Source organism: Cupressus sempervirens, chromosome 1 (genome assembly GCF_028749045.1).
Source record: "Cupressus sempervirens isolate cs-2001-9-10 chromosome 1, ASM2874904v1, whole genome shotgun sequence".
Lineage (NCBI taxonomy): Eukaryota > Viridiplantae > Streptophyta > Pinopsida > Cupressales > Cupressaceae > Cupressus > Cupressus sempervirens.
In genome coordinates, this window is record NC_143118.1 from 670,324,457 (window position 1) to 670,396,545 (window position 72,089).

Sequence of the window (72,089 nt, forward strand, 5' to 3'; positions counted from 1 at the left end):
GACTCAAAACCTACATAGTTGAATCATGATAAAAATATCACAAATTGACTTGCTATGGAAAAAAATCCTACTTAATCAGTTGATGAGCTCAAGGAGCTTTCTAATGAATGATTGTTAAGGAACAAAATTTGCTGAATAACTTTCCTTTTATACACTTCCTTATGTAATATGAAGCTTCCTTTATGATTTTCAATCCTTTTGTATTTACAATTGTAATAATATTTCAACAAATGTACATTAAAGTTGTACAATGTATGAACCTCTAAAAAGGTTATGCACGTATATATGCCTCTATTCTATATAAAATATTAATTCTATGCTAACAATTTAAAATCTTTCTTTGAATTTGACATCTCTTCAATTTTTCTTTTTTATTTAAACCTATGGAGGTACCCCTTGCACCTCTTTATGGTGCAAGTGCTAATTATTATTATTATTATTATTATTAACATATCCTCTTTATTATTAGAAACTAATGGATTTAGTACATTTAAAAGTAGGTGTAATGGTTAGATTCGAAATTATAGTAACATTTACGTTGAAAGGGCTGGCTCTTAAATAAGTTGGTACTCGCAAAAGTTTCTAAAGGTTTCGGAACTCCATTTTGGAAAAAAATCATTTCTATATTTTCAGCCCCAAATACAACCATTAGTTTTGAGGAACAAGAAGACTACCATATAGATTTATTGCTAAACTATGCCAGCCAAATTGGTAATTAAAGCGAAAAGATCGATCACTAACTTCGCTTTTGCTTTTGACAGATTCGAACGGAGCCAGAGATTCAAAAGTAAAATCCCTCCATCTTCACCTCCTCTGACTGTTAATGATTTCTGCAGGATTCTCCTGCTCCAGTTTCTTTGCAATAATCACAGAAGTGTCTCTCTAGAAATATTTATCAGACCTTGCAGAATTTGGTGGAAACCATAGATTTTTAGAGGAGGGAGACAGCAGGGATTTGGTTCGCGGAAGATTTAGTTCTGGCCCACGCTGTTCTGGGCTGAAATCTGTTTCGCAGAGCACTATTTCCGGAATGTTCCAGAAGATCACGGCCTCGAACGTTCCAGAAGCTTCGAACACGGAGGAGCACTCGTTTTGCACTAGGTTTCTGTAAGTGAAAAATTGGATTCTTCTTATAGAGGCAGAAAGATATGTCGACGTCTCCGCAGCGGCAGAGTGCTCGGAGGCGTCCCACGCGAAATGCTGGCGAGAAATCGGACGATGTGCGGGTCTCTAACGAGAAAAATCTTCCTAAAGATGCCGGAAATACGACCTCCGGCGGGGACGGAAATCACTCACAAGGTAAGGATTCTAGTCCGGGTAAAAATATTGTTCAAGAAAAGGATGATATACGGAAAAATGCTCTGGATTCCCAGCAGGTTAATGATAGACTAGTAAGTAGGATTAATGGCAGTAATCAGGCGGTGAGAAAAGGGGTTAGTGCTTTGAGTCGGGCGAAAAGTCCTGTTCGGTCTGGAAAACCTTCAAAAATTTTGAGGACTTCTAAGGTGATCCGGATTTTTGTTAAGTGGCTTGTTCTTTTAGCCATCATAGGCGGATTTGGATGGGGTTTGTGGAATGGAGTTGCGAATCGCAAACCGAAATATGATGTGGACCTTTATGACGTTGCAGCTGAAGGTCGGTTTGCCGAGCTGGAGCAGTTTTCAAGGAAAACCACGAAAATGCTGCAGGTCCAGTTGGATTTGGTGGATATTAAGTATGAGAAGGAAGTTAAGGGGCTGAAGAAGAAATTGGAGGAGAGTATTGAGGAGCAGGCTACTGTGTTTTATACAGAGCTTCTGAATTTGAAGGAAAAAACAGGCAATATTGAGGAATCGCTGCTCAAATTTAGGGATTCGGAGGTTTTGACAAGGGCTGAAGTGCTGGGAATTGTGAATAATGTGATGGAAACGAGGGTTGATGAAGGCAATGGAAACATTTTAAGCTTGGATGATGTGAGAGCTGTTGCGAGACGTTTGGTGGAAGCAGAGATTGCGAAGCATGCTGCTGATGGGCTTGGAAGAGTGGATTATGCGCTCGGAAGTGGTGGCGGCAGGGTGGTGCAGCACTCCGAGGGGTATTTTCCTGGGAATGGGAAAGGATGGGGGCTTTCATCTCTGAATCTTCTTCGAAAAAGTGTGGGTGGGTTGCATCCTCAAGCAGCTAGGGTTTTGGAGCCGAGCTTTGGGGAGCCTGGTCATTGTTTGCCCCTGATGGGGAGCAAGGTGTCTGTGGTGATTGCACTGAGGACATCTATCCTTGCTGAGGCTGTTACTCTGGAGCACGTGGCAAAGGTACTCAAACACACCTGCCAGTTTACTCTATTTTGTGTGCCCGCGTAATTGCATTTCTTTCTGCCCGTGTCGAAATTTAGAATCCTATTTTATTGAAGGGATATTGAGTGGCAATTATGTGCTGGGACAAATACATTTAATTTGCACAGTTAACAGAGTCGGGCTTGGCACAGAATTGCAGGCTGATTTATAACTTGGACTCGTTGGCAAAAATACCTGGCACCGACTTGGCAATTTCAAAAACATGGGTAGAGGTTTTATAAGGGAGCACATGGTTTTCTATATAGGCTTCTCTGAATCAACTTTGAAGACTTGAAATACTAATCAATTACATGCTACTTTTCCCACGTGCACTCACATACAACAAACAAATGAGTACAATAATAGATTAGGATCATTTTCTCACCTACTCTAGCATACATCAAACAAATGAATGGGAAAATTACTTGTACAGAGTCAGCAGAATGTCATGGATTATGATCTCATGCTTGTCACATTGGCGAAAGCAATTCTCAAACAACAGTTTAGCAAGTTGCATTATGAAACCCTGGACTTCACTTACCTTGCCTGAATCTTCCTCAGCTTATGTTGGCCAAATGATGCAAATATATTAACAAGGTAGCTGGTGGATATTGTTGTAGTACACAAATCTTCTACTAATAAGGGAGTTGAATCAGTAGAAGTTGTAAATTTTTGATTCTTTACAGACTAAAAATTTGGTGAAATTATCAAAATTTGAAATTGAAAAGGAAAGGAATGCAGCTGCACAGTGAAGCCAATGCACAATAAATATGTGGTAAACCAAGTATAGGAAAAACCATGGTGAGAAATGCTGCTAGAATCTATGGTCTTATTCCAGCCTCACGAAGAAACTTGAGTACAATGTTTTAAGGGCACCAACCCTAAGGGGTCACCATGTTAGAATATATCGTCTACCAATATATCCAACTATTATCACAATTATTAACCTTAATAAAACTTAACCATATGAGCAATATAATCGGAAACCACAACAAGATAATTATGCACAATAACACTAGATATGTTAACTTTGGGAACCTTTGATTAGAGGGAAAACCTCAGCGGGTATGGTACCCACAAGATGGTGTACTAATATAAATATTTCTTGTTAGAGGATGGACCCTTTTAAGAGTCTATAACAACATTCAATACATATCAGTCCCTATTAGGAGATTCCAACCCTATTAGGAGTTGTGCCAACTCTATTACGAGTTGTAGAAGGTATATGGACCTATTGTCCAAACAACTTTAGGGGCAAGACCAATGAACCCACTATCTAAATGGCCTTTGTATTATTCTTTGCAGAATAATAAAATTGAACTGTACTACTCCTTCGTCTTTCTCTGTCCTGTCAACCGGACTTCTGCTTCTTCTAATCTCGATACTAGAACACAAACTTCGCATCCAATAGTCCCTTGAATCGCTTACTCTCATTCACCAAACATTTTGCTCTTTTTCACACTTCCTTGATTACTTTGCATCCAATACTTGCTCTCACTACTTACAAACAAGGAAAACATATTTCCTTTATTTTGTATCTCAAAATAATTCCTTGAGTCAGCCTTCAGACTTTCCCAATTAATTATAATAAGATAATTAATTATTTCGTAATAACAATAGTACACTCGGCTCACAGTCTATACAACTTCTCACATGTGCGACACTAGGGCTTGTGCACTTGTTGATATCACCAACAGACTGTCTTTTATCACTGTCTAATTATGCAGCTCCAGATTGTATCTCTGTTAGATGATATAACACAATCAACAGAAACTGCTTAGCAGTTACGTCTCTGTACTGTTCTCTGTAAATCACTTATAACTTCTGTACGTCTTTGTCTTATGTTACGCGCATTTAACCTCGTCATCAAGACATAGTGTGGAACATGTCCTTACTCACACATCACCTGACAATCAAAACTCAGTCCATATGACCTTGATCTCTGTCTGCTACTTTGCCAGTCTTTATAGATTTACTGCTATGTTGACATAAATGACAAACACAGTCATGAATGCAACATGTCATTACTGCCACATGCTCACCAATGCTTAGAATACTCCCCCAAAGGAATACCATCAGCATTCATGCGGACAAAACCCCTTTTCTAAGAGCAACAGCTCTTTCAGATCTTAGCACTCACTCAATATTAAAAAGCACCATCTTTAAGCATATACAAATTTGAAATTATAGTTCTTTGCAGTAAACAGTACACCTCATGAATGTTACTAATGTTTTCTGAAGATAGCTTTCTAACATATACTGCTCTCCTTTGTTAATATTTTGCTCAGACATAAACATCAACAGGCTAACAGCAATAAAGAAGATAAAAAACAGGTACAAAAGACACAAGACATTTTAACTTGGGACACAGCTTGAAAGGAAAAACCCAGCCACACCAGAAAAATATCTCTTTTATTGATAATAAATGTTCAAGTAGAATGCTTTACACATGATGTGATATATCAACACACAAAGCAATCACATTTATACAGAATTGAGAGAGTTTCCAAATACAAGTCTCTTCAATATCCAAATACAAGTCTCTTCATGTTTCCAAATGCATTACTCTTTGCATGACACACGTTTCTTCATATAATATTACATCAAATATTATCATAAATATCTTCTCCAGCTGTAAACACAATCTATAGGTATTATCTCAATTAAAATATGTATAGCAAACTCAGAGAAAAAGATCTCTATCGGTGCTACAATCTTCAACATCCTTTATTTACTGTGATGTAGTCCTTATGCACTCCACAGTTTGTATGCAAAACTTCACACAACTTACAATCTTTTCAATTTTCTTTAGACATTATGTCACTGTTATATATCAGCACAACCCACCTTCATCGGGCTTCAGACCTGCATCACAAATTCTCATCCGTTCACTTTACATTATGACAACATCTATAATTTTTCTCTAAAAACTGAGTTATCTGTTCATGACAGAACACAATTATGATCTTTACATTTTCTGTTTCATTACTTCATATTAGAAAAATACTTTGTATCATGCATAGACTCCACTACACTGCCTCATCCATTGTTCCTTATTATACAAATAGCTATTGGTTAAGCAGCTGACAGGAGGTCAAAAACTGTTTGTAACTGTTACCTCAGTTATAACTAGATCAACAGACGAGCAATCTGCTCAAAGGCATTAAGCATTGATAACAACTTGTCCAAGTGTATTGGCTCTAATAATATATTATATAACAGATCTCGCTAACTAAATCCAAACTGACAAACATTTAAACATACATCTTTACAAGTTAAAAACACATTCAATATGCATCATAAGTCCTGGAGAAGACTAATGTTGTCCAAGAAAGTGATTTCCCAGATGATGAAGAACTGCATATGAACACATTGAACACAAATCTGAAAAAATATACATGCAGACGTCATGGCAAGTTCCTTTACACTTGTAAAACAAGACCAATAGTCTTTGATAAAAATTAAGCTTGCTCACATACATTGGTTCTTTCCAACTGAAAATAATTTGATAAAATCTTCAGATATCTGCCTTTGCGAGATGAAAGGAATTCAGTCCGCAGAACATGGACTTCTTAGAGGAATATGTTCATCTTCTGGAACTCAACAGAAACACAAAATGTATATCTGACAAAGTCTATTTGTCTCTTTGTTTGCTATAAACAAATCATCCAAGCAGAACAGAGCGAAGGTAAGATGGACATCATTTTGTTTCAATCACCATATATACACTGTCTGTTATTTCCGTAAGTACCAAATGCTGCTAACACCAAAATAAATTACCGTTCAGTTTTAGTCAGAGTGATAGCTGTTCTAGTCTCAGACATACAAATCATTTTGGATTGCCCAATATTAGATATATCTTTTTCCTGTGAAGCATGAGATGGAAAATGGAGAAGGCATTCAGAAATTACCTGATAGACACAGATACCTCAAACCAAGTAGCATATACTCAGAAATCGGAGTACTGAGTATGGAAAGAATTCCCAGTGAATGGGAAGACAGTAAACTTGAACAACAAACTACTATCATGTAAATCTCTGCAAATCGTGTTGTATTTTTGTATCTACCTATATGTTTGATTGGCATAAATGACAAACCTATCTAACAAATTTGTTTGACTAATGGTTTTACTTCTAAAAAAATTAATTTCAAAGGTGTTGCTGTATGTTAATATCCTCATGCAATTTCTTTGGTAATTATAAAAGGTACTCCATTCTTCATGCATTATTGATTATGTTTACAGTCATACACAAAATGTAATAGTATCTCAGATCTTAAAATGGTACGTGGAAGGTACTTAATATGTTGAAGGTAACAATTTCCTCTTTGATATTGATATTGTTATTCAGAGATGTCTCTGTAAAAGAGGTTGTCTTTAGACTTGTCATAAATCTTAGTTTGCATATGCATTGCATGTGAGTTTCGCTACAACAATGATACCACAGTCAGTCAGTTAATTTTATAGTGAAGTACTTAATACTCTCATGTTTTGAAGCATGGCCTCCTAGTATTCTAGAATCTATATATTTGTATTTTGTTAGCTAAGCAACCTCTTGCTCCTGAATTCCATTGTTGGTTCCTAGAACATTTCCTTATCCATATGCAATGTAGAAAGAACACAGTATCTCTAGCAATGGTTAGTATTTGGGGTTATTAAAATCTAAAGTCAGGTTTTTGGTGTTTTGGCCGTTTTCATGAAGATTGAATCCCATTAGTGGGACTATCTGGACAAGCAAGCCATGTCTGGCCCTGCTTGACCTAGGGATTTACTGTATTTTTGGCAATTTTATAAACATTCTTTTTAAGTTATTGAGAATATATTTTTCTGTTGAGTAAAGAATTAGTAGTATATAGGTATTGTTCACTGAATTTTTAGTAGAGCGCACTCCCTCAAAATGTGCTGCTGTAGATTTTAGCAATCACTAGTGATAGAGTTTGAAGGATATTTTGCAAAACCACCATTCACAAATATAATAAATTATGAACATCAGTGAATATGCACTATGAAGAACGATAAAGATTTACTCACTACCATTGTTTTAATCATGTCACTGACGATAAGTCTTTACTTTTGGGTATTTTTGTCTTTCACAGTTTCTGAGTTTGTTAAGGTTTTGTGACCAATAGTATCCTGTCAATATGTGATAGATGCAGAGTAACGAGATTTGCCGTGAGTCTTCCGGGTCAGCGAGTTTGGTTACTCTGGCCGGGTCAAAATGACCTGTAACCCTGGCCTGGTGGGTCACCTTGGGTGACCTGTGTGACTCTCATGACCTGCGGGTCAGTCACGTGATTCACAGGTCACGTGCATCGTGACCCGGCTGCAGCTGGGTAAATCCGGATGCCAAAAAAACATGAAATTTGCTTGTTTTTTTAATGTTTCTTTTCCTAATAATCCTAAAAGGACTTTCATAACACTCTTATGCAAGGTCACCGGGAGATGGGGAGACTTGGAGGTCTCCGGTACTGGTACGGCAATTTTCAAAAATAGGAGACGGGTACTTGGAGATGGTAATGTTTTTTTAATAGTTTAAAGAGTCTCATACTAAATACACAATAGTAATACGGTAAAACTAGAAGACTAAAGTAAATAATAATAGTAATGTTACATTAATATAGAGTCAAATATTTCAAAACTTACATAATCACATTATTGTATTTCATAGTCATACTTGTGAATGTTAAGACTGCAAATAGGCAAATGTGGGTGGCCTAATTTAGTAGGAGTTGCTCAGGGTAGGCAAGGCCTATAGCAATATAAGGCAGGTCACTTCTCATTTTGATTATGTTATAAGGATTTGGCAAAATGTTACCGTTTGATGTTCTTAGTCTCTTTTTAATTGATAGTGTAGATAGTTCTCAATACCGATAATGAATTTTGGTATATTCTTGATATGGATTGGAAAGCCTAATATGCTAAGTTCTTCATATATCTATACAATATCTTGAGGGATGTGTTAGCACAACTGGCATTTCTGTCAAAATAGATTAGTATATCAGATATGGTGCAAAAAGTCCGCAGAAATCTTAATCTGAAAGTGCAGATTGGATTGCTGATGGAGAAGAAACACATTCATTTGATGCTTAACTGTTTTGCTTATAGTGGCAGATTTTCTTTGATTGATAAAGTTTCAGGGTGACAGGCATAGGTCGATCTGTAGCTGGTTTTTTCTTTTCAAGTAGTGGTCTTCTGTTTTGTAGAATCTGAAAATACTTTATCATGATCGAAATCTTATTCATAAACCTGCTCTTAATCAGTTTGATATGTATTTGTTGTGGGAATAGACCTATTTGTGAAGTTTTGTGTTCAAAATGGCTAGGAATGAATGCATCAGTTTGGTTACCAAAATGCACTAAATGAATCCATTAATCTGCATATACTGGCTGTATTAGACCAGTTTAAATTCTGGCTATACAATTAGAACTGCTACAACTGTCTTTACAATAAGTTGCAATTACTGTTTAATTCTACCATCTCATTCTTCAGCAATGAAAGGTTTGTTTTTGTTTATAATAATATGGTTGAAACTGTCAACCGATTCCTATATGGTTAAAACTGAGAACTGTCCAAACAGTTATTAACCAATTCGGAAACTGTACAAACAATGGATAAAAAACATTGGTCTTAATTTTTGCATAAAAAAACAATAAAATGAGGGCTAAAAGACATAAAATAATTTGATATTATATTTTACATTTATTTTTTATAAGGAGAATTCGGGGAGACTTCAATTTTTGGATTAGGAGACTCGGAGACTTCAGGAGACTTTGTTATGAAGTCTCCAACCTTTTTTGAGGTCTTCGGAGACGTGAAACGTCTTTGAGACGTGTCTCCATCTCCGAGACGTGTCTTTTAGGGGGGATACGGGTCTCCCCGTAACCATGCTCTTATGTGAAAAAAGAAGAAGAAGAGAGAAGTAGAGTCTGAATGCTCCAAGTTGCAAGTGTAAATTTCTGAATTGAATGGCCATTGTATAGTGCTACTAGCAGGATTTAATTTTCTTGGTATGAGTGATCTGAATTGATGAAGTGGGCTGCAAACACGATATTTGGTGAATCAATTACCTGCGATACCAATGTTCAAGTTTTGGAAAATCTTGCAAAACTCGAAAGAGTTGTATGCAAACCAAAAACCATCTTATTCATTGAGATTGAAAGAATATATACAATGATGGAATATCAACAGCCACCATAACCATGAATTCAAAATGTTTTTGTGGCTAAAATAAAAAAAATAAAAAATTAAACTAAACTATTCAAAACTAGTTGTCTAATTACCCCAACTTGTTGGGGTCATAACTTTTGACTCGTAGCTCGGAATTTGAAACCGCTTATGCCATTGGAAAGAACTAAAAATCTAATTTACTCCCTAAACAGTAAGCCTACGGCTGCCCAGTTTTAGGGACCGATCATAGTTTCGGCTTCAAATTTTGAGCATAAGACCTCGAAAAGGCCAAACAAAAAGATATAGAAAAACTATAAAAAAATGGAAAATACTTTAAAAAAGATTAGATCTTCTATATAATCTGGGTTAATGAGTTATAGTGGAATAGAAAGATTTGCAAACAAGAATGTAGAGCAAGCCCTCGAGTAATTGTGATTTTCCTCTTAATAGAGTAGTGCTTTGTTACATAGGTCTTGAACCCGATCAAGGAGCTACGTGCATGAAAGATATGCAAGGTGGCAAGCATGAGTTGCAATCTTGATAAAATTTGAAAAATGCAAAGAATCAAAATATTAAAAGAATCATAGAGGACGAAATATTAAAGGAAAATATAAGAGACCGATAAACTTTCATGCATTAAGTTAATTGACGTGAAAAAACAATAGAATCTTTTCCTTTAATTTGTGTTGATGTTTAATAACTTTTGTTAGATAAACCTATATATATGTAATTATATAAGAGATATAATTAATATATATTTATGTTCATTATACTGAGATATAAGTTTATTGTTATATATATATATATGATTAATATTAATCATCTAATTATCGAATAGACGTGTCCCATGAAGGGACATGTCTATTCATGCTCTATGCTCAATATAAATATGAGAGGATGTTGTGTTTGAAAAGCACATACCAAACATTATGACAGTGTGATTACATTCGCAAAGATCTTGGAAATCTAACATGGTATCAGAGTAGCGAATGTAAGAAAGTGATTAATGGAATGGATCTTAGATGACAGTAATATCAATCATTGATTAACAATGGTGAATGTGTGACACTCGTGATACACGTATTTGTAGAGATTTGTGTGCAGACAACACTTAGCAAGACTAATGTTGTGCATACGATGAGGAAATTGTATTGCTAGAAAGGTGCTCTGCGTAGAAGAGATTACAAAGTACAAATCTGTAATACTTATGATATCTAGTTATATGGACGCAGATATATTGGGAAAATTTTGTAGTCAATACACGAACATATATGGTGATACTTGTAAACATATATCTACATAGGAAATCATATATGATGTTCCCAGTATTGCGATACTTGCGGAAATGGACAAAACATGAGTCCTAATACATGGTAAAGAGAAAACCGTAGGGTAGAGTAGAAATGGCATCCTCGTGCTTTGACGATCCACCCTATTTAAATGTGGCACAGGTAGGCGTTATGAAGTGATTGATGCATGGATGCACCACTCCCATGTCTAGTTAGTGTAGAAGGTAATGACTGCAGGCTAGGCAAAGTATTGTGCTTTGTATGATGGGCAACAGAGTATCATGCTTCATGGCTAGGCAGCATAGAAGGTTACTTAAGCCAAATGTTAATTTATCTTATTTAAAAGCAAACAAGTATTCATGAATAGCGAGGTTGTGAGTGGATTTGCAACGATAATAATACAAAGATTATATATTGGAACATAGAGTCATCATGTAAATGAAAGTTTCAATGCTAAGGATAAATGAGTTAAGGACAAGTCTCCCAGCCAACATGTCAACACCACAGTTTCTCTATCCACAAATGACAAATAGAAAATACATAAACAAAGAAGGTATACAATGCCCTCAAATTTTGATCAAATAAATTATAAAATAGGCCTTGTCAACCATGTCTTTATTAAGGAGCCTGATGAAGACAAATCTTGATAAATTGGGGAGACTATGAAAACTTTTCAATAAATATCAATGATGGTGATTGCAAGCAACATATGCTTAAATGCAAGAACCTATTTGGACCTCAACATCCTCAACATCATTATATTTAAAGCCACAATGGAAGATAAAGGGTTAGAAAAATAATGCACACTATCAAACTAGGAAGTGATATACATCACTGGAGTTTTAGAGGCATCAACAATGTTGTGTGGAGTGTCAGTTGTGAGGAACTATGTGCCGATGCTGGTCTTCCGTGTCATCACATATCAAGGTAATGAATGGTATGCAAATAAAAGGACGAAGAAGTCAACAAACTGATTGATTAAAATGAACATTTGAGAGAAAAGGCATACCACCCATATGAAGCTTACGCTTGATGGAAGTATTATAAAATGTGGATGGGGGTGTTCCATATCAAAGAATTTTGGCGTATTTTAATGAATCAATGAACCCCTATATTATAGGAACTTAGAGTCATTAAAGATTATGGGAGAGAGGACAACGACAAAGATTCTCATAAATATATACATTTTAAGATATTACCCACATGTGAGCGTGAATTCATTGAACAAGTGAATGACAAAGGAAAATATAATTTAAATCGATTGGAGTCTTTCAATATCACATGGAAACTCCACCTAAAGTAAAGATATTCTTAATCTATAAGTCTTCCAATGGGATATCCTTCATGCCATGTTTTATGGTTGATGTTGAGCATTAAAGAACGAAGGGATATTCGCTTGTACATTCAAATATGATGTCATGTGAAGGACAATAGAGCGACGACAATTTCGTTATTCAGAGAATTAGTAGTACTCTTGTGAAATCTATAGTAGAAATTCAATAATAATGCATAAGCATATAGTGTTGAAAAATACTGAGCCGCATACAAATGAAGCTATTGTATTTTCTAATCGATTTTATTTGAATGAAATAAGAACAAGGATTAGAGATTTATACAACAGGTATCACTAGTGGAGAATAAGATCAATATCAAATTGTCATATGCATAAATTCCTCTATCGGGTTATGAAGGCATCAAATATTGTAAGGAAGTAGGAGAATAAGCGAAGCATTGGTGGTATTTAAGGAAGCAAATGAATTTATTATGTGGCATGAACAACTAGCACATGATCAAGTTGGCTGATAAGGATTGCAAAGAGAACGATACTACCTCTATGGGTAGAGGAGTCCACATGTTAAGGCACGACAGTCAAAATCTACACATCAAGATTGAGGAGCATTATAACAACATGGTATAGTCACCTGTGCACAAACCCATTCGAGTTGATAAGTCAAAAGAAATAACAAAAGCTTCTATTGATCTATCGGCAAATAGGTGGTCACATCCTTGTATACACGCTTGTAAAGCACAGTGTATGGGAGAAGCGATAACACTCAACATGGACAAAAGTGATAAGACAACACACAGATTTGACTCATTGAAACTATTAATGTCATTACAAGACTCTCCTTAACTAGTTCATGTGTCACATGGATGCAACTGGAATAGGACAGGAAGTGTTGGCATTATATGACAAATGATGTAAATGGGATATCCCGTCAGGAAATTGTTTATCCTTTACGGGGAGGAAGGTTAAAGTCTCATTGTTACTCATCAAAGTTTACATCATGGACCAAATCTTATAAAGAGGGGTTTGTCGCCTTAGAAAATAATATAAAGACAATAAGGGGTAATAATAAATGAGAATTCTTGTTTCAGACCTTGGTTTCAAAATGCATTATCAATGATAACTATGAGGGATCAAATAGCATTAAAATAACAAGGAATCATCATTAAAGGTAAGTATAAATATTTCGTTCTTATGATACTCATTTTAATATGTTGAGAATTTTGATTAAAGTATATCTATAGAAAATGAAACATATGCATATATGTTCAATGTATATACTTAAATTAGATATTTGTATATACTTAAATTAAATATTTTTATGTACAATTGAGTATTTATTATCCTTAAGTATTTTATTTATCTAATCATTGTATTCTCTCCCATACTTTCTTTACAAGCATTTGTCTTGATCTTTTCCTTCAAGAACGCTCTTGCAAGAAAAAGAGGGAGATTGAGATTCAAAGGGAGATTGACAACTCATTAGAGGCAACCGTGGACAAAGAGAGGAGCCAAAAAATAAAATAAAAAAAATGCTTCAATCAAACTTTTGATGATCTTGGTTTAGGAGTAGATCTTGTTAAAAAAAAATGCTTCAATCAAACTTTTGATGATCTTGGTTTAGAAGGAGTAGATCTTGTTGAGATGGATTCTCCACTAATCAGAAACTATAACAGCTAAAGGACTATGATTTATAGGATAAGGTCTCATGTATGTAGGCTAGAAGGCCTTATGCTATCAAGATACCTATTCAAGTATGAAAGCATGACATAACTTGCTACTAAGAGGTTAGAAGGATGATAACAGATTCAGAGGGAGTTTGACAATTCATCAGAGAGAACCTTGTACTAAGACGTCAAAAAAGTTGATATCAGACTAAGAGGGAGCTTTGACACTTTATTAGTAACCTTGACAAGAAGGTCAAAAGGTTAGTGAAATCTTTTATATTACATTCTTGTTTATGAGAGATAAGGTTGAGGTGAAAACCTTGTTCTCTGATATGTTTTATGGTGGATGTCATGACAATACCACATGATAGTTGTCGTGGTGACTTCATGTGAACTTTTAATGTCATACTTGTATGAGCCTATCCCCTGTGTACATCATGAGGAAATAACGACTTCTAAATGATTATCACTTGTATTTGGAGAAGTTATTGAAAGGTGACGACCTTACAATAACTTGTATCATGATATACATAGTGTAAATGTTGAAATAAATCATGAAAGGGCTTTATCTTAAAAATCAACAATTAGGTGGTAGATGTCATTAGTTTGACTATTTACAAGTTGTTTGTATAGATATATTTTAGGTACTTGGTGAATATCCTGCCTTGATATTCTGATAGGCCATTACCACATTGAGTACTTGGTGAATACCATTTAGTTGATGTTCTGATAGGCCAATACTATGAGTACTTGGTGAATATCATTTAATTGATGTTCTGATAGGCCAATATAATGTTATCTAATATGATATCAAAAGTGTATTTGGTGAATGTCGTGTTAACATTCTGATAGGCCACTACCCATATGATATCATATTACGGAAGTCTTTTGATCAAAGACTTCTTTAATGTGTGACTTCCTAATATTACCACTAGTGTAGTATCTGTCTTGTGTTTATCCTCCCTAGCTAAGAGGGAGTGTTGATCTTTAATAGCTTCTGTCAGATAAACCTATATATATGTAATTATATAAGAGATATAATTAATATATATTTATGTTCATTATATTGAGATATAAGTTTATTGTTATATAAGATACACACACACACACATATAACTATGATTAATATTAATCATCTAATTATCGAATAGACATGTCCCATGAAGGGACATGTCTATTCATGACCTATGCTCAATATAAATATGAGAGGATGTTGTGTTTGAAAAACACATAACAAACATTATGGCAGTGCGATTACATTTGCAAAGATCTTGGAAATCTAACAATTTGTCATATTAATAATACTCATTATTTACGCATGTTCATATGTGTTATCTATACACATACATATATGTTATATTTCAAATATACGTATATTTACATATACATTATATTAAAATATATGCATACATATATGTAACACGTACAAATGTACAAAAGTACTATGGGTATTATTTATAGAATAAGTTAAATCTGAGATTACAAGAAACATGCAGAGCATCCAGATTTTCAAATCAAAGGTAACAATTTTACTTTATTTATGTGAAATATAATTAGCCTATTAGGTATATGCATTTGGTGACCTAGTTAGCTCATTGTGGACACTTGACATTGTCTAGTTTGTCCCAGTTTGCTTTCTCCTGACCATGGTGTTTAGACTCATAGCTGTTAGCTTGGTGGCAGGTTGATGCGCTCATGCCCTATTCCCTCTTTGCTGATGCTTCCCTCCCCCTTAGCCATGCTCCTTCAAGAAGAAATAACATGGTGAAAGCATATTTTCACATTATTCAAATGTAATTTAGTTATCATAAGTAATAACCGTATCAACTAACCATTTACAATTTATGTAATATCAGAATGATTAACCAACATCTTCAATTCCACATGAAACATAACGAATAACCAATATTCCTATTTGATATGAAATAAAAAATGAGTAAATACTTTAACCAACCATTTAAGATTAAATTGAAATATCAACGGTTAAATGGAGATTTCAAAATCAACAAAATAGCCGATGTAACCCCCTCCCCCCCATTGTCCCTGATGAATATTTGCAATTAAATACACAAGAAAAATATCCATAATACTTTATATAGAAAATTTTATATTCTCAAATGGCATCAAGTCACAATGGCTCAATTTAGATCACTATGTAATTGTATTAATCTATAATTTATGTTCGTGGAAAAAGATAGGGAACTTTTTGGAAGATTTCATCATAATCTGCCCAAGTAGCATTGTCCTCAGCCTGTTGGTCCTACTGAACTTTGCATTGGGTGACATCTTGGTTTCGTGAGCAAAGCTTAGGCACCTTGAGTATTCTGAGTGGTTCTATTTCCACTACCCCTGGGTCTCGCACTTGCAAGAGATTCCAGTCAATAACATGCTCAACATTCGTTATATACTTCTTAAAATAAGATACATGAAACACATTATGCATTCGGGCAAGGGCTGGAGGTAGAACAATTCTGTAGGCTACATGATTTACAATTTCCATACTTCAAAGAGCCCCACATATGTCATTTTTACCAAATTTGATAGCACTCTTATGTGGTTTTACTTTTAAGAGAACCTTTCCTCCCACCTTAAATTCTCTGGGTGTTTTTTTTGCATTTGCATAACTCTTTTGACGATCATTTGTCTCCATTAATCTTTGATGGATTTGGACTACTTGTTCTTCCATTTCTAAGAGCATCTCTGGAACAACAATGATTCAAACCTTAATCCTTTTCCAACTTATAGGAGTTCTACATTTTCGTCCATATAGAGCCTTAAACGGTGCCATCTTAATAACAGACTGATATGAGTTCTAATAAGCAAATTCTACTGATCCATGTAGTATACCCATAGGAGATCTTTACTTGGTTTACCCTTTTTGTTTGTTCGTTGGTTTCTGAATGGTATGCTGAACTGATATTCAATTTTGTTCCCAAAGCGGAAAACAAGGTTTGCCAAATCTAAATGTCATTCTAGTATCCCTATCTGATATAATCTTTCTAGAATCCATGAAGTCTGAAAATTTCCTTTACGAATATATGGGCAATTTTTGGAACTCCAAAATTTCCTAGAATGAAATGAGCTACCTTTGTTAGTCGTTCCACTACTACGAGAATAATGTCATGCTTGTTTATAGTCATAGGTAATCCTTGTATAAAACCCATACTAATTGTTTGCCATTTCCATTCTAGAACTTCATTTGGGTGTAGCAACCCAATAGGATACCTATACTTGGCTTTGACCTTTTGACATTCGAGACAACATGCGACAAACTCAACTGTTTCCTACCTCAAGCCCTACCAAAAGTATATTGGTTTCTTATTGGCTAGCATTTTTGTCATTCTAGGGTGGCCTGAGTAAGGAGAGACATGGATCTCCTCTGAAATCATCCTCTAGATTTCAGAATCTTTAGGTATATATATTCTTTCTTTATACCTTAAGGGTCCGTTTGATTCGTGGAAGATGACTGGAATTGGCTTTTACAAAATCTGGATTTGAATTTTTTTTGCGTTTGTCTCAAAAGTGGCAAAATGGAATTAGAATAGCAGACTTCTAATTTTGTCTCAAAACCAGATTTTCCCACTTTCTACTAGCAAGTAGGAATTGAAAATCAAACTTGGTTATGCTTTTTGAGTAGTGTAAAAATAATAGATTGGACTACTTTTTGGAGTGTGCCTTCAACTCCAAGCTTACACATAAAATTGAGTCTTCACACTCATCTTCCAAGTGAAACAAACGATTCAAGTAAAATCCCAAAAATAGGAATGAAGATTTGCAAAACTTTGATTAGGTTAAATCAAGATTTGTAGAAATCTTGATTTCTACAATTCCACAAACCAAACGTATCCTAAGAGTCAATTTATTACCAGCCGATAACCTTCATATCTGACATCATAAGGATCTCATTGGAGAGCTTGACGCACTTGATTATAGAAACTATCTCTTGGTAGACACTGAAGTACTTGCTACTTAAGGCCAATATTTATTGTTATAATGGCCGAGACATGTCTTTGCCTACTCAAGGCGTCAGCTACTTGGTTTTCTTTTCTTTTTATATAGCTGATCTCAAAATTATAGTCTGCTAAGAATTCCAATAACCTCCTCTGATGAGCATTAAGGTTGGGTTGAGTGAACACATACTTCATTTCGTGATGGTTTCATTTGAGTTCATATGGTATCCTGATCAGGTAATGTCTCCAAATTTGAAGAGCGTGAATGATGGCTGCCAATTCTAAATCATGGGGTGCATAATTCTGTTCATAGTTCTGTAACTTCATGGACTCATATGCAATAACTTGATCTTCTTGCATGAGGATGCCCATTAATCCTTCTCCTAATGCATCGATAATAGCCACAAGGTGACCCTTAGGATTTGACACCCTGAGAATAGGTTCAATAGTTAACTTCTCCTTCAAATACTCAATGCTGATTGACAATTTTCTGACCAAACAAACTTCTACCCTTTCTGTTGGAAGGTAGTTATGGGGTGAGCTATCCTAGAAGTCTAATGAATTTCCTATAGAGCCCAGCTAAACCCATAAAGCTTCTGACTGCTGACTTCTGACGCCGTGATATATTATTTTTGTCTCATTCTAACAGTGTTGGGCTGAGATTAAATATTCATCTTATGGAAAAGATAAATTTGTCTTCTTATTTGAAATGATGCAAGTGGGTTTAAACCAAAATTTGGTGATAACTGATAATATATAGCAGAAGAATTCAGTTAAAATATTAGTTATATTTGCTGAAAGTATCGGGCTAACAAGCAAGGAGCACAGTTAACTTCATTTGAAACAGTGTTTTTAATGTGAACCAATGCCCCTATTAAAACAATTTAATGTAAAGTATTGCCACATCAAAACCATTTTGGAATTAGCTTGTGCGGAAGTATATGCTTGGACAGTTCAAGCATATTTAGTTGCCATTGAATATGTTGATGGTAACGATGAACTAAATGCAGTTATAAACTATTCTTAACTGTTGGCAGTTGTGGTAGACAAATAGTTGATATATAAGTAAATAAATGAAGCATGTGTGAAGATATCAAGATATTATATTGTGTTAAATTCATTGCTGATTTTGCTCATGTGATAAGAGCACGATAATGTATACTATGAAGTGCATTGTGTGGAAGAGAAAAATGTGGGTGGGGTTATCTTAGATCTGAAGATTGTATGTTTCTCTTATTTGGTGTTAGAATTGGGAAGAAAAATTCCACCATAAGCATCCCGATTAGCAAAGAATGGCATCTGCTTACTACCACTGAGCAAGAGGAGCTGTCAAAGGAAATATAATACTATGTTATTTAGGAAGAAAGACAAGGCCCATATGTGCTAGACTATAAACATTTCAGTAGTTAATAATTATGAAAGGAAGACAGTAATTGCTAGCGAAAATGTGATCACAGGGAGGAAGGTAGCCTCGGTTGGTGATTACAATTATTAAGAAGACATAAATTGTTGCCACTAACCAGATCCAAGAAGAGTAAAAGCATCTGGGACACTGAAGAGGATTGAAAAGAAGCGTGCGAATACCAAAGAAGGGCCCACATCACCGAATAAGAAATTTGGAAAATGGGCAGTCAACTACTTAGGGCCCATGACATTGGATAAGGTGCAGATTGGGCATTGCAAATGGTCACACTTGATTTTACCACGTCAAGATCATAAGGATTGGTCACCAACTGACCAAGAGCTACGTGCCTTGATTTTTTTCTCTGCAAATGCTATTGCATGTGTTGGAGTTTGAAATTCTGAGGGAGCTAGACATTTTATTAGAGGCAATCTTGAAAGAGAGGGAGCAAATACAGGAAACATGTATTCCGAACAGTAAAACATATACAATCTCCTTGAAACCAAGGCAAACCCTACTACATATCAAAGTGAAAGGTGAGTAATATTCTACAAGGAAACTACAAGGACCCTCTTGAAATTGGGAATTCAGATAGAATCAAAACAACTGTATAGAGGGAACTTTATATACTCACACCAAGGAGATGATGATAGCAATGATGGATCATTCATGGAAGCAGAACTTCAGTGCATTCCTCAAGATACATAGAAAGAATTTATCACTCATGAGAACTAAGTATCACTAAATAGATACTATCACCCAACAAGAGCTTTGTGCGAGCAGCAGTCCCTGCCTTTTGGGGTTCATGTGTTGGATGTGTGGTGGGGAATGTATTCGGTGGGGCAATTATTTATGATTCAGCTGCAGTACTGGTCATGTGTCATAGAGTATGAGATGTGACATGAGGAAAAATTGTAAGATCGTTAGCTCGGTTGCAGTGAAATACAAGAAATCATAAGTGAGCAATCCTGTTCATTATATCTTGTAGCTTTCTTCTCAAACCCGGTGACACAGAAAAGCTAGATAGAAGTCAGTAGAACAATGTTTCAAAATACTAGTAACTAGATACCTGCGATAATATCTGATTTATATCTGAAGTGCATACGAATAGTTTCTGAGTATACGACAGAATATTAATACGTGATAATAGCACACAATAATCTAAAGGATAATATCACAGGTTCTGAAATAGAAGATTTTGAGCAGAATTATCAGTTGGACAGCTTGAATTGAAAATATTATTAAACTCTGTGTGATCGACATTCTTTATCACAGCCCCTTCTTTTTTTCAGTCAAAATTTGCTTATTAGAAATAATAAAATAAAGAGAATGACTTAAGCAAATCAGTCAAGGTTTAAATAGATGTCATTGAGAACAATTACCAAAACAAAGAAATGAAAATAATATAAATAATAATAGAGGGCCTACCAAGCTGAAGGAAATAAATAGTTATGGCCAAGAATAGGATGACCGTAGTTTACTTTGGCACACTTTGCACAATACAAAATAACTTAAATTAGTGCGAATTATGTTATAGATGCCTGTTTTAGTGAAGGGACATGAAGGCTATAAACAGGTGATAAAGCTGGAGGTTAGGAGAGAATTAAAACAGCAAAGATAATTATCTCAGAAATCTGATTTGTCTACATCCACATGCGATTAGGCATCAATTATCTGAATAGGAAGGAAAGAACGCCAAGTAGCCATTCTATGTAACAGCAATGAGTACAAGGGAAGGAAATATTGTAGCAACAGATAGGAGCATAGATAAACCTCAAAGACAGTGAATAAAGAAGAAAGGATTCTAGATTATAATACTTAAACATTAACAGCAAACAAATGAAATGGAAAATAATGAAGCGAATTGAAAGAAGGAAATATGACAAAACTATAGTGCGCTGGCTGTAAGAAAACTTTAAACTGTATATGAGCATCTATATTTTGAACTCCTATAAACTGTATAGCCTTTAATACAATGGCTAGTAAAGAGCAGCAGATTTGTTAGAGGAATTTACAGGGGACATCTAGCTTTGGATTCTATGTTTTGGTATATAAACATGTAGCAAAAACTTTGTATTCTATTTTATGTTTTTGGCGACTTTTACAAGGGTCCATATATTCGGTGAGATGGAGACGGCAACATATTGAAATAAGAAACTTGGAAAATCTGTATGAGCTGCATAATATTGCGACATATATATTATGTTATGCTTTGTAAACGTGTATGAATTGTATACATAAGCTGGTGAATGGCAAAAATTGATGCTGAGAACTTTTGCTTTGCTTGGCTTCTGATGTAGATGATGTGCCTGCAGAAAAAGAATGTGGTGGTTAGAGCTACAGAATAGTTTAATGCAAATTCTGTAATGAAATATTGTAAACATTTGAGAAGCATGAATTATTTTAATTGTGTGCCTGTTTTTATGGGAATGTTCATTTTACCTTGTTGCTTGGTGTTGTAGTTTTTCAAAATTATTGCAATGATCATTAGTTGCCTATGTACCCTGCAATTTGCAAATAAATATAAGTTAGTAGTTCAATTTGTATTTGTTTGAAGTAAATTTGACTGTGAGTAATTGTAGTAGTAGAAAATTGTGTAGAAATGCTTACAGTTGGAGTCTCTCTTGTGATTGACGTGATTGTGTGGTCCATAGCGAGTGTAAAAGTGCCTTGAATCTCAAAGTTCAACATCATGTAAACTGCTGCAGACATAGTTTCTGTGTACTTGTCAAACTCAATTTTTGTTATTTTTGGGAAGTGGTCTTGCAAGAGCTTGCCGTGTAGACTACATTCAAGGATGTTGTCTTCTGTTTCAATGATACAGTGGAGATAGGGTTGAAATTGAAATGTTGTATCTGTTTCGAACTTAGTGCAATGAATGTCAGTTGGATCACCTGTTGTTGATACAGACACTACTTGTTGGCAGACTGTGCACAGTGGCTGGTATGGTGAGCTATGGACATTTTTGGCTCGTAACGTTCTTGTTACCTGGAACGAAGAGTGAGGTCAATTGTAACTGATTGTTGTGATATTTTTGTTCTTATTGAATATTGAATTTCAGCTAAGTGTTATTTTTTGACTTACCTACAAATTGGTGTTTGCGAGTTCTTGTAATGATTTTGTAGTGTAGTTGTCGTTGAGCTTGTCTATGTAGGTGGCTAGGCTTGATCTAATAACTGCTGAACCTCATGGGCCGGTGTGTGTGACATTTTTTAGTAGCAGCAATAGTGTTGTTGGCAATGTTGTCGATCTGCAATATTTTCTAGGCTTTTGTAGCTATAGTTATGTGTTTTTGGCACTATGAACTAGCAACGGAAAAGTAGATATCAACAATTGAAGTACTGAAATTAAATAAAAGCATTATGGTAAAAGTTGTTGTATGTTATTTGTTACTTACAGTAGTTGTGTCAGACGGCCATTGTCCATCTCTGATTTGGAGCTGGAATTCTGTGGGCTTGTGTACATATGAAGTTACAAAGACGCCAAGACTGCTAGTTGGATAGCTGTTGTGTGATTGAATCAGTTGGGATATTTTGGTATCAAGTGACAGTCTTTGGTGTTCGCAGAGAGTAGGTATATTTTCCACTTCAGTTTCTGACCTGAATTGTATGCAGTAGTTAACATTTCCTCTTTCATATTGTGAGTTTTTTTTTCTTGATTCCAAATTTCTAAATGTGGATGCTTGTTCTAGGAGGCAGCCAGTGCAAGTATTTATCAATCAAGGTGTTGGTAATGTTTGCTGTTATAGTGAGTAGACCGGTTTTGTCTATCAAATCTATGTGTACAATTGATGATCTCTGTTCATTTTGTGCAGAGTTCTTGCAAGCTGGTCCATATGTAGCTAGGATGTCACCCTCAAAGACTGTTGCCGATTGTGTGTTGCAGATGTCAAATATGGAATTTGGGGAAGTCGCAGTAAGCTTCTATCTACAATGAAAGTAGATAGATTATGTTCAAATACATGGACTGTAACAAATGTGTATTGAGCCATTGTAGAGAAAGAGTATCAAAGCAATAAGACTACTTACCTCTTTTGCTTGTTGTTGTGGATAGTAGTTGGAGAGCCTTTGTTATGATCTATGTCCATGCTTTGCTGAAATTGACCTATAGTCAACATGTAGCTAGTATGAGATGGTTAATTTGTAGCTTATGATATTTATTTTTATGTTTGATGTGAGAAATAGATTATGGTGTCATTTGCTATAGTTATGATTGGAGTGCAGGTATAAAGTGGTCAGTCCAGTATGTGTCTAGAACAGTGGCTTTTGTGATTTTAATGTCCATGTTATGTATCCAAATATGGTCGAGGTTGCTTCCTATTTGTGTTGTTTTGTTCTCTGTTGCAAGTTTCAAATTGTGTTGTTGCATGATGTCGAAGAGGTGTGATTTTTTTGTTGATGTCTTTAGAATGTCGATGTTGAAGTCTCCTGCAATTAGTAGTTTTGAATGTTTCAGTAGAGTGGTGGTGATGGTTTGCATGAAAGTTTCAAGATTGTTTGTTGGTGCAGTTGGTGTCATAGATATGTTTGCAATGCGCAAGCATTTTTGCATATGAGAAATGTCAATTATGATTGATTCGAGGTGTCTTGTTGTGTATGTTTTCATATTTTGCACTATGCTAGTTCTGCTACTACATGTGAGCAATCCATGAATGACATGCGATGGGTAGAATTCAAATTTTTCATTGAGTAGTGGCAGTTGGTCAATGTACTTGGCTCTCGTCTCTTGTAGGCAAAGTAGAGTTGCATTATGCAAGTCATGATCGTGGTCTATGTTTTTTGCATGTAATTGCAAGCTTCGGGTATTTAAAGTACATATTCTAATGGTGGTTAGTGATGTAGGAGGAAGAGTGTAATGTAAAAGCCACTGTGATGATGTTTGCAGCCGTTGCATTTTTATTTTGACTTTCTGGGAGAGCCTAAAATTATTGTGATGTAGTTTGTTCATCAAGTACAATTTTTCTATGTCTCTTACTCGAGACAGAGTAGTCTAGGAAAGGCCATGTTGATAGACCTTTGTGGGGTCAAAAGCAATAGTGTCCATTGTCAAGCTCTGTGCTCTGTGAATAGTTCTTGCAGATGCAAGTTGTATAGGGAATTGCGATCGTATGACTATGTTTGTTAATGTTTGCATTCTTCTTGTAATTCGTGTCAGCAGTGTCCATGTAGCTGGTGTTCTATCTATGTACATGTGTTGCATTTGTTGTTTTCGTAGTTTTTCGACATCAGGATCATTGAACTTGATCTAGAGGATGTCTTCGTTGTTGTCTGTATGTAGTTGGAATGTGCCATTAGCACTATTGACCAAACCATCTTGTGTGTCAAGATCGCCTGTTATAAGCTCAACTAGGATTCCTGGCTTCATGAATATAGTTGAGGGTAAGCTTGTCCTCTCTACTTGATGAGGGTTCTTCTCTAATGTTCTGTCTTTTCGATCAATTGCTTCAAGTTTGTAGAGTGTTGTTGGTAGGAGGTCTAACATTTTTTTGTTGTGGTCATCAACAACAGAGTTGCATTGGAACAAATGTGGTAGTTTTGGATCGTTAGGTATAGGCTTCAAACATGCTCTATTTATGTACCAAATGTCTTGATCTGTTTGTTCAGAGATTCTTATACGGTTTATAATGAAGACAAAATGTTCATTTCTTTGTCTAACGACAGTTTTCAAGTTATAGTATTTGATATTGTCAGTCCAAAATGTGTATAGAACTTTTTCGCCGTTAATTCTTGGTTGTTCGAAAATCCATTCGTCACATACTAGTTCTGCTTGGTAGAAGTTACCAGAAAATATGATGTCTATGTTACCAAATGGTTGTGTTGGTGTATGTTTTATTTGCAATAGTCTTCTGTCTATGTTGTATAAGGTTGTTGATCCTATCAGTGATGTCTCATCGATTAAAAGAACTTGAAGTTGATCCAGTCTCTTGGTCAATATATCCAAGGTGTCCGAGTTTAATGGTGATGTTCGATGAGTTACATGGTAGATGAAATATGGAATGTGCAGTTAAGCCGCCTATGTTGTATGCAGCCTTCCTTGTCGGTGTGACAACAATGCCTTTTGGTTTGAGTGGATCGCTTTGTAGTTGTTTGTCATATAGGCAGATCAAAGCCTCAGAGCAGTTTTGCTATGAAGGTCTTGCCAGTTCCTGCTCCTCCTGTCAGGAATAATTATAGTGGTTTATGTGGGAAAAGTCTTTTTGTCATAATGACATCTTTTAATATTGTTTTTTGCTCTCTGTTTAATTTTCTTCGCATTGTGAAGCATTCTTCCATGCTCTGCAAGAATGGATGTGCAATTTGTGAAAATAATTGATTCTGTATAGTTTGAATAGTTTGCTTTGGTTTGGGTTTTCTAGTGTTCATTAGGTCATTAGCTAAGTTGTATTGTTCTTGTGTTGTTGATTGATTGTTAGATTGTATTTGGTGATTGAATATCATTGTTGCATTTTTGCTGTTCTTTATTTCGTTTTGTACATTGTCTATGTTACCCTATCCATAATGACTTTGTGCATTGAACATTTTTTCAATTTTTGCTATTTGTGTTTTTTTATCATTGAATGCATCAACCCATGTGCTGTGTTCTAATAACAATGTTTCCTCATTTACTCGAAAAGGCATGTATAGCATTAGTTTCTCTCCACAGTAATTGTCATAGTCAATGTGTGGATTGTATTTGACAAAGCGGATAATTTGTGCTTTTCGTCTTTTTCGAAAATCAGTTGATTTAGTATAGTAGAGTGTAGTGTACTCAGCTAGTGATAAATTGTCTAGTGTGGTGGGCCTTGATATGTATTTTTCTATTGTAGAAGGATACATGATGTTCTCAAAGTTGTCATGTTCTTTAGCCAATAGTTTTGGACTTTTCAGCATGAGAACTTTGCTATCTGACGGTGCAGTGTTAATAAACACATTTTTTCTTGATGATTTGTGTAATGGTAATGATAGTGCAATATGGACAGCCTGACGACTAGACATTTGTTGGTAGTTTAGTAACGCATTTCCAAGTTTGCGTATGAATTCTATTTTGTTGTTATAAGCTATCGTTGTTTGCTTGTGCAATTGTTGAAAGGCTAATGTTGTTGTATCTTGCTTTGTCATATAGGAGCAACAGTAGGATGCAATAGCATAGGCATCTAGTATAAATTGTGTATCAGTATTCGTATACCATAGGGACAACACTTGGTTCTCTATTTAGTAATAGTACTCTTCTTAATGTCATTCATAGCATTAAGATATAATCGGCTTCAGTAATGTGGAACTCATTGAGGAATTGATCAAATGTAACATCTCTTGAATATTGTTTGTGCTCAAGTTGTGTAAAGAGCTCTGTTGCTTTCTTTTTCATTCCTGTATCTGTTGTTGGTAAAGGCTCTAGAATAGTTGTTTTTCTCATTGGAGGCATCGGGAAGTTGATGTCCTGTACCTCTTGCAGCTTTTTGTGCAATGGTGTGTTTGAATTTTGACAAGGTTTCCATATAGAAGTGTAGAGTCAGAAGAGACATATTTGTCGACAAAGTTCTCAATTTCTTGATTTGTGCATTTTCCATATATAGGTGCGTTTTCAGTCCAAACCTTAAAATGTACATGTTCATTACCTTTATTTTGGAATTCAGTGACAAAGAAGTAGTCTAACACTTTGCCATACAACTCTGTATTTGTTAACATCATTCTACAGAATGCATTAAGTCGATGATTGAAATACCAAGTGCATAGAATTGGATTTTGTTTTATTCGAAAGTCTATATTTCTATCCTCTATAGTCTTAGTGTCTTTATAATTATTGTCAGCATAGATATCATCCACGGCTTGTACTAGTGGTAGCCACAAGTGCTCAGCACTTGTCAGTGTGGCAAAGAATGTTGGGGGTCCTAATTGCTTGTCCAAGTAATCAGGCGATGTACGAATACTTTTCAATGCTCTGAATCCAATTGGTGATCTTAATATTCGTTCAATGTTTGTAGGGGTGCGAACGTCTTTTGCCAACAACTTTTTACCTTTGAGCTCAACTTTTCTTATGCAAACCCATGCAATGGAGGAGATTTGTTGAATGATAAGTTTTATTGCTTTAAAGAAAATGTCCGTAATATGTGTGGCAAAGTCATTGTCTACATGCATGAGCTCTCATTTCACTATTTTTTGGAACGAGAAATTTGGGACAATGTGTTGTGGTCTTGGATAACTATAGAAGAGAGTTGGAAAGTTCATTCTGTCCGAGTTTTGATCTTGAAATATTTTAAGAGGTCTGATTCCTTCAGAAGGTGCAATCTCAATTATCGTTGTTTCAAGATCTTTGATTGAATGAGTGTCATTGAACCAACGGATAAGTGATTCTAAGACTGGTTCATTATTGAGTGCATCATTGTCATTAGACTCTTGCATTTCTGTATTGGCGAGAGATGCTATCTCTTGTTTTTTTCCCTTAGAGTGGCCTACCAATGCTCATTTATGACAACATTCTCTCTAATATACAAGGGCGTTGTTGCTAGAGCTGATAATGCGTTCATGACACATAAGGGTCTTATGTTGCCTTGGGCATATGCATTTTCGTACTCTAGTTTTCGCTTCAATCTTTGCAATTGTTCTGTTGTCATCTAATTGTCGAGGCAATACTCGTACTTTATCAATATCTACAGGCACATTGATGATTGTTCCGTTTAGGCCATACTGTGAGCTTTTGTAACCTAGCTCTCTTATTTGTGCAAAGGCACTACGCAATGAGATGAGTCTTTTTTCTAGTGATGTTAGTGTATGCACTGCATCAATACGTTTGTTTCATTCTATCCTCCAAGTTGCAGTAAAACGAGGAACTTTGCCAGATATAACTGCTTTGAAACATTGGGTACATACCAATTTGTCGATTTCAATTTTCTTCTCCTCGTGTTATTGGAAGAGAGTTGAAAGCATCAAGAAATGTTTGGTCAATGATTTGTGTATTTTTTTGAAAGTGTAACATTTCACAACAGTTGCATGGGTTTGTGGGTGTGTCTTTTATAACACGTCAATATGCTTTGGTTGATTTTGAGATTTGTCCACATGGTGAAAGTTGTTTAGACTTGCGTCTTTGAATTTGATACAAATGCAGGTGGAGGTTGTTTTGTGTTTTGCCATTGTTAGCTTTTTCTTGGTTTTTATTTTGTTGAACAAACCTTGTGCTTGTGCTCTTGGGTATTATATTTTTGAGGCAATGCAATGAATGCCTGCTTGTGACATGACCTTGTTGTGCTGTTATTAAGCGTATTGTTGATAGATTGACAAGTGTTGTAGACTATGCGTGAGGTGGTTGACTTTCCGTCATGGAAGATGATGATTGTTGTCTTTGGTTTTCATCACTTTTCTGATTGTTTGTGTGATGACATATTATTTCTTTTAAGGATCGTAGCGAGTTTCAAATGTTTGCATTGGTTGATGTTGTTCTCAGGTGTGTATCCAGTGAGATGTTAAATGATCTTGCAAGTAGTCTTGTGGGTGGTGCAGTTTGTGGCTCGTTAGATTGTGATGAGCCGAATTTATGACAAATATTATAGAGATCCATTTGCCAATAGGCTTTTGTGTGAAACTGAAATCAGCCTTTTGGAAATTGTGGTATATTTAGTTAAGTGACAAGGGGAACACAAAAGTAACAAAATAAAAGTAGGAAAGCGTATGCATTAAAATGCAGGAATTCATTGAAAGAAAGTGAGTTGTAAAAAGTAAAAGGGATTTTGTAAGGTACTATATACAGTTAAATTTGACCGACATGTTTGTAACTAGAAGCATAAGTAGAGCACTAGTACAATTTCATTACGCAAAAGTTTATGCTAGTTTCAAATTATTATTTATGATAGTTTCAAATTTTGCTAAAACAAGTCAATTGATCGATAAAAAATTCAATTGATTAATAGGAAAAAGAGAACAATCTTCCAAGCAAAATTATATTACTATTATTATTAAAAAGCTTAAAGGGCTTTGTAAAATCCTTGCTTGATTGGCGAGTATACAGCTCGTACCTTCCACAAGATTGGCTCGTCTGTTTGTTGGTCCCTGCTAATCCTAAGCCAGCTAACTGTGTACTTGTTGCCTGTGTGAATAAAATGATTTTGGTTAAAACACTCGAGTGTTTTATGAATAGATTGCATAGATAAGGAATTTAAGAGCAAGAAACTGTAATAAGCATATGTAATTGTATTCATATTTATAATTTATAAAAAAAAAAAAAGAAAACCAGAGATTAGATTTTTATTTTATTTTAATAAGATGTATTATTTGAGTTTTATACCTTTTTTAGTTTATTATTTAGAAATTTGTGTGAAAGCTTGCATCAATTTTAATCGACTTTTTAGTCTAATTAAATTCTTATTGGACAACTTACTCAATAGTTTTTAAATTTCAAATTTTAAGGATCTTTCAAAATAATATAATTAATTTTGAGATAATTCAATTCAGGCATTAAGTTTACATTTTTAAGTTATAATATAATAATTGATAAAGAATCTAAATATTAAAATATATAATTTTTAAATATAATAGGATTAGCCAATTTCTCAATAATTTGAAATCAATAAAATAATATGTTGACAAATATAAATTATTATCAATTGAAAACTTCGAAAACTTACAATATAACAAGTATTTAGTTTGAAAAGTCTTTAGTCATATAGTCGGAACTCTATGAGCTGCTTTGGCTTCTACTCTAAATCTAAATTTTTAATAAAATGAAAAAATATTTAAAAACAAGAAGTTCATTGATATTTGTAAAAATTATTTTAAAAAGTAATATATTGTAATTTACATCTCTAATTATATTTTCTATTTCACTCAATAATTAAAATTACTTATGAATTTCATTTCTTAATGTATATGTTCGAATTATAGATCGAGAAAAACAGATATATTTAGATATTAAAATATATATCATTATATAATAATTATAATTAGAAGTTAGAATTTTAATTATTTTTTTATTATATAATGCATTATAGTATTATGTTACGAAATCAAATATGTACATTGTAGTATATAAATTTATTATTTTATAACAAAAAAATATAAAACTTAAGTACAATAAAAAATATTTTGAATTCAAAAATTATCTAATGTATAATATATATTTTTTAACTATACAAATATCTATCTCTATATATGTATATAATAATGTATTTAATATATTCAAATATAATCTTTTTATATTATATATTTATACAATAAAATTATTAATAAAAAACTATTTTATAATCTGATCTTATGATATGAGAAATTATTACACTTAGTATTTCTCTATTATCATGACTATTATCAGTTGATTGATAACCAAGTCATGTGATAAAGCCTCACTTGATTGTGCACGTCCGTAGATAATTAAAAACTTAAAAATTAATGATAAACTGCTATGATATAAAATAGTTTTAAGTCTCTGCCCTTTGTTTGATTTATATATATATTTTTTCTTGTCTGAATCCATATGCTAGACAATTTGTAAGAGCTATTTTAATTCTTATAAAAAAAATACATATTCAATCGATAAAAAAATACTATCTTCAAAGCAACTGAAAAAATAACTTTTAGTAAAAGGGCAATGATGAAAATGTGGGGATGAAAAAATTGATAAAAAACATATTCACCTTCGGCTTTCTAAATTCAACTTAATGCCTGACTTTTCAGTATTACTGGATAACAAAGCACAGAATTAAGGAAGTTAAAAATCTCTGGAAATTTGCAATGATATGAGGTCAATCAGGGGCTCTCATTGTTAACTCAGATGTGATTGTTCCCCTATCTGCTAGACTTCTTGTTTCTCATTTATGATAGTTTGTGAATTTTTCAGATAAAAGTTGAATTGTACGAAATTGGTGAGCTTAATAACAAAGAAGCAAAGTAACGGAATCTCAAAAAGAAGCAGCAATATTTCTAGAGAAAAAGCAAAAAGGCCAGAATGCATAGCATCCATATTTCTATCATGATGAAATGGTATTTTTTTTACTGAAATGGGACTTTTATTTGCTGTAAAAATATATTTTATGGAGAACGATGAAAAAAGTTGACTCCCCGCTTACTTGGGCTTAGCGTGCAAGTCCTGGCTGGATATCACACGTATCTGGGCATGCGTAACTGGCATCTGCAAGTTTCTAGCTTACACAAATTTGAACTGAAATCGATAAAAAAAAACATATGAGAAAAGCTTAGTTAATAAGAGACGTTTGAAGTAGAAATTTTAATACCCGCTCGTGTGCGCAATACTTGATAAGGACTAACATTATATTAATTTCTATACCTGATTTTGGTGAACGCTGTTGGACAAGAATCATGGCCGCCGGTCTGGAAACACCGAAATGGTCTGGAAACACCGAAAACCTGGAAATAATGCAAAAATATGTTAAACCATACATTGCATATATTAATATCTATACCTGATTTTGGTCATATACGCTAAATAATTTTCTGGGTGAAAATAGATACCAAATTCTAACTGGCTTCAACACGTTATTTGTTTATGTAAAGGTACTTAAAGTGGATTATAGCTGAAAACTAAAAATGGGCAGCACCATAAATTCATAAATCCAGATTGTAGCCAGGAAAAACTCACTTAATATATACTCCAAAGTTCAAGTTTCGCCTAGATAGGTAAGCCCGCCATTGTAGGGATTTCAAATACTGATTTACGGCTGTAATATGTGCTTACCGAAGGCAATCACAGCTGCTATTGAAGGGTTCTTTCGTCTCCACAGCTTTGCCTTGAAGAAAAATGAGCGGGTCGACCAAATCTTTCCTTTTGTTGAGTTTTCTAGGGTTTTCCTAAAAAAAAACCCAGAGTCTTGGTTACTGTTTATTGACAAAACTAACAAATATATGCTGCTGGTATTCATGGATAAACTTCATTTGGAAAGGCAAATAGAACGGAGCAAGAAACGTAATACATACCTTGTGTCTTTCACTTCAACTGTGGCATAATTTGAAAACTGAACTGAAATGCCCAATTTTATCTACCCACAATGTCGGTGTGCTTCCTGCAAATGCATTTACTCTATCTTTTTCCCCATCGACTTGCTTCCTGACATGTTATAAATGCTCATTAAAGTCGAACAGTTTGTTATTTATCTTTAATATTATTTTCCCGAAAACCACGAAAACCCCGGCTAAAATGCCGTTCGCCAATTAGAAATTCCGAATTTCTACTTTAAATTCAGATTTTTTTAATCACAATGCAAAAACTTTAGAAAATGTTGCTGCGTGTGAAGGAAAATAAATAGAGTAGGGCAAACGAAAATATTAGTTCCCTGCCTTTAAAAGGCAGGGACTAACAATGTTGATGGAATGAGTGAGAATTTTACATTGTCGAGGGTGGGGGGGGGACTAATAACCAATGTTTCATTTCCATTGGTTGACAAATGTTTATATAGAGACATCAACTTATTTGATACATATGGACCTTCATTGGAGCAACTTGTATCAAGAACATTAATGTGCATATAAGTTTTATTATTATATTTACTTGCTTATTGTAGTGTCTCCCTTATTTGTAATTCTACACATACTATAAGAGTTATTTGCCTTGATCTTTCCTTTGTATCTAAAGTTGATCTTGAAGGAAAAGAAGAATGACACATTAGGTAGCTTATGATAGTAGCTTAAAAGAAGTTGTGATCAGTCTGGATAAAATGAGGCTTTTGAAGCAAATATCTTTGATGATTGAGATTATGAGTATCCTTATACATTAAGAGAGAGTATGATACTTCTTCGAAGGCAACGCAGGAGATTAGAAGATTAATATCCAGAGGGAATCTAGAAATACATGTGTGTGACTAGCGCAGAAGATCAGAAGATTAATACTCAGAGGGATTATAGAAATACATGTGTGCGACTGGATGATTTTGATGGGCCTATTCTTGAGTGCATCATGAGGAAGTATTGACTTATCACTAGAAAATCAGAAGATTAATATCAGATTCAGAGTGAGTCTGGCAAGAATGCTTGGAGGAAGAGAGCCTCTAAGGGAGTAACTACTGGACCTAACTTCCTAGGATCATTATTTTGAGGGAGAATTTCGAAGTGCAATCCTTTGTGAATGATATCTTCTCTATGGGGAGAAGTTCTAAGAGAAATTCCTTGTCATTCTTCTCCGTGAGAGAGAATTGAGGCGAAAACCTTTGTACCACCCTCTGACTTGGTTCATGGGGGTTACTCTTTCACATATGATATGTAATGAAAGGTGATGATCTTTCATTGACATATATAAACAAATGGTAACCATTGTAAGGTGATGATCTTATAAATGGTAGACCTGTTATCATGACAGACTTCATTAAGTTGTTGTCCCAGAGTGTTGGATGTCATGATAACGAACGTATCATGATCAGACAGAAGGTAACCATTGTAAGGTGGTGGTCTTATAAATGGTAGACCTCTTATCATGACATAATTCATTAAGTTGTCCCAGAGTGCTGGAAGTCATGATAACAAACGTATCATGATCAGATTTCATTAAGTTGCTGTTTAGGAGTGCCGAAGATCATGATACTTGTCATGATAGAGACCATGACATTGTGATTTCTTGTTATCTGTTATACTATATAAAATTGTTGTTCCAAAGTGCCGAAAATTAGATAACTCATATCCTTCTAGGATTTAACATATTCTTTTGGTAGGCATCAAGGATTTGATACCAGTGCACATACCAAAAGAATATACGTATGATGAATATCATAACTCATATCCTTCTAGGATGTAACATTTTCTTTTGTTAGGCATCAAATCATGTTAGGCATCAAGGATTTGATGCCAATGCACATACCAAAAGAATATACGCATGATGAATATCATATGATTGATATTTCTTGTTGAATCATACTTCAGATTATATTAAAAGATAACATCTAAGTTGATGGATTTCTCTTGATATCTTTAAATATGCCATTGCAAGAATATCATATTGAGATGATATCTCTTCATATACTTACGAGCATAATGTGTTCTATATCAATCCTCCCTAGCTAAGAGGGAGTGCTACGTTTGTAGTTGTAGTCAGATTGATTTGATCATGAGATACATTGTTGATGGTAAATCATCATTAGATAAATTTTCTTATATTTATATATTATATATATAATAATATATATTGTACATGTGGTTATTTATATAATTAACATATTAACTAATGATGATTAACTATAGAGACATGTCTCATGAAGAGTCTCATATTTATGAGTCTTTAAATCTGCATTTGTAAATCACTAATTACAATGGCAGTGCTATTTACATTTGCAGAAAACGATCCAGAACACTCAACAAAGGTAAGCATTGGGTGGTTGAAAAAGAACAATTAATGAAGCATTAGTTGCTGCCAAGCTCTTCTAATGGTATTTAGGGTATCATTAATCAAACCACACTCAATAGATTGGTAGGTTTGGAAATCGCATGCTAGTTGTTGATTTGTAGGCATTGTTGCAAATGTAGTAAGCACTACCATAATATTTGGTATGCATTTTTCAAGTGCAACAATCACTTACATTTATATTGAGTATAAGCCATGAATAGACATGACCTTTAATGAGACATTTCTATTCGTTTATCAGATAATTAATACAATAATAAATTTAATCATATATATATATAATATTAATTTATATCATATACTTATATCTCATATAATTATGTATATGTTTATCTGAGAGAAGCTATCAAACATTAACACTCTCTCTTAGCTAAGGAGGATAAACACATGTATTACCTCAAAGTAATATCAAGTTAGCGAGATTACAGATATCTTTGATTAGAAGATATCAATCATTTTGATATCAAGAGTATTGGTCTCCTAGAATATCAACGCATGATATTCACCAAATACTCAATAAGGCTTGATATCACATCTAATATCATGAATATTGGTCTCCCAGAATATCAATGATATTCCCCAAGTGCTCAAAATAAGGTTTGATATCACATCTGATATCAAGAGTATTGGCCTCCCAGAATATCAATGATATTCACCTAATACTCAAAATAAAGTTTGGTATCACATCTGATATCAAGAGTATTGGCCTCCCAGAATATCAAATATCATTAATTATATAATTCTGCTTGTGATGGATATTTTTGCTAAGTATGTGTTCTCTCAATTGGGATTAACCTTCATTGCTGATTTCAGAATAGTTTCTTTATATGGCTATCGTCGCACCATCTATCCAGTATCTGGATTGTTATGCCCAACTTTCCTCTTTCATATGGGCTCTCTCCATGTTAAGTGAATACTTTATTTTTTGGTGATCACTAGAACTTTTTTTTGTATCTATGCCCTGTAATACATATTAAATATATTGTATCTATTCATTTATACATTTGCAACTAAGCTCTGATACCATGTTGAATTTCAGGGATTGTTGCAAATGTAGTAAGCATTGCCATAATATTTGGTATGTGTTTTCCAAATGCACCCAATCACTTACATTTATATTGAGTGTAAGCCATGAATAGACGTGTCCCTTCATGAAACATGTCTGTTTGTTAATCAGATTATATATATATATATATTTCCAACAAAAGCTATCAAACATCAACATAGTGTCCCAAGGTTAAGATTTTTTAGTTTGTGAAGTCTTTTGTTTATGGAGTTTTTAATTCTTTGATTTTATGAGAATTAGGTTGGATAGAAGGTTGCATGATGACTAATTTATGAAGGTTAGTTCAAAAGTTAATTGTGTTTTGGTCCTGTGGACTTTGCAACATACGTAGTCAATGTGCAGGGTTATTGTTCTTAAAGTTTTATGATCTAATTTTTTGGGGATGTTGTGACCCGTGATATTTAAGATTTTGGTAGCATAATAATTTGTATAAGTACATTGGAGCTTTTGTTGTTATCTGATCATATATTAAAACATTAGGTATTAACACTTAAAAATCTTGTCATGCAACTTGCAGAAATACAGTGAGTTTGTGATTTATAATTCTCTCGATTGTGGTCAGCACTCCTATTATAAAATATTGTCTGGCATACTTTCACGTATCCTAGTTTAAACTTCAAAGAATTTGTGCATCGCCATCTTTTTCAAATGATGGCAGTCCCAGTCCTGCTCACAGAATGAACTTTACATTTTTATATTCTTTATGTTCAGATTGACATTTAGTTACTTTGCAACTTTAAATAGCATATTATATTGATCTAATCAATGTAGTATCTGAAGATTCATTTTTTTGAGTGGTACATATAATAAAATTAGTTTTTTTTTTCTTTTACAGATTGAGGGATTAGGCCTCTCTCCCAATACATTAAAGTGCATCTTAGTTTAAAAAATGAATACATAAGAGCTCTTTAAGGAGAATACGGACTGCTTAGAAGCCAAACTGAAATACATATATGGCTTGTAAAATTACCGAAATCTTTTTTTCTTGTTACTGAGCACTGGCTATAATAAAGTTTACCCTAAGGCTGAATATTGGAAAAAATCAATCCACTGACCTATATTCTATGATTAAGACTTCTAGCAGAGACATACAGTAGAGATTAACACATGCTGCTTCTGTCAGGGTTGTGTGTGCTTTCCACCTTTGTTGCATGAGTTCCATGCTTCACGAGGAACATATTTGCCTTCTGGAACTTTAGGACATTGAAATACTCCTGGAGAATGGAGAGGATTTTTCAGGCCTGATCAGTTCAATAACATCCCGTGTCACAAAATTAGGCTTCTGATATATGTAGATGTTTATTTTATTGGGAGATAAACCATTTGCTTCTAATGGGCCCTAAAATCTTTTATGCTCTTGAAGGTTTGAGCTTGGTAGCAAAATTCATGCTATTGGCAATTTGAACGTATTAACCTTTTTGTCCTCAAATATAGAATGGTAAATAAAGTTGGAACTTGACAAGGCTTTTGCTTGGTGTCCCGAAATATGTGCTTGGATGTTAGTACTACTGCTATTGGTTTGCTTTTTAAAAAAAATTAGAAATGCAGGGTAACATTACATGCTGCTGATATCAAGGGCTACCTTTTTCTTATTAGAATTTTAGGAGGGCACAGAAAGAATGTTGGCTTTATGGGCAAGTTTGACTTTTTCTATGAACATGGCTAACAGTAGATTTCTATTATTTGAAAAAATCTTTGTAGTTATTTGCTTAATTTTGTTGTGTTTTTTCTGTCCAAATGATGGCAAGCATTTTTGAATGGCATTGTTGTGTCCTAATTTGTACTTGAAATGGGTTCTGCCTCTGCAGAGCAATGCTTATGATAGATCAAGTGCTCCAAAGCAGTTCCGTATATTTGGGTGGGTCGGTCGCCTAGAGGGTATGAGCAAGGAAGCTTTGCAAATGTTTCTGCTGGGAGAATTTACTTATGATCTTAAAAAAAGCAATGCACAGACATTTGATCTGCCAATTGAGACTACTGGCAAACTTGTTAACACGATAAAGTTGGATGTACAGTCAAATCATGGAAGTTCTTCCCATACTTGTATTTATCGCCTGAGGGTTCATGGTAAAGAGCCTGAGGTCCCTAGACTGGCAGAAGTAGATGGTTAGGCATGAGGAAGTTTTTTCTTACATCACCTGTGAGAAGTGTGGGACAGTTTTTAATGGTCCTTCACTCAAATGTGTTATCTAGAGATCAAATCATGAACTGTGCGGCATTTTTTGACCATTAGAAAGACTTTTTCTTGGTGTTGTCCTCCTTTGTAATTTACATGTACAATTGGTTTACAGGCTTTTCAATTTCGAGATTTTTATCTTCACCAAGTGAAGTTGGCAATGGTAATAAGCAGGCAAATTCTGCATAAAATATGATAGTTGTGTTGACAGCAAAATATTTGTGCTTATAGCCAGTTTTGTCTCTTAATGAAGCAAAAGCGAATTGCCGAAGTTGGAAGTTGTGATAGCTCTCATGTATACATGTGTGGTGCTCTACACCTTTCAGAATATCTGGTAAGCAGTTTTTAATCAAGCATTCCCTGTTTTCAAGTTTCATATTGTTTTTATTAACTGAGATGAATATTGCCATTGTTTTTCATTTCTTGTTCAACTTTTGTGTGTAATCTATCACACAGTTTATTATTTGAAGCTGGATTTCTTTTGCAGTAGAAGTAAATCTGATTGTAGATTTAAGTTCAAAGCATTTAAAATTCCATGGGCAGAATGCAACTGTTCTGGTCAGATATGGTTTTATCAAATTCGGTCAACAATTATGTGCTCCAAAAATGAAGTGTCAATATGGATTGCTGGAAGAGATGCTTAAATTATGTTTAAAAGAAGTACTAGTTACATTGCTATGGACCACCTGAATTGAGTCCATTGCGTGATATGCATTACTACCATAATTATAATGTTGTGAATACATGGTCGTATTTTCTAGAATGCCACTTAAAAGCTTGATCTTCCTTGATGACATTTTCTTATCTACAGTTATCTTATGAGTTGTTCTACACAAAAAATTGCTGGGATGCAATAAAGCTTGTATAAATTCTTTACTGAAGATTTTGTGGTGCTGTACAGACTATAATAAATCAGGAGATTGTTATAGCTTAAGTGTGGATATAAATAATGATAGTCTAAATGTACTTCATTTGTCAAACTTTTAGATGCCTCACGAAAAGTGTGATCTAATGTTGACGCAATGTGAACCGGCATATGGTTGTTTCACTTTTGATATGGCTGAAGATGGTCTGATGAATAAACAATAGTATGCTTGTGAATAATTTGAGTTTGGAATGCAAGACGGTAGTGAGATCAATGGCACAACCTTTAATGACCGCTTTTATTTTTCACAATTTTCAGAGGGCTCTTTTGCATTTCAAATAAGGGTATGTCATGGAGTGTGAACATGTTTTGGTGGATAGATATGACATGAATTTTCATGTGGCTATACCTTTTTCAGAAACATAATTCTCCAAGAGTTTTACTTTTTTTTAGTGAACAATATAGATTGGACTTTTGGGTTTAAAGAAATTCCAAAAACTCTTTCTAGGTTTATAAGGTGATCTTGCTTGTTTAAGACATTTTTATTGTATAGGTAGATGAAGATTATTTCATTAATTAAGAGCCCCTGAAGGCTATATCCACGGTTTTTTGGAATGTTGTAACTATATTCCATTCGCTAACTGGCATTCTTTGATAACCATGGCTTCCATTTTAGTTGTGAAGGCAGTTTTATAATGGACATTATCATTTATCCCTGTATATTTTTAAGAAATCCATCTCACAAGGATAACCTCTTTGATCTATCTTCAATTTGTAGTGTTTGGTCCTTAATTCAAGAACTCATGTGATTAGTCACCAAAAAAGTTTTCAACGACTTCACTTTCACAACAAAGACCTGGTCAGCATAAAAATCTACCTACCTGTAAAATAGCAGCCTCTTTTGAGTATTTAGACATTTTAAACACATTTGAGCTTTGAACAACTTTTTGCAAGTTCAGAAACTTGCATATTTTTGAAAGAACATATTAGAAATTTATGTGGTTTTTAATTTTTGGATAAATTTCTGTTGTTTATCAACTATGATGTGGTCCATAGATTGGAGTGCATGGTAGTTTTCAAGTGAGAATTTGTTGAGATCTCTAAAATTCACTCAAAGCTTGATTCAGGAGAATGTTTGATAGAGTAATCAATCTAAAGCTTAATCAACTCAGATAACTATTTTGCACCAATCACTATTTTTTGTGATTGAGATGCGTAGGACTATTCCTGATCGGTACCATATGAGGCATATAAGTACTATGATACGTTGCATAAAATTTTGGGTATATCCATTTATATCTTAATGACTCCGAAATACGATTTTGAAATTTTGACATAATTCTACAAAACAATCATCTTCATTAGATGAACGAACTTTTCCGTTCTAGAGACATTGTAAGGAACCATTTATATATCTTTGTGTTATTTTGTATTTACCATCATTTCCTTTTGCATTCTTGGATACGATCATAAACACATACCATATTACAAAGATGGCCAATCCTTTTGGCAACTACTCTGTCTTTGGTGAGATGCTCATATGTCTATTATACTACTGTTTAGTTTTGTTTTACAATTCTTAAGAAAATTCATCCATTTATTGTATGAAGTTGGCGGTCTGCAGACCATTTAAAAAACAATTATACTATAGGTAACTAGTAGGGCACGGCAACGGCTAGAGGGTAAACTATTTTGTTTACCCTTGCCGCTATGCCTAGCCCTGTACCACGTACCGCATCTGACATCTCCCTTTAGCCGTTGCCCAAGATTAAGCTCAGCAGCCATGAATAACTGTGCGCGAGCAGTTGAGTAATTGCCAATTCTAGACTTCCGTCCTGTTTGCATTATATAGCACCCAGAAATTCTTGCATATTATGGCATCGAATAATTCAAGAACTTTTATGATTTGATTATGAAGCTTGTTTGAAAGACTTTTTATTATAATTATTTCTGAAGCCGTTTTAAAGCTTTTTTTAAAATTTGGTTTTGAAGCAGTTGCCCAGTTGTTTCAGTACTGTTTCATATTTTAGTTTTTGAGCCGTTTTAAAGATATTTTACAATTAGATTTCAACGCTGTTTTTATTGGTTTATATATTTAGAGTTTAATTAGTTTTCACGAGTAATCAAATTTAATAAATTTTCAATTATATATTCATAGATATGTAATTACAAGTATCAAATCTAAATTAAGTTTTTATTAAGTAGAGGTAACTTTTTCCGTTTTTGTGTCTATGTAAATTTGTTTTCCCTAATTCATGGGTAGTAATTGTTAAGCATGAAGGGTTAAAAAGTTGCAAAGTGACTATTTCAAAGAATTGATTTTTGACCTGACTTCCAGCTTATTCCGTCCACGAAGTATATGATTCCCTTATCCCCCATATTATTAAATATTTCAACTAGAAATGTCTCTTTATAAAGTAAGATTTTATTAATGTGTTATTAGATTGTGTCTTTGAATTTTAATAATAATGCTGCTGATATATTGGATATTATAATATTATTACAAACACATCAGCAGCATTATTATTATTATACAATCCAATACAATATTATTATACATTAGCAGCATTATTATTAAAATCATTTGCCACAATATTAAATAGAAAAACAATTGACAAAAGTAGGACTTTTAGCTTGCTGTTTATACGTAGCCGGACAAACAAATTCCATTGAAATTGATGAATACAGATGCTACAGCAGTCAGCAATTACGGCTGTGTGTACAGTGTAAAATGGCAGGGGGATGTCAGATGCGGTATGTCGTACAGAGCTAGGCATAGCGGCAGGGGTAAACAAAATGGAGATGTCTATCTAGCAGAGGATTTGCACCAGACGTGACAGTTTTTCGAATTAAATAATTAATTTATAAATCACATAACAACTGTTATGTGATTTATAAATTAATTATTTAATTCGAAAAACTGTCACGTCTGGTGCAAATCCTCGGCTGTTTAGCTACGGGCAAACAAAATAGTTTACATGTGATAACTAACAATTAGCCTTGCCTGACATTTTAATTTGTATTCGTAAAAGTTCAGTTCGTGAATTGTTATGTGATTTATAAATTAATTATTTAATTCGAAAAACTGTCACGTCTGGTGCAAATCCTCGGCTGTTTAGCTACGGGCAAACAAAATAGTTTACATGTGATAACTAACAATTAGCCTTGCCTGACATTTTAATTTGTATTCGTAAAAGTTCAGTTCGTGAATTTGGAGAGTACTCATCATTAGTATTCTGCCATGAAATTTTCTGGAAATAACTACTGAATTTATATTGGCGAGTTTTGGGGGAGACTTAATGTGCGTTGTGGTGAGTATTCCTTGGTTACTTGTTAAGTTCGATCTTGCAACTTGTGTTGCACATAAAAAATGTGGATTTATTTCTTTAAGAGGAAGACTTTGAGAGTTTCTATTGGTGAGACTCCATTAGTTTTATGGTGAGTATTCCTTGGGTACTTAGGATGTTTGGCCTTGCAACTTGTATTGCACATAAAAAACGTGGATGCTTGTTTCTGGAATTCTAAGCATCACTTTTTGCAGTTTTAAAAAATGTGAATTTGGTGAGACCATTAAGGTCTACACGGTAAGGAAGGTTTTCATTTTGAGAATGTGTTGTTAGTGGGGGTTGAACATATTAGCTTAATTTTTTCATGGGAGACTTGGAGGTCTTTGACATGATTATTTTTCAAAAATGGGAGGGGGTACTTGGAGATGACAATTTTTTTAATAGTTTGAAGTTTAATAGTAATTACGAAGTAAGACTGTAAAACTAAAAGATCAAAGTAAATACTAATTTTAATGTCTCAATGTTTTCATACAAAAATAAAAAGCGAAAAAGAAACGTGTAAGAAAAAGAACTAAAATAAAAAATAGCATGACATGGAAGGAAGGAATACGCTGATAAAAAAATCTAGTGAAGGGCAACCAAGATATAGTATGTGTTCATTAAGATTCAAAGACCTAGCTGGAGCTTGAACATCATCACAAATACCAGATGGAGTATTATTAGCAAAAGATGTAATTGGATGTCTTCAAAGTAAGAAAGTTGATTTTGGAAATCAAGAAATAGGAGTGCCGTACACGGAACTATTCAAGACCAACGGACAATGAAATGATGAATTTGGTCCGGTGTATATCATTCACCTACCTAAAAATCTTGACAAATAATGGATCAAAACAATACTCAACAAAATGCATGGAGAATACATATGTTTGGAAAATGGGAAAGTGGAAATTACCAAAGAAATTATAAGTGTTGTCATAGGACTATTTGGAAATGGAAAAATAATTGTTTGATGTTAAATCACTAATATGCAAACAAAAATGAAACAACATAGTACTATAAATTAAAATAAAAAGCCTATCTAGTATCTAATATGATGATGATATTATCACCTACTCCATAAGGTTATGATAATCCATGTGAAGGTCTTAGTTATCATTTTCGCCAAAAGGTTATCGCTCCATGTTGGATTTCATGTTATTATTAAAATAGAACTTTGAATATTTCCAATTATTGCTAGTAGGGTTGGATTCTTGAAATTTTTTTTAAAAAATAGGTGCAATATTTTTTAAGTTATTAAATAAGATATTAAAATGATTAAATCATTGAAGCTGTCATTGGTAAATATTGCATTAAAAAATTATTAAACAAGGATCAAAATACATAAAATAATTGAAAATTATATTTACATTTTATTTTTCTTAGGAGACTTTAGGAAGACTTCACTTTTTGGACTCAAAGACTTTTGTCAGGAGTCTCCAACCTTTTGAGTCTCTAGAGACAAAAAGTCTCTGTGATGCGGCTTTGTCTCTAAGACATGTCTCTTAAGGGGGGTGATGAGTCTCCCTATAACACAATGGAGTGAGTATTATTCACACATTCACATGTCAAGCCTGCTTTAGAGCCACAATAATCTTTCTAGAAGTTTTAGTTGTCATGGGATTCTTATTTTATGTCATTTACTTTTTGTATCTTATGTCATTTTTTGTTGCCTTGCATCATAGGATTAAAATACTTGTTCAATCTTGTCTAGTCTTGTTTCTCCCCTTGTCTTTCTAAGCAAAAGGTTCCTTGTACAATTTGCAATCATGCAATATAGGTAATGATTCATGATTGATCATTGGATCTATAATCACGTAGCTCATCTTTTTGCTCTATTGTTGAAGGTTCTTTTTATTTTGCAATTGATGCTAGGCTAAGTAATTATTAATCACATTTGAGAGTTTCTAATTGTTGTTGAAGTTTGGTGTCTTTCTAATTTAGAGATCCGTCGTTGTTAATGATGAGTTTTTAATTATAAGTATTATAAATATTGATTAGCAATCAATTAGAAAAAGGATGTAAGTTGATTGACTATAAGTTGGTCATGATTTGATAAAAACTAAAATGCTAACAATCCCATCATTACATCATACGTTGAAGAGAAAAAATCAAGGCAACTCAAAAAGCTTCAAGCATCACAATTACAAGATATTTGGAGAATATGTCAGTGATTTGCTCTAGAGCTGAATGGAATTGGAGCCATTTATTCTATTGTTGAACATGCTCATGAATAAAGGGACATTGAACCTCACTCATGGAAAATGGGATTGTGAACAAATTTCAACACACTTAGACTATCACACAAAAAAGTAGTAGGATGTTTTACGAATACACACACTTTTTGTTGATGTGAGTTGTCTGACCAAATCAATATCCAAAATCAAATACCTAACTTTCCAAATGAAACACAAAATTTCCAATTTTCTTCAACCAGAGTGAATAGATTAATGAAGAGAGCTGACATTCTCAATTCCATCCAACCATGTACGTAATAGACAACTAGAGAGACCAATATCCCAAATGAGATAAATAATCTTTCTAAAACTATCTACATGCCAAGGGTGGAGTAATAATTAGGTACATCATAAACCATTCCCAAAAACACGATATTATATGAATGACATCACTTGTAGGGGATCAAATAGGACACCAAAAATGATACATTCAAAAAGAGCTTTGTAGAGTTGGAGTCTCACCTAATGTTTTAAAAAAATAAATTAGTTTGTATTATGGTAGAGGCATCATTGAATGCATTTGGGTGATGTTTGGAGAGAGAGATCTGTAGCCCAGACACGTTACATCCGGGTTGAAATTTATAAATCATATTTCAATTATATCTACGCGAGTTAACATGAATGGAAGAAATTCAATAAAACTATGTAACATGTTTGTCTAAATATTGTCCCAAATTTTCTATTTTTTTGACCGAAAGGATATTTTGAACAACATTTTGCAAAGTGCATAGATCGTGTTTTGAGACTTATCCTTGCATCAATAAATTGACTTCACAAAGTTTGTCAAAGCATGGAACTTATACTAAAGATTCAATTGGATATATCATTAACATTAAAAGAGCCTTTAAAGTACACTTCATAAAAAATAGATTAAAAATGCACTCAAAGCCACTAATTTCTAGGTATAGAATACTTATTCAAACTCAGTACCTAGATTTACCAAACTTATTACAAATTATCAAAATATTTAACAAATTGTACAAGAATGAAAAACTCATATGTACAAAGTTTGGAGTACCAACACCCACATACACGTATGCTAATATTAGGTTGCCTTGTATGAATTAAATAATGATCACATTTTAGGAAATTAGGTACATCTACTAGATAATAATAACACATCACTTTTATCACTTACCCAAAAAGATGGCAAGAACTAGCAAAAAATAGAGTCAATGTCAAATCCTCAACGTGGATAAAGACGATTGTGGGGTAGAAGTCCTCTTAAATTTCACAAAATAGAAATCCTGTTTTAACACAATTACATAGGCAAAAAGAACCAAACACTAAAGTCAAGGGGATTAAGAGGTAACCTTTTACAAACACTGTAAAAACAGAAACAACATCCTATGAAAACTTGATGTGCGTCAATACTTGAATGACATGGTTTGGATATTTTGATTTAATCAATCGCATGTAAATGACACATCATAAAGCTTTCGTGTGGTTACGACCATAAGCACTATGCACACCAGGAGAAAAGCGCATTAAGATTTGATGAAGTGAGAACTCAAGAACAAAATTTCCATGTTACAATATTTAATTAAAGCAACATATGTAACAATTTTATGTTCTCTATATTTGAGGTGATATTTGTACCTTCCAATCTTAATTGCATAATCGGCTCTAATTGTTCTAGGGGCATAAGCTAAAGGACTCGATGCTTCTATAATTTTTTGGCCATTCACAACCACATTTTAACCCTCCTAGACCGTAGCAACCATTGCGCCATAGATAATGTACTCTACCAACCCTCGAACCCACTAAATAATGGTTTTGTAGATAGGTCCTCATAGTGTTCTTGACAAATAATCTTTCTACAAAGATCATTGTTTAGACCTGACAAATAACGAGTTCAATGCATATTAGAATTGTTGGACGATAATAATAACAATAACATAGATTTCGTATGTGATCCATCAAAATAAAATATTATGCTACTATAAGTGTAATTACATAAAACAATTTTCTCCTTACTTTTCAAATAGTAAACTTTTTCGTACCCCCATGGTTGGCCACTCTAGATCAGTGAGACCTCGCACCAGGTTTACTTTTACTCTTCAATGACACCACTCACACAACTCCTAGTGATGGACTAGAGTTCCTTCTTACCCAGAACCGTCTCGTTCGGTGTTGGATTTCTTTCAACGGAGGAAGAATCCCTAGTTCTTGCCTCTTTGTTGGCTCCTTTGTTGATTTGTTTCTTTTGTTTCTCTCTTGCTCTTCTCTAGACACAATTTGGTGTCTTGTTGTCCACCGCTTCTTTGGTTGTATGCTCTTAGTCCCTTCACCCTTCGTGGTCTTTTTTTGGACATTAATAGATTTATCTTATTTTATCTCAAACCTCGAAATGATTTCCCCCACATATATAATGAAAGAAAGAACCATTATATACCCAAGAATATTCCTTCAAACTCTTGCACTTTACATAGCAAGAAGCCAATAGTTCATCTCATTTAGTTAAATCCATGCAAACAAAGCCAAAAAGAGATATCGTCAAATACATTTTATGATGTGAGCCTATAAGTATAAGTAGAATTTCACAACCTTTATGAATTGAAATCAAACACTTCCACTGGAAGTCAACATTGTTAATTACAAACATGTCAAGAAACATATCAAACATCTCTAAATTTAAAATTCATTACTAATTTAACCCCAATGAGTACCAATCCTTGCAAATAATGAAAACTACATAAAGATTTGTTGTAGGTCTGAAAACTAACAAACACCAACAATTGGTAGGAGGAACTATTGGGTAAATATTAGAAATATTTTATCTAGATTTCAAGTGGGAAATTGTATCATTATGGGGGACTTCAATACCCCCTTAAGGGATGATGAGAAACATGTTGGTTTGGCTCCGAATTTGGATAGTAGGCAAGACCTTTCAGACTTCATCAATGATTTGGCTTTGATAGATGTTTATCTTTAGGGAAGCTTCTTCACTTGGTCAAATAGAAGAGTCGACAGAGATTGCATCCAAGTGTGGCTGGACAGGGCTCTCATATCTATAGATTGGATGAATTCTAACAGCTGTAGTTTGTCTTTATTGGCTTAGACAGGTTCGGATCACTCTCCTATTTCTCTCACTATTGACCCCATTGCCATCAAATGTAATTTCCCCTTCAGATTCAAAAGAATACGGACTTCCCACTTAGATATCTCTCTTTGTATCTCAGAGTGGTGGAATATTCACGTAGAGGGCATTGCTATGTTCAAGGTTGCCAAGAAGTTGAAACATATCAAGAACAAAATCAAGAAGTGAAATAAGTCAGATTTTGGTAACATATTCCAATCCAAAGTGAAGATCTCAAAAGAACTCATCATCATTCAGGGTGTTATTCAAAAGGAGGCCTATAACGAGGAGAGGTTGGAGGAGGAAAAAAAAAATCTTTCCAGGCTTCACAATATTATTGGTCAAGAGGAAGCTTACTGGAAACAAAGATCGAGAGTTGTCTGGTTAAAAGAGGAGGACCAAAACACTAGATTCTTCCATATCTCTACTTTGAAACACAGTCCATGACATAATTAGTAGAATAAAAAAGGGGGTTGTTGTTTTGGAGGAGGAAAAAGATATAGCGGTAGAGGTCATCTATTTCTTCTCTAATCTTTTGACTAGAGATCTTAATCTTGAAGAAGATGATCAACAGGATATTATATCTAATATCCCAACTTTGATCCAACCTGAACATAACTATATGATTGAGGCTATTCCTTACCCTCTAGAAATTGAGTAGGTGGTATTCTCTCTCCCTATGGACAAATCTTCGGGTCTGGATGGTTTCCCTACTTTCTTCTTTCAATTGTTCTGGGAAGTGGTTCATGATGTCCTCAAAGTGGTCCAAGAGTTTTTTGATCTAAAAGTCCACTTAAGGAGGTAAATGCTACATTCTTAGTGCTTATCCCTAAAGTTTCGGGGGCCGATTCTATGGATCTTTTCAGACCTATTAGCCTATGCAACTCTTTCTACAAGATTATTTCTAAAGTCTTGACTAATAGGATTATTAAGATCCTCCCTATTATTATTGCTCCTCAACAGTTTGGTTTTGTTTCGGGGAGGCAAATCCTCGATTCTATCATGATGTTCATGAAGTCATCCACTCTTTGGAAGAAGGCAAGAGAGAAGGCTTTCTCCTCAAGCTAGACCTGTCCAAGGCTTATGATCGGGTTGACTAGTCTTTTCTCTTCAAGGTTCTTAGAGCCTTTGGGTTTGATTCTAAGGTTTGCAAGCTTATAAACCAGCTGATTTCTACTACCTCTTTGGCTATTTTGATCAATGGTTCTCCATCGGCATTCTTCAAACCCTCAAGGGGGTTAAGGCAAGGGGACCCCCTTTCGCTCATTCTCTTTATCATTTTGGTTGTGTTTGGGAAGGATGATTTCAACCAACATAATTTCAGGGGCTTTGAAAGGAATCAAACCTTCTTCTGGTCCCCTGGTTTTCTCTCATCAACAATTTGTGGATGACACCATTATAGGGGGTGAAGCTTTGGTTGGGGAAGCCAGGGTGGTCAAAAAGATTTTTGAGCTCTTACATTAGGGGATTGGGGTAGCTTATCAATTGGAACAAGAGCTTTGTCTTCTTCATCAATACTTTGGTTGTGAGAAAGAGGAAAATGGTTGATATTCTAGGATGTGGCATAGGTAGCCTTCCCTCAACCTATTTGGGTCTCCCTATGGGCCTCAAACCCCTTGATTCTTTATGGATTAGTCTTATTGATAGGTTTAATAAGAAATTTGTTTACTGGAAGTGCATCGCCCTTAGCTAAGCAGGAAAAATTTAGTTGGTCAAATGCACCCTTTAGAATTTTCCAACCTATGTGTTGAGTCTTTTTGGGATTCCCAACAAGTTTGTTGACCTTATGGAGAAGATTGAGAGGAATTTTCTATGGTCTGTTTTGGAAGACCACAAGAGATTTCCTCTCATTTCTTGGGAGAATGTGTACCTCCCCAAACACTATGGGGGTTTGGGTATTAGAAAATTGAAACCTTTCAATAAAGCTCTTCAAGCTGAACAAATTTGGAGAATCTTTTCTAGCAAGGGGGATTGGAGAGATATCATGGAAAATAAATACCTTCAGAAACCTTTCATTAGATACTTGTTCAATGATGGCACCATTCCCAATGGCTTAAATATTTGGAATGGAATGCTCAAAGCCAACGATACTGCTAAATGTAAAGTGAAGTAGAGAGTGGGAGATGGTAATGACATTCTTTTCTGGCAGGACAATTGGTTGTTCCAGGGGCCTCTCCTCAATTTTCTTACTTTTGACATATGAGCTAATACTTGCATTCAAAGGTTTTGCAGTAAAGTCAATGACTACAAATTAGGCCAAGAGTGGAGAGACCTTTCTTTAATCTCTGAGGATCTAAAACCTTTGATGACTATCATCTACTTAGCGATTTTGAATGTTGATCAAGACCAGTTAGTATGGGAGATTACTTCTAGTGGCATTTACTTGGTGGCTTCTGGGTACCAAGCTCTGTTGAAGCAGGATTCCAAACCTCTATGGGAGAATGCATGGTACCCCGGCTTTATTCCTAAAATCAGAATCTTCTTTTGGCTTTTCCTCCATAATAGGGTTCTAACTATTGATAATCTCATCAAAAGGGGACTCTATATTCCTAACAAATGTGTTCTATGCAAAAACCAGGCTGAGTCTGTGGACCACTTGTTTGTTTATTGCACTTTTATGAGAGAGGTGTGTTCTAGTTTCAATCAAGGTTTTGGTTTGGACTGGTGTGCCCCTGCCTCGACTACAGACTTCTTTAAGCAATGGGACAAGTCTTGGAAGGGTTCTAGTTTATATGCCATCATCACATGGGCTCTTCCCCACTTTGGTTAGGGAATATGGAAGAACACAATAATCATATCTTCAGGGATGCCAACCTTCCTGCCTAGATTGTGTTGGGTAAACTTCTAAATGCCCTTATGGAAAATTATCTTTTTTGCAAGGGATCTAATCTATTTGTAGGAGACACTAGAAGAGGTAATGATACATAGAAAAGAAGAAAAGAATGCCAATGTTCATTGCCTCCTGATGGTGGCACAAAGACAATTTTGATGGGGCGGAAAAAGGTAATCCGGGTGAAGCAGGTAGTGGTGGGGTGATTAGAAATAACTTTGGTTATGGTATAGCGGTTGTCACCTTCTCTCTAGGGAACCAAACTAACCACTTTGCTGAGGCATGTGTTGCCCTTCATGCAACTAAGCTAGTAAAAGATATTGGTGTTAAATGCCTCTGGCTTGATGGGGATTCTAATAACATCATAAAGTGCATTAAAGGTGAACATCCTCCTTCCTAGTCTATTAAGAATTTGGTGGAAGAATCCAAACAAATCCTCCTTACCTTTGAGAGGGTCTACGTGTCACATGAATACAGAGAGACAAATTCAGTAGCTGATTGGATGGCTAGAGAGGCAGTCAAAAGGGACATGTCATATAGGTGGATTAATGGTGACGGGCTCCTGGTGGTAGTTAAAACCATGATTGAGATTGAAAGAATCCAGGGGAGGACAGGTAGTATAAAGAGTAATGATGAAAGGTAATGTTGTTGGTTCCACATATAACTTAATGAAACCTAAGCATGGGCTGAACATGAGTAAACTTAATTTGGTGGCTTTTTGGCATGCTTTATGGGTGTTTTGTAATCTTAATTGCTCTTGTATTCTCGAGGAAAAAAGAAAGTTTTGTTTCAGTGAGATTTATTAGAGGTTTTTTCTTCACTCTCGAAGCTTGCAGAGAATTTTCTCTACTCTTAACAACACTATGGTGGGAGAAAGGCATAGTAGAGAGCTGGAGGATGAAGCGATGAAATGGAAAAGGAGGTCGAAGGTTTGGGAGAAGCTGAGGGAAGGTGGAATTTTAAATTACATTGAGAAATTGCATGGTTGGAACCCTGAGGTTACTGAACTTATGGTCACATCTTGGAGAGAAGGGAGAGTTAAGATTGATGGAATTGATTTTTCAGGTTAATGAAGGTGTTATTATGGAGGTCACTGACTCCCCTTCAGAGGGCATCAAATTATTTAGGGATAAGAAAGATTCCCTCAATGTTGTTAAAGACTTTGCCAAGAATGCCAAGGAGATGAAGGATTCAGTGAAGATGGGAGCGTACTATGAACTAGCTTCAGTCAAAAAACTATGGAGGTTCATTCTTTGGGTGATCATCTCTTACATTATGTTAGACACAAGGTATGATAGAGTTTGTACCCATCACTTTGTCATCCTTAACCACTTCAGGTATGGAACTACCATCTTCATCCACTACTACCTCTTCTTCTCTATAAATAAGAATATCATGGGATATAAAAAAAAATTGTATGCTAACCTGAGTTTCCATGAGGGCTTTTTGTTACTAATTAATGATTAGTTTAAGCCTCAAACCCGTGGCAAATCCATAGCCCATAAAGTGGAGTCCTCAGAGGACACGGAAAGTTCCTATCTCTTGTTTGACACTAAGGATAGTTTTGGGCTTCATTCAAATGATGAAGAGGAGGTGGCCAAGATTATAAAGGATTTTGGTAAAAACAAGAAGAAAAGTGAACCCAAAAAAAATATAATCAAGGTTGGGAAAGGCTCGAAAGGTAAAATTATTAAGTTTGAGGTTAATTCTGCTAAGGACTATAATGAAGAGGATGAGGGAACAGAAACAGAGGAGAATAATAATGTGAAAGATGAGGGTACTAGCAAGGTCTCGATTTGCAAGAAGGTGGAAAGCCCGACCAAGAGGAGAAGGGGTAACAAAATATATGCAAATTAGGATTTTAGTAAGGGACTAGAGACCCCTCTCCACACCTAGGAGGAGAGAAATGATGATTATGGCACAGAAGAAAAAAAACCACTTGTACATTCGTCTCTAAGGGCAGGAAAATGGTATGGGGAAACTTTGAAACTCGGACGGAAAAAATAGGCATTGTGAGAGAAACTATCCAGCCCAAGGTCTTGGAGGGTAATGATGGCAGTTCATTTGGAGGAACTTATTGATCCGATCATGGTGATTCTCAATGACAATGATAGGGAGGTGGAGATGAATCTCCTCAACAATGCCTGGAACAACATGTTGAACAACTTCCGATCTATCAAGTGGATTTTTCATGAAACAGAGGAGATAAAGAAAAGGTTGCAAGGTTTGGAAAGGAAGGAAGGGGAAAACGAGATTGACAAAATAAAAAAACTAGATATCAGGGTTACTGAGGTGGAAAAAAGAATAGAAAGGATGGAGAGCTCTCTCCACAACACTGCTAACCAAAACTTCAATATTATCAAAGGCTTAAATGATAACATCAAACACCTGCATACTATGATGGAGGTTAGCATAGGGGTGAAAGATGACATGGAAAATGAGGACAACAAGGTAAAAAAAGAGGATGTCAACCCCCTTGTTGAGAGCTTGAGCAATAAATCTAGTCTGAAGAAGAAGAAGAGGGATAGGGATGACTCTCCTGATGGCATACTGTTGATGAGTGAAGTGACAGAGACCATCAAAATGTTGGAGCTTAAGTTTGTAGAGTTGGTAAAAAATATAGTGCCTTGATTAGTTCCCCTGACTTTTTTGTTTCTCCTTTGGTTTTTTGTTTGCTAGGTTTGCCTGCTCCTTCAGAGGCTATTTTTTATTTTGTCTAGTTCTCATGGCCTTCTATAGCCTATTGTTTCTTGTTGAATTGCTTCATGCTTAGGACATAATGCTGGTTTCTTTTGTTTACTGTTGGGTTTTCGGCACCCGTTAAAACTTGTTTTACTTAATCAAAAACAAATGCCAACAATGTAGAAAAGCCCACTCCTATAAGATAACATAAACATAAAAAAGGGAAAATTCTAGTGGATAATATTATTGCCAAAATATTATGAGATAGTGAGGCTTTGATAATCAAAATATCTATAACTTTAAATCCTTGATTGTAAATAGCAACATCAATTGGTAATTACCAAGAATAGTCGTATAATTACCTAAAGATTCAAAAGTGGGGATGTCTTTGACATTGCAATTAGATCTAGGCAGGGCAACATATCGTGCAAAATCTAATCAGCTAATTGAACCTCCAAACCCATACAGTTATATTAAATCTAAGCAAGTGGTAGCTACATATCTATAAGGTAGAGTTACGTATATTTTTAGACCTCCTCTTGTACCTCTATCCACCATCACCTCCCAAAAGAGGTTAGTCATGCTAAGGAAAATGAATAAATGAAAATAATCTTTGGCCTAAATCTATCATAGAGGAAAGAATTTTCATTATTCATACAAGGTTCGAGAATAGACTAGATGTAATAATCATGGTACAAGGTGTAAGAAACACAAGTTCATGAATGGATTCATGAAGTATATTTTCCATGTGAATTTTTTAAAAAAAAAAAAATCTTACAAGTTCTATAAGATTTATTGTGTGTCAATAGTTATTTGCCATAGCTTGAGTTTTTATAGTGTGGTCCATATTTGCTACGCATCCCTACATGGAATAATAAGAAATGCACCAATTAATCAAAGAGAGAAAATGAGAGTAGATATAATCACAAGTAAAGTAGATAGGTTGAATCCCCATACCCAATTAACACTAATTTATATATGAACAACAAAGGTGAGGCCTAGCATGATAGAAGTGGCAAATGCACAAATAACACCAATTGACTTGTTGAATTTCCCTATCAAAATGCTCTGCCCCTAAACTATAGAAGATGTCTTCACTCTACGTGAACCCACAACCATTAGCATTAGAAATATATAAATCAATGCAAGGTCAACTCAAGTTCCCTTTATTTTTTCTACAACTACAAAGAATATTTAATTCATTTTGTACTAGCATGTCTTGTTTGCTTTAGTAAAAACATGTTATATGTCTACTTAGCATTATCACGAATGTAAATGACTTAAACATCACACACTAAGGTTTGATTCCTAGACTAAAAGTTTTAAATAGTCAAAGTTGAGTTACTTTTCCAAGCTTATTTTCTAGCTCAGTGTGTGATGTTTAAGGGTGGCCGAATGATTGTTTCTAAGTTCCCATTATGAATAAATTGTTTGAATGTGTGATTGTATCTATCATCCTTGTCAATTATAAAATTAAATATTTAGCTTCATTGCAAGGTTTACATTAAAGAAAATTACAAGAGATATTTTGTGCTCAAGACTACATTAATCTGTATTTGTGAGTTGCAAAATGAAATCCCTCACTTCATTGCAATGTTTACATTACAAAAAACTGGAACATGCATTTCGTGCTCAAGAATACAATAGACATGATTTAATACATTAACCAACTATAATGGATACTCCTAGCTCTTGATTTAATACATTAACCAACTATAATTTTGAAAATTTTCTAACTTAGACTAATGAGTCTTATCAATTGAGCACCCAAAATACATTGCATTGAATTAACGTTTTGATTGACAATTTTTTTCAAATATTTAAAAAAGTTGAGTGCATTTGATGATAATTATTTCAAATGATTAAATATCAAATTGAAAAAAAAAATGAAGCTTAAGAAATCATACATGACAACTACCATTGTCGCTCGCATAGATGGCTTAGAAGAGATCAAAGAAAGAGCAACAACTGTAACTAGAGTTGTGCAACAATAGGAGGAGGAGCATTGACATAGGATGTCATTACTCCATTAAATGATGTAAAATCCTACTACTTCATGAGATTTTTAGGAGGAAACTCTCCTAGTTGTGGCTAAACGATTTGATCCATTACCCTATAAATTGCTTCTAAACATACTGTTAGTCAATCTGTTAACAGAAGAAGAAAGAAAATCTGACAAAGAAAGCAATATGCGAGGATAGCTAAAGAAGCTCACCTTCAAATATATTAGAAAATTGATTTATGATAAGCGAGATCAACCACTGCGCAAGTTAAAAATGTAGATTATTTTTGAAAACTTACGGAGTACAACTATGGGTTTTGATTTATGAGAGAGGCCAAATTTTTACCTACAAGTCTTGTTCCAAAATAATTGCATGGTCAACTACTCAAAAGAATGTGTGGAAGAATAAATCGACCTCTACAAACGTGTAATGCCCTGCTCAAGAACCCAAGAGAAATTAACCTACTATGTTACAATGCTTTATTGAACATTAAAAAAAAAGGTTTACACAACCTAAGATAACAATGCAGAAGCAATATACTCATACACATCAAGTACACAAGCAATTACAAACACAATTTTCATTTCTCAAGTGTTCCTTCATTGTTGAGTCACATTTAAGAAAGTTTTAATAATTAATTTTAATATTAAGCACAATGTCCATAACCATAAAGCAATAAAATATACATAATCTCATAAGCAAATGCATAAGTACGATTGATACAATGAAGCACATCCAAATAAACAACATCCACTACACGTCATAGGGTATGTCATAATAAATACGAGTACATCAACAAACAATACATCATCTCATATGATCTCAGGATATAAGGTACATGAATACATATATACAAAACTTGAATAGAAAGACTCCAAGATATAAATATGAATGATAATGGTACCACTACATCAATGAACATCCAATATTGGTGTCAATATGAGGGGTACTCAAATTGTAAGAAGTCGTGATTTTGTAGTCATCTACTCAAGATCCCACTCCCACCGTGTAGGGGAGATAATATATGATCCACATACAGCTAATCAAGGATCTTAAAGGTTCTCTACAACAAGTGATACTACTCATATGAAAAGATGATCCTAAAGGCAACCAAAACAAATACATAAATATAAATATAATTAGGAAACCTAAGCTACATATGGGGAAGTGTCATCACATGAGTCAACTCTAAGGTTACCTTGGCAATCTCTCTGGACTCTGACCCCCTAGTGACTCTATGTGGCATCAATAATCTTTTTGTACATACAAGGAAACTAACTATGCAAGATCACAATCAAACATCTTCTCCCACTCCCATCCTACCCTGTATGAGGAATTGAGGCATGGGCAATGTACTCTTAATCTTTTAAATTCTTTTTGAAACCCCTCATTTAATATGTAGTGTCATCACTTAATTAAGTTACTCATAATGAGTTACCTGAGTAGTCACTTAGGGCCCTGACCCCCATTGGGAGTCACTTCCCCTCTAGACACCTAGATAACCTACCCTAATGCTCGATCAAAAATAATCCAAATAATACCAAAAATTGCTCATAAACCATAGTCATGAAAGTCATCAAAGTAAAATAATGGAGCATACGAAAGAACATCACACTCACACAATGATTTGTTGTCCATCTCAATATAACATCTCATAGAATTATCCATACCATAATGAATATCTCATAATCATGGTAAGAATCCATAAAGTCTCATAATCGCAAGAACAATAAAGCAATATCAATAACATCCATCTCTATCATAGAGTACATCACACATAAAGATAACCATAGAATAAATCATAAATTAACATAATAAACAACACAACCATCCATAATATACATCAACATAAATAATAACATAAAATGACTAGATAAATCGAAGTTAACAAAATAATGGTCACCGCCCCTTTTGATTTAAAGACATAATGATCAGACCAAGGCAGACTACTGACACTTACACTTCAAACTATTCATGGACAAATCAAGACATAAAAATGATTATATCATTTCTCATAGAAAATAGAATCCCATAGTCTCTGGTGTACAATACTATTTGGCCAACTCCATAACCCCAAAGCATCATAAAAGAAAATATGACAAAACGATATACTAGGAAATCACAATAACAATACAAGTTTAGTTTTGCAACAAAATTAGTTTATATTCTAAAGTTCAGTTTGGTTTAAGAGTTTATGTTAAAAAAATATGCATGACTACCTATGGTATAGTTGTAAATAAATACTTCATATATATTAAATCACCATGATTAATCAATATTATAATGATATTATTTCCTATAATTTATTGAATGATTAAATATTCAACTAGAAAATTATCTTTAAATTAAACATTAACCTACATTAATATTTTACAATTCTAACTATAATATTTTATCATGTTATTAATTTAAAAGATCTTAGATTATGAATGACTAGTTAATAACATAAAGTATTAGATGAAATATTAATATCAATATCATTCTTAAAGCATTACTTTAACCTCTATATAAGTCTAATTTTAATATTTAATTTCTATTAAACTCATAGTTCTATTATAAATAGGTCAACTTGAATTATAATTATAATTACAATTAAACTAAACATAATTATAATTACAATTAAAATAAGAGACACAATGCGTTGAGGTTCCTACCAATAGAATGGGAAGGAAAGTGATGAAGATATAAGTAGCTATGAAGATTAATGAGATTGGGAGATAGAAGTAGTATGAAAATAGAGTGAGATATGAAAAGGGATAGAATGAGATTAAGAGATAGAAGGAGTATGTGTTGGAAACTACAATTGGAACAATTGTTATGTTGTCAATGTCAAACATATTGGTGAGACAGTTTTCTATCTGATCTAAGTGTCATATCTATTTGATTGATGGAGAGGAAATTATAAATGGAAACTTGATTAGTTGGACTTTGACAAGATAGATAGATTGTTTAGATCATGTTGTAAAAGGAGAAGACAATAATGTTCAAGTCTTGAATGTGTGATCATAGACGGATCAAATGCATAGGCTTGACCGAGCAACAGAGAAGAAGATAAAAGAATTTGAAGTAAATGTCGAGTGATGCTAGTATCGATCGAGTGCGAGAACAAGCCGAGAAAAATTAGTGTTGACCAAACATCAGTATCGATGGAGTGATAATGTATGTGTTGAGAAAGAAATCTAGTAGTGACTGAGTAACCCAATGATGACTAAGTTTTAGAACACAGTGTTGGATGAGGAACAATACGTTAACAATTTATAAGAAATTGTAACTTCTAACTAACTAAGTTGATTTCTTGGAATATGGAAAGCATGTTGAAGATAAGGATCGATGAGTTGGACCATTTAATGCTAGGATATGATTAGATAAACAACCTAAGAAATGGATTCCAGGAGAAGTTTCTAGAAATGAAGAGAATAAACAAAATGGAGATCAGATTCATTGTATGTGACGAATCTAATCGTATACCCTAAGATATATAGTGATGTTTAAGTGGAAAAAGATCAAAATTACATATTTAAGGAGGTAAAAGGGAGAACTTACAGAGTGTGAGAGATGTTTCAGAGAGTTTGAAAATTGGAGTAGTCACTGATGTTACTGACTAGTGAATCTAAGCAGAAGGCTTAGAAGAGGTGAACAAGTGAAGAGTGATTGCTTAATGGGTTGCCAAGCGAATCAAAGATTGAGATAACAAAAGAGGCTAGACAATGAATCAGTGTCTAAGCTAAATAGAAATATGTACATGAAAAGTGAGTTTTATTTAATAAATCAAAACCCTTTTTTTTTTATTAGATAAACAAGTTTTATATGGATCTTGAAACCTGAGAGTTAGAACAAAAACAAGCTAATAATAAGCATTAAAAGCCCAGCCACAAAAGAACAAGTCTAAAGGATGATAATAAGCACTAGGCCTAGCCACATAACAAAGGCCAAACAAAAGGCCAAACTGTTAAGACAAGACAAACGAAATAGTTGAAAACCATAACAAAAAGCTAGACAAAAAGGAAAAAGATAGGAACTAATCCTCGATCTTTCTTTCCAGCTCCTGCATTACCTAGGCAGCCTCATGGGTCATCTGGTTCTCCTTGGCCTCCGGCTGGTGAGTCCTGTGAACTTCCTGGTCTAGAGTAGAAAAAGTAATACCCGTGGCATTATCATCATCAGATCTGGCTTTACCCCTATCTTTGCCGTCCACATCCCCTTGCATGCCTCTATCTTTAAGCTAATCAGTTAAAGATAGGATGTTGTTATTAATCGAGTTGAGTAGTGAGATCGTCTGGCTCAACAGATTGTGATTGTAATTTTTTAGGTTGTGGATCCTCCTTTCCGCCAGGCTATAGCTATCATCATGATCTGTCCCTTTCTCCAGGCCTTTAAGATTCCTAGCTCCTTCCATTTGACCCACCTTCTCCTTGACCTCCTCTAGCTCATGAAAAAGCCACTTAATTGACCTATAATTGTCTATCATGTTGTTGCGGGCATTGTTCAAGAGGTTCATCCCAGATTCCCTGGCATTATTAGAGATTGCCACAATCACAAGGTTAATGAGCTCTTCAAGGCGCAGCTCCTCTTGGTTGTCCACTAGGATCTGGGGGTTCATCACTTCTCTAAAAATGCCCATTTTCGAAGTCCTCACATTAAAATTTCTCCAAGCTTTCCTCCTATCTTTGACTAGCACCTCCCCCCACTCAGCTCTAGAACTGTCCTTAATCTGTTCCTCCGGGTGGGCTTGAGGATGGACAGGGGAGAGAGGGAGCAAAAATGAATTCGGATCCCATTGTAACCTTTCATCCTCCGTGCCCATCCTCTTGCATTTCTTCCCACCCTGGGAGTCCTTTCTTTCCTCCTGCCTCTCCTTATCCTCATCATTAGACTCCTTGGCCTCCTCTTCATCACTATAGTCCTGCTCCTCATTCCCAAGCTTCTTCTGACCATGACCTCTAGGACTTTTTCTGCTTGGGGTAATGGGAGAGGGCGACTTCTTAACATTAGGTGTAGTTTTTTTACCAGTGAAAGTGAGCCCCCCTTCCTTAGAACTAATGCTCTGTATTTCATCCGAGTCAAAGGAGTAGCTAGAGCTATCGATTTCCTCATTCCCAGCCTGTGAAGGGATGTTACTTATCGTCTGAGCCTTAAAGTGCTCATAAATGAGTAGTAATAGCCCCTCATGCAAAGCGGGGTTAGCATAGGGCTTCTTTTTGAAGCTAGACACCGCCTTGCTCATCGAGTTCAACAAATAGAAAGGGAAAGAAACTTTTCTATCATGCCAAAAATGATTGAAAAGAATGAAATGGTGGGTGCGAACATGATCAAACCTAGGGTCAAGGGTAATGTACTCAATGACAGCTTGCAGAACATACCTCCAAATCTTCACTATGGAATCTGGATCATCTTCACTATGGAATCTAGATCATAGAATGTATCACTCTTTTTCAGGGCATTCAATTCCTTGGTGTTGTCAGCAAAATCCTTAACTACACTGGCTAAGAGCTTTGTCCCTAAAGAACTTAAAGCCCTCCATCGGAATCTCAATAATAGTCGAAATCACCTCCTCCGTTATCAAAAAAGCTATCCCATTCACCTTGACTCTACCATCCTTTCGTGAGCTAACCATGCTATTAGTCACATTTTGGTCAAAACCATGCAGCTTCATGATATACCTTGAAATCCTACCCTGCACTAGTTTCTCCCACACTTTTTTCCCTACTTCTCCATTTCTCCATTTTTCCCACCGATTCTTTTCTGCACCTTTTGCCCACCATATCAGCACTTTGCACTCCCACAATTCTCATAAGCACAACCCTCTGTAACTTCACCACTTGATAGGGTTCTCTGTGATTAAGAAAGAGACCGAAGAAATAAAGCTTGTCGTTGCACAGGTTGCATATGCATAAAATGACCCATAAAGCGTGCCGAATAAACTATAATAATTCCCACTTCTTGCCTTTCCCAATATAGCCTTTATGAGTCGTACCCTTTCCCCATAAGCCTTTCCTATTCATAATTGTAGGTTGATCTCCTCCGTACTCCCTTGGATCTTATCCAGCTCAATTAGGCTCTTAACTTCCACCAGCAAACCTTTTCCTAGTTGCTAGGTCATTTTTTGGTCAGATTGGACATCATTATTTGTAAACCAATCTGCCACCGAGTTTGCTTCTCAAAAAACATGAGTGACATGGACTCTATCAAATTTAGCGAAAGTCTCACGTGTCTCTTCAATAAGATTAGCAATTGACCACGAATAATGAGATTTTCCATTTAAACATTTAATAATGTTATTCGAGGCCCCTTCAAGCTAGAGGTTAGTTACTCCAGTTTCAAAAGCCAGTTTCACCACATGGCTGGCCGCACTTGCTTCTACAAAGTGATTAGTTTGGAATCCCAACGGGAGAGAGAAGGCCGCTACTCCCTCCCCAAATTCATTCCTTATTATGCCTCCACATCTCGAGGAGCCAAGATTTCCCTTAGAGGTCCCATCAAAATTAGCTTTATGCCATCCTTCTGGGGGGAGAAGCCATTTTGCTTCCTATCTTTTTAACATTCTTTCTTTTTCCTTCTCCATTTTCCTACCGCCCACTTCAATATCCCCCCCTTCCTTACTAGGTAGTTTTCCTTTATATTTTTATAATTCTTCTTCCCAAGAACAAAGACTAGCTCCTCTCTGTCTCTGAAGATTCTATTATTTCTCTCCTTCCATATACTCCAGTAGTAGTGAGGTAAGATCTAGGTACCTAAATCCTGCAAAAAAGGGGTATTGAACAAAGATTTCCATTGGCTTAAAAAATCCAGTAGACTTTCAAGCATGCACCAGCTAATCCCTAAGTCTTGGGTCAGGAAATCCCAAACCTCCCTAGAGAAGGAATAATGAATGAACAAGTGGTTGCCTATTTCCAACTGGTTCTTACATAAAATACATCTGCTTGGCAGAAACTGACCTCTTTTTATAAGGTTATCCTGAGTGAGAATTTTGTTATGTAATGCCAGCTAATAAAATATATTGATTTTAGGAGTGAGGCCAAGGATCCAAGATCTTGACCATGGAGGCTTCTCTTTTAAGCTCCAAAGAGCCATATACCTAGAAGCAACATAGTAGTTTCCATTGTAGTTGTCGCCCCAAATCATTTCATCCCTCTTGTTACTGAGAGCCATAGAGTTCAACATTAACATGATTGGATTTAGATCATTAGAGATTATAGACAGATCTATCCAACCTTGGTCATTCCTATAGTTGCAGACTTTCAGCCCAAGAAGTTGAATACAATGGTTCACCCAAACATCATAGACATGATTATTCATAAGGGGGCCCTGAATAAGCCAACTATTAGACTAGAACTGGATATCCTCCCCATTCCCCAATACTTTTGCCTTTGCCAAGTCCCTAGCTTTCAAAAAACCATTCCAGATAGCCAACCCTCTAGGCATATTCTCACTAAAAAGGGTGAACTAAATAGAAGGCCTCTTAATGTACTTGTTAACCAAGATGTCTCTCCATTCCCCAGTGCTGTTGAAGATATGCCATAATTGATTTTCCAAAAGAGCCTTATCAAGATGTGTTAGCTTCCTTATGCCAAGACCTCCATAATTATTAGGGAGACAGACTTTATCCCAGGCAACTAGAGGATATCTTTTTTTTCTTTCAACTCTAGTCCATAAGAAATCCCTTTGAATTTTCTCCATCTTCTTAGAAAATTTAATTGGGATCACAAAAAGGCTTAAAGCGTACATTGGAAAATTCTGAAGGGTGGATTTAACCAGTTGGCATTTGCCAGCTTGACTGAGAATAGCTCCTTTCCAACCAACAAGCTTTTTTCTGAATCTATCCATAATACCATTCTAGAAGGAGTCAGGAGGAATCAGACCCAAAGGAAGCCCAAGGTAAGTAGAGGGGAACTTTCCCACGTAACAACCCAGGATCCTAGAAATTTTCCTCTATCTGTCCTTTGGGCTATTAATAAAATATAAAGAGCTCTTATCCCAGTTAATTAGTTGGCCTGACCCTCTAGAGTAGATATCCAAAACTTCCTTCATGGCTTTTACCTCCTTCACAGAAGCCTCCCCCCCATGATAGTATCATTGACAAAATGCTGATGCGAGAAAGAATCACTTTTAGAGGAAGGTTTTATCCCTTTGATTCTACCTTCCTTCTTCTTTCTCTCAATAACACTTCCCATACATTCAACTAGAATAATGAAGAGAATAGGCTAGAGAGGATCCCCCTGCCAAAGCCCTCTTGAGGGTTTGAAAAAATTTGAAGGAGCTCCATTAACCAACACATCAAGAGAGGAAGTAGAGACAAGTTGAGATATCAGTTTACAAACTTTTAAATCAAACCCAAAAGCCTTGAGCACCTTATCAAGAAAAGGCCAGACAACTCGGTCATAGGCTTTAGATAGGTCCAGTTTAAGCAGCATCCCTTCCCATTTGCTAGCTTCCACAGAATGGATCACTTCGTGCACCATCATGACCGAGTCTAAAATCTGTTTGCCTAGGACAAAACTTGTTTGCTGCTGTGATATGATCAAGGGGAGGAGCTTGAGCAACATAGAGGTAAGCACCTTCAAAATGATCTTGTAAAAAGAGTTGCATAAACTAATAGGTCTGAACTTGTCCAAAGAGTTTGCCCTAGGCACTTTAGGGATGAGAACTAGAAAAGTGGAATTAATCTCCTTTAGAATGCTTTTGGCTCCAAAGAATTCTTGAATAGCCTTCACCACATCATCCATCACCACCTGCCAATACATCTGAGAAAAGAAGGTTGGGAACCCATCAGGGCCAAGAGATTTATCCATAGGCAAGGAAAAGAGAGCTTCACAAACTTCAACAATAGAAGGAATAGCTCGAAGCATTAAGTTATGGTGAGGTTGGATGATATGAGGAATAGAAGCAACCAAGCCTTCCTGGTCCACCTTTGACAGAAGAGGATCCCCAGACAAGAGAGAAGAGAAGAAGGAAACTGCTTCAGCTAATATTTCCTTCTCCTTAGTTAGCAGATCCTACCCTTTCATGATGCCATAAATTTTTTTATTAGCTCTATGTTTGAGGGTGGTTAGATGGAAGAACTTCGAGTTCTTATCACCATCTTTAAGCCAGTTGACCCTAGATCTTTGCCTACAGAACTTCTCCTCTTTGCTGATGATGTTATGTAAGTCTATAAGAATAGACAACTTAGCCTCCCTATTAAACTCATCATACTCGTCCTACTGAATCAAGGCTTGAACAAAAATAAGTTTGTCAAACAAGTCATCTTTCTCATGAAAGATATGTCCAAAATCAGTCTTATTCCAAACTTTAACCATTCTCTTAACATTACTCAGTTTTCTGGCAACTTTAAACATAGCAGTGCCTTCCACATCTAAACCCCACCAAAATTTGACTTTATCCAAAAGATCAGGATGAGAGGTCCACATTTTTTCAAATCTGAAGGGGGGTTCCTTGTAGGTTCTATAGGAGCAACCAAGAGGGAAATAGGAGAGTGATCGGAACCCACTCTAGGCAGGGGAGCTAACCTACAAGAGGAAGACTTCAACTAATCAGGGGAGATTAAAGCCCTATCCAATCTGACCTAGATACAATCTTGCCCTAGTGTTTGTTTGACCAAGTAAAGGCACCTACCGTAAGATCCAAATCTATAAAAGCTAGACCATTGATGAAGCTAGAGAGGTCCTATTTACTTTCCCAGTCTAGGGTCAGAGCACTCAACTTCTCCCCATCCACAAGAGGAGTATTCAAATCTCCCATAATGATGCCTTTCTTTAATTTATTGCTTTGCACCAGGTTTCCTACTTTAGTTGTGTAATTTTTTCTATCTCTTTTATTGTTAGGAGCATATAGATTTAGCAAAAACCAATTTTCATTAGATTGAATATGGTGGACTTGACAGAGAAGAATAATACCCTCACTAAAAACTGCTTCAACTCTAAAATTCTTGGTATTAAATAGGGTCAACAGACCACCAGAGGCACCCTCTACATCCAAAGCCTCCCCACTCATCATACTACTAAACTTAATTTTCCTTAGAAAATCCTTTTTCATCTTAGTTTCTTGGATCATCAAAATATCAGGTCTTTGATCTCTGATCAAATTCCTAACAATTTCCTATTTGTGGGGTCCATTTAAGCCCCTAATATTCCATGATATGATCTTCATTTTCCATTCTTGGAACACTCCTGAAGAGTTCTCTGGCATCCATTCGCCAAGCATCTTCTAGTCTCCTCCTCTCTGGTTTGCTTCTCTGTTTTTCTACCTTTTCTAACCATTGTTCCCACATCCAATTTGTAGCTGCTTCTAGTCTCCACCGGAGAGGCCAAAGAGGGTTCTCAAATATTTTTCTTCCTAGGCTTAGGGGAAAGAGAAACTTCTCTTTCCAAAACAGAGTCCAAAGACCTGGATACTATTTGAGCTTTCTTTGGGGTTCTAGGAGGATCCTCCCAATCATCGAGCACTCTCACCAAAACCTCATTCTCATTCTCCACAACAATTTCAACTCCTACTCTAGAGGAAACAAAATTATCCTCTATGCTTTGATAGATAATTATCTCCTTATTAACTCTATCCTTTTCTTCATCATTGGCGGCCATAACACTTTCCCTTTCAATATTTTTCAGGGATCCCTTCTAAGTCTGCCTCCTTCATGATCTACTAAGGAGCTTCCTTGCAATCTTTAACCACAGGCTTTACCTGTTGCAATCTGCTGTCCCTTCCACAACCTGAGATTCTTCTGACTCGAGAATGACTACTTGATTTCCTTCTGGGGCATTTGCCTCTAGCTTTTCCTTTAGATCTGCAAAAATTGCAGCATTTGAAGTTTCCTGGGCTTGCTCTAAGGTTTCAGTATGGGAAACATCCTTCTTATCTTTGGTCTGAGCTATTATGGCAGAAGGTGCTAGCTTATCTACCGTCCCTCTTTACTTCTTCTGCCTTCTAACTATCCATAATAGGAACAACCTTGTGGCCTATACTGGTGGTCTTCATCTTCCAAACTCTCTTGTCCCTATTGAGATAAGAGGAAGGGTGAGTCTTCTTCTTCTTCTCCATCTTCACTTTCAAACATTGAAAAGCCTTATGTCCAGTCTTATAACAATGAAAGCAACCAAAAGGTACGCTCTCATAGTCCAGCTGTTGAATATGAGTGCTGAGCTTAGACTCAAAGCACACCACTTCCAACATATCATCCCCTTCCCTAACTCCTATGCATATCCTCGCATAGGTAAGTCTACTCTTAGAAGCAGTGATAGGATCAATAGATAAAAGTTCTCCAAAGGAATCGGCCACACCCAAAAAAAATCCTCGATCTAGAATTCCAAGGGCAGCTCAGGGAGTCTAACCCATACTGGAGCTTGTTGAAAAAAATATTCATTTAAGTCCAATTTTGAAGACCATATCTGCAACACCAGAGTTTCCCGTCCTATACACCAGGGCCCTTCACATAGTATATTAGCCATGTCCTCATTACAGGTGAATTCAAAAGAGAGAAACCCCTTTGCCATCGCGATAACACTAGCCTGACCTTTAAGATGCAATTTCTTCAAGGTGAAGGACCGCACCACATCAATGTTTGGTCTCTGTACGATAAACTTCCCAACTAGCATGGAGGCCATCGAAGCTATGCTATGATTAACTAATTCGTCTGGAATAGCTATCATGCACGATCCCTTTTCCAGACTAGATACAATCTTAACTGGAGGGAAATATGACTTACCGAATGGTTTGACATCGAAGAGAAAGGCCCATTTCGTTAGAAGATTCCTTGGCCTATCCACCTTGGGTTGCATTTTTGGCTTAATCTGGACTTCACCATAAGCACATGGGTCCCCATCCCCATTTTTTGCCTCTCCACCCTCTGCCTGAAACCCCTCCTTCGTACTTGGTTTCAGGGATCCTCCTCCCTGAGTACTCCCGCCCGAAACCAAGTTTGAATTTTGAATCGATGGTTCATGTTTGCTCCTTCGACCACTCCCTCTCTCCATTTTAGATTTACTATATCAAAACTTTTTTGTTACTTTCTAACCTATAAACAATATTTGAAATCCTTTAATCTAGGTTGACCTAATAGTCATATGTAAATTCTTTAACAGGGTGACATTCTAAGGGAATACTCTAAATTCCTCTAACAAGGCCACTCCTAATAGGGTGATTAAATCCTTTAACAAGGTCACATTTAGTAGTGTGTTGTAACCTTTAACAAGATCAGCTTCTAATAAAGCTCACTTTAGAAGAGTTTTTTTCCAAACTGGGTTTCCTCGTTAAATTCTAATGTCAAGCTTGTGTGGATGTTATTTATGGTGTTTTACTAAATAATGTTTGCATTCTACAAGTGTGTTATATTTAGGACAATGGACAACTAGTTGATGTTACTAATGGTTAATTGTAGAGACTGAGCTATGGAATGATAAGATCTGAAGTTGTTTAAGTGATTGTTTGTTCCATTGGTACATTTGGACCTTAGATAATTGATTTAATCCCCCTTAGTTTTTCTAAATATTCTAACAGTATGAAGATAGAATGAGAGAGAAAAAGGGAGATAAATAGATAGAAATGTAAGAATGAAAAGAGATAAAAGACAAAGAGGGAGTGAGCGAGGAAGGGAGACAAGAGTAGAGATACAAGAGAGAGAGAGAGAGAGAGAGGTAAATGAAATACAGAAGAGGGTTGGGAGGGAGAAGAAGAAGATGAAGAGGTAGATTAGTTGGTGACAAATAGACATACTTTCACTATTCCTTACCATCTGAAATGATAGTCCTCTTACCAATAATAACCAATGTAATATTGTTACATAAAAACTTAAAACATGACTAAAAAAAAATACCCTTAATGTTGGTTTTATGATAAATACCTTTAAGTTTACTTTATCTATAAAATATTGTTTAAATAATTGTTCAATTATTATATTTTTAAAAGAGTTATATTATTTACTAGTATAATAATTTTGAATGATATATGTAAACTATATATATATATATATATATATATATATATATATATATATATATATATATATATATATATATATAACTGAAGCTATTAAACATCAACAATTAACTTTTTAAAATATAATCTTCTATACTTAAATCTGACAATTACAATCATGATTTTTTTTGTTACAATAAAAATTTATATTGAACATTATTTATTAGTTTATGATTTATTTTTTAAAATTTTGTCGCAAAGAGGTCTAGTTCATGCTAGGGCCTATGTACCCTAACTTGACCTACGTCTAGTCTATGCTCTCTAGCGAGCTTCATTGTTGCTCTCGAGGGGACGTTACTTTGTTGGCAAGGGTATGCGTTGGTCAAACAGGGGTCTTAGCCTTTTTCTAGCTTGTGGGTGGGCATTTTCAGACTGAAATTTGCTTTTGGTGAGTCCTCAGTGGGGGGCCTATGGTGTTCTAAGATTGTGGAGCTCCTGCTCTGTCTCTCTCTCATTTTTGCTAAGTCTTAGTTCATTGTTGCATGGAGAATCGAGGTATAGCCTCTTCTTAGCTTTCCTTCGAAGATATGGAGATGGGTGAGTCGTCTTCTTTGTTGCATGATATTGATAAGGAACTCCCTGATAAACCCCAATCTAGGGAAGGTGTTTCCTCTTCAAAAGGGATGTTTCAATTAAGAAAAGTAAACAGATGTTTGCAAAGATCCGAAGACCGGCTAGTTTTAGTTATTCAACCTACACAAGCTTCAAAGGATGTCGAATACTAGTGAAATCATGCTCTTATTTGAAAATTTCTAGGCCTTTGCCTTTCTTTTCCTTTCTTGGAATCCTGGGCATGCCGAGTGTGGAACCCAGAAGGAGATATGAAGATTCTCTTAGTAGCTAATAACTATTTTCTAGTTATCTTTTCAAGCATGTCAGACAAGAATAAGGCATTTGAAGGAGGCCCTTATTTCTTTAACTAGGTGGGACTCTTCATAGTTCTTGTGTGGGTTTGCTTATCGGGGCTTCCTTTAGAATTCTAGAGGGAAGATATTCTTCACTCAATCTCTTTGCTTCTTGGAAAACCTGTGGGTTTGGCTACATAAAATCAATATCTTAAGGTAATTTCTTTTGCCTATATTTGTGTATAAGTTGATTTAAATAATCCATTGCCAAATTCTATAGATATTTGTATGGGATCATCTCCCTGGATCCAACAGCTGGATTATGAGACCCTTCTATTTAGATGTAGAATTTTCCATGAATATGGTCATTTACATTGCAGATGTCTCAGGAATAAGTCTTCCCCCTTGGCTGTCGTTGGACCTCCTAGGGTGGACAAGGGGAAGGCTCCTTTGTCTAATGGACTTGTTGATAGCGAGGGATTTATTTAGGTTAAGTCTCATAACAAAGGAAAAGGTAAGAAGAGAAACTAGATAGACAGACAAAATGATGGCACCCTTAACAAGTTTGATGCTCTTGGTGACTTGGTCCAAGAGGAAAGTACTTTAGTTGAGCTCTCTTCTAGGGCTAAAGGTCAGCATAAGGTTCAAGTTGAAGATGCAAAGAAGGAGGATTAGATTCTATCTTCAGGAGACCAAGAAGTTGGAAAGTTGGCTATTGATTTGCCTCCTCAAGTTTAGGATATTGGAGACTTTGGGCGTCATAGGGTACAAAGGGCTCAGTTATGGTGGCTCCTAATCCCCTTACCCCTAAGGGGACCTCAAATTCTATAAAGGGTAATAAAGCTCCTCCTCTCTTAGGAATACAACAAAAATCCTTCAAAAAGGGGCCTTTAGATAAACCGTCAAAGAGTGGTAGGAAGACTGACAAAGAGAAGGTGAAGATTATGGGTGATACTTTGGTTGAGTCTGGGTTTGTGAAACCCATTGATTCTCACTTCTCACACCCCCATACATGATTGTTTTTCCATGGAATGTAAGGGGGTTGAACAACATCCCCAGATAAAAGATTGTTCATAGATTAATTGAGTTTCAATTTCCTAATGTGGTCTTTATTTAGGAAACTAAGCTACAATGGATGGTTTGGCTAGTTGTGCTTCACATAATTGGCCCCAGAGCTCTTAGCAGGGGGTGGGTGCTTTGAACAATTCGTGGGAGGTGGCTTGCTTCTGGAACCCAAGGAAAGTTTTCCCCTTATGGTGGATTTCTAGTTGATCCTCCATTTCTTTGGTTGCCTCTAGTTTTGAGACTGGAGAAAGGTGTATTTTATTAAATATTTATGCTCCTACTGAATTTTTAGGTAAGTCCCATTTATGGGCTCATAATAGATTCATCCGATCCCTGGACCTATTTCTTCCATGGATTATGGTTGGAGATTTTAATGATGTTACTAGTCTGGATGAAAAACAAGGGGAGTTAGCTAGACTAGACCCATCTTCAAATCTGCTTAAGGATATGATTAGTTCCTTAAATCTCATTGATGGGAAGTCAACCAATGGTGTCTTTACATGGAATAATCAGAGATCTGGTGTTGAGGCTATCTCAGAAAGGCTTGAAAGATTTTTGGTTTCCTGTTATTGGATGAACAATATGTTGATCACCAGTTCTAAAATTCTTGACTAGAGGGGCTCTGAACACTGGCCTATTAAGCTCTCTATCACCTCTAATGGAGTCATTGAAAAATCCCTCTTTCAAATTTTAGTTGATGTGGTTAAGAGACCTGTCTCTACTAGACCTTATGTTGGATTGGTGATATGAGGGGATGCTTGCCCATGGGATGACCATGTTTACTTTTAGTAAGAGGCTTCAACATGTGAAGTATAGGTTGAAGAGATGGAATACACAATATTTTGGGAACCTACATGCTTAGAAGATAGTTGCTCAGTCCAAGTTGGATAATATTACTCGTGAGATTCAAGACCAAGGGTTGACCTCTGATCTAAGTAAAGCCGAGCCCTTGGCTCTTAAGAGACTTGAAGAGTGGGAGCTTCGAGAGGAGATTTTCTAGAAGCAGAAATCTTGTGTTGATTGACTTCAAGAGGGGGATAGGAACACTACTTTCTTTCATAACTTGGTTAAGGCTCGGAGGAAGGGGAATTCTATCTCCTCTCTTGTCTCAATTGATGGAGCTCGGATCTCTTTCGATGAAGAAATTTCTAGGGAAGATGTCAAGTATTTTTCTAATCTTTTTACTAAGGAGGATCTTACTAGTGGGACCAAGGAGTGGGCCATCTTGGATTGTATTCCCCACCTGGTCTTTGCTGAGATGAATGGGGCTCTCTTAAGTCCTATCTTGTTACCTAAATTGGAGAAAGTTGTGTTTACTATGAAAAAAGGTAAGGCCCTTGGCCTAGATGGATTTTCAATTGAGTTTTTTCAAGAATTCTGGGAAATCATAAAGTTTGATCTCCTAGATGTGGTTCAGGAATCACATAGAAACAAATAGATGCTAAAGTCTTTGAATTCTACTTTCTTGGCTCTCATACCTAAGAAGGAGGGGGCTAATCGGTTGGGTCAATTTAGGCCTATAGCGTTATGTAATGTTGTCTATAAGATCATCACTAGATTGATTTAGTGAGAGACTCAAACCACTTCTTGGTTCTTTGACCTCTACTGAATAGGGTGGTTTTGTTGAAGGAAGACAAATTTTGGATGGGGTTGTTATAGCAATGGAGGTTATTCACTCTATGACTACCTCTAAGGAGAAAGCTATTTTCATTAAACTTAACATGGCTAAAGCTTATGATTGGGTGAGTTGGGAGTTCTTACAAAAAAATCTTTCGGCTTTTGGTTTTGATGAGGAGTGGGTGAATTGGGTTCTTAGCTGTGTGACCTCATCCTCCTTAGTTCTTATTAATGGGGAACCCTTAGATTTGTTTCGTGCTTCTCAAGGACTTCAGCAAAGGGACCCTTTATCTCCCTATTTATTCATTATCATGGTGGAGGGTCTTGGCAGATTTATAGTGAGGCAGGGTCTTATCCAAGGTTTGAGCTAGAACAATAATCTTCCTTCTTACTCTTATCTTCAGTTTGTGGATGACACTGGGTTATTGGGTATGGCTAAAATCAATGAGGCAGTGAATTTCAGGAGAGCTTTGGATATCTATTTGAAAGCCTCGGGTTAGATTATCAATGATGATAAGTCTTCCATTTATTTCTTTAATACTCCTCAGCTTATTTAGAGTAAGATGATTCTTAGCTTTCAAATTGGTTCCCTTCCTTTTATGTACCTTGGGATTCCTTTGGCCCTAGGATCTTAGCGTAGAGGCTACTGGCAGGGGATTTTGGATAAATTTTAGAGCAAGGTTAGTCATTGGACTTACAGATGGTTATCTTTTGCTGGGAGAGTGGTTCCCTAGAGACTATGGTGCAGTGTCTCCCCATTTACAGGTGTTGTGTTCAGGTCCCCCCTACCAACTTTGTGAGGGATTTTGATGCTTTATCTCGGCAATTTCTTTGGTTTGGCAGCCTTCTTTCCTTGAAGTGGAGTTTAGTCAGGTGGGAGTCTATGTGTAGGCTGAAGCATGTTGGGGGCCTTAGTCTTAGGTCGATCACTCTTGTTGTCATGACTTTGGCTACCAAGC

The 72,089-nt window shown here is 35.3% G+C and overlaps 1 protein-coding gene across 1 annotated transcript; it reads left to right on the forward strand.

Moving 5' to 3' along the window:
• The first annotated feature begins 604 nt into the window (after positions 1-604).
• LOC149579657 (SUN domain-containing protein 2-like) lies at positions 605-37,889 on the forward strand. The gene is made up of 2 exons (XM_089786441.1): positions 605-2,291; positions 37,251-37,889. Exons 1-2 carry the CDS (start codon positions 1,149-1,151, stop codon positions 37,551-37,553), a joined length of 1,446 nt encoding a protein of 481 aa, XP_089642567.1. The 5' UTR covers positions 605-1,148; the 3' UTR covers positions 37,554-37,889.
• The last annotated feature ends 34,200 nt before the right edge of the window (positions 37,890-72,089 follow it).

Bases quoted from the DNA above. Each gene is read 5' to 3' on its own strand.
- LOC149579657 (XM_089786441.1), top strand. From the start codon at position 1,149: ATGTCGACGTCTCCGCAGCGGCAGAGTGCTCGGAGGCGTCCCACGCGA. The intron at 2,292-37,250 runs GTACTCAAACAC...CTGCCTCTGCAG, and splicing joins CTCTGGAGCACGTGGCAAAG to AGCAATGCTTATGATAGATC.